The sequence below is a fragment of the Lissotriton helveticus genome, chromosome 9 (genome assembly GCF_964261635.1).
Source record: "Lissotriton helveticus chromosome 9, aLisHel1.1, whole genome shotgun sequence".
Lineage (NCBI taxonomy): Eukaryota > Metazoa > Chordata > Amphibia > Caudata > Salamandridae > Lissotriton > Lissotriton helveticus.
Genome location: NC_136070.1, coordinates 307,121,111 through 307,193,199, shown reverse-complemented (window position 1 = coordinate 307,193,199; position 72,089 = coordinate 307,121,111).

The following is a 72,089-nucleotide window of genomic DNA, read 5'->3' as shown; positions in this document are numbered from 1 at the left end:
CCCAAATTAGTCCATTATGCTATGTCGCGTGAACATTTTTAGCAGTGCTGCACAGGAACAATGCGAAAAATAGGAACGGTAGAGGCTATTGTTTGCTTCATTTTTGTTCTTTTCACTATTTGTAGAGCAAGATGCATTCCATTTCACTTTAAAATATAGTGCTCAATGCTGGTTTCACATTTCATATCATATCACATAATTATGCAAACACAAAGTACATGAATTTTGGACACCAGGGGGCATGTAGTGTAGTTCCTATTATCCCAATAGGCTCTGCGCATTGGAATAATATCTTCAATAGTGTAGACCTAGGGCAGAGGTTAACTAGGTCTTCTACCGACGATATTAGACTTAAAGTTTTGTGTTTGCCAGCTAGCTCAGAGTTCACTAGAAACTTTCTCGAATAGGCAAGGAGGATTTTAACCTCCCTGGATAGACAAGAAGGGATTTAGTTTCTGACAACCATAGAACATGACAACTTTGCTCTCCCCTAATCAAGAGTGTATCTCTAGAGTCGTGTGAAAACAAAAGACAACTTATTTTACTCAGTCAGTTCAGTGCATTCTTAGTTTCACCAGATTGTAGAGAAAAGGAAGAGACGGGCGTGTTCAATAAAAGATGTTATTTATTGATCAGTCTCCTTTCTCATACAAGAGAAATGAATCGCTATTATTACAATACTTGTAGTTAAGTAAAGTGCATACAGTAAAGACAGAATTATAAAATAATACTGTAAAAGCATTGATATGGTTTCTGAGCCATATGATACTTTAAAATGGATAAAATAGATACATACATATATACATTTGACTAATCATACTCAACTGGTGCTTCTAACCACGCCTACCCCAGTGTACCTGACCTAAGCCTAATACGTGGGCGGGAGTAGATAAGTAGCAGTTTAAGTTAAGTTTGTTTGCCAAGGGACTGATTCGAGAATTCTCTGCAAGGGGTTATTCAGTTCTGTACCTGAGATCTAGAATGATGGAGGGCTGGTATCTCTTATCCCAGGTCTTGATATTCCAGCTGCCTGCGAGGGCTGCTTGGAAGCGCCGGAGCTGGATTTCTCAGCAGGAGAAAGGCAGCGTCTCGTTCTCAGCGCGTCAGGAAGGCGGGGCAGCGCCTGTGGGCTTAGCTCTCTGCTGGGCTCCTCGGCACGTCTCGCTGCTCCGATCTCGTCACCACCGCATGTGTTTGCTTAAGGCAATGTCGGTAATATTTATACCTGAAAGGTGCTGAGATTGACGTAAGGATGGACATATATACGTCAATAAGGATGTCATATGAACGGGCTCGTTCGCACATTCTTTTGCTGAAGTTCTCGGTGAAATCAAAACAATGGTTATGGAGGGAGGAGCTAAGATGGCGACTGAGACGGACGTGTAGGCTCCCGGCTCCGCTAGCCTTTGTCTCCCGCGCTGGTATCCTGATGCCTATCCTGTGTTAATTCTGCCGCGGGAGGACAGTGACGGTGCGCGGCGGTGGTTCGCGTTCCTCCGATGTCCCTGCCTGCCTGGAAACCGGAAATATCGAGGCGATTGATTGTCGGCCTTTGTAGCCCTGGAACCGGGACCTGTGTTCTCGTTAGCTGCTGGAGGCTGCTGGGGCGGCGGCGAGGGCTCGAGCTGGGACGGACCTGGCGTCTTGCGGCGCGCTGCCCGCTGTGAGGGGACAAAGCGGACCCGGATTGGACCTGTGTGCAGCGGCTAAGTGGGAGCGCATTCTGTTCCTATCTCATTTTGGGACACTGCGGATGGGCTGTGTGGTACCGAACCCATTCTGGCGCTGCCTGTCTATGGTGTTGGGCTCTCGTGTGTTTCCCCGTCTTGAGACGCAACTGAGATGGCACTCGCTGAGGGCGGCTTTTCCCTAGAGTGTCCGGACAAGATCGGCGGCTTTGCCCCCAGCCTCTCGGTGCCGGTTCCGCCCTTACACTCCTGTGCATCCCCCGTCGGGGTGGAGATGGCGTCTGGCTCTTTGGCTATGGGGGTGAATGTCTCCTCAACTCCTGACTGTGTCGCCCTGCGTGTAACTGAACGGTGCGCTGGACAGTTTGTCACGTCCCATACCACGGACTTGTTTGACCGACAGCCGGTGCTAACCTACGGTTCCGTTCTGGCCGCTCTTGTCGATTTACGGTCTGAATGGAGGGAATGTACCCGAGTGCTGTGTGGGAGGCTGGATGCTGTATCACTGGCTCTGGGCAATGAGCCGCTATCCTGCTCTTCTAGATGTGCTGCTCTGCCTCCGTTACTTTCTGATTGGGATGCGGTCATACCGCGTGAGTGCATAGAAGTACAGTCATTCAGATGTGCTGGTGCTTGCGGGCCGCGGTCCGCCTACCTGAGCAGCGCTACAATGTTTCCCTCTCAGCCGAGGCCTTCGCCCTCGCCCTTGAAGTCGCTACTTTTGTTTCCTACGCTGCAGCCACGGCTACTTGTTCCCCTTGTTGCCTTTGCATCTCTGGCTAGGCTGTCCCTACAATGTACTGCATCTTATCGATTGACCCTGGAACTGCCCCCTGCCTGTGACGATGGAACTCTTTGTGACTGGCGGTGTTCATTCTGTTTTGGTGCACATCTTCTTCACCGAAAGTGGCCATTTTGTTCCTTTGTTCTGTCTGGGGCCGGTCTTCTTTTGGCGCCGTGCTTGGGGACACGCCCACGAACTGGCCAGGGCTAGAGGACTCCTTTTTTACAGCTTGTGATTGAATGGCCGGTGGGGACTCGGTCTGGAGCGCTTCCACACCACGTACTGCTGTGATATGTGCTAATTCTCCCCATTTCATCCTGTACTTATGTCATTTTGTTGTGGTTTGTTATACATGGGGTCGAATTTAAACATGTGGCGGAGGAGTTCGGGCGCACTTTGGTTTTGCCCTCCTTCGGTCTTCTGTGACTTCCTTTTTCTTTTCTTTCTTTCTTTAGTCCTATATTTCGGGTTCTTTATTGGGCGACAGGCACACTGCTGGGGGGGGGTAGGCCGTGGCCCCTGCATGCGTGTAGGGTGGTGGGTGGGTGGTGGGGATTATTATTTTTTGTTTTCGTTACTATGGGCCTGATTTTTTCCCTTTCTTCTTAATTCTTTTCTTTCCTTGTTTCTCACTTGGGTCCGCGGGTTGGTCTGTTATGGGGTGGGTACCGGTAGACATGATCTATATTGGTTGTTTGATATTCCTGTTACGTGTATCCTGTTCCACCATGTGAGTGTGGGGACTTCGTTGCTTGCGGACATTTATTCCACGATGTTGCCACCTCCGGTTGTCAGAGGATTGTACGGACTCCGTTTCTCTTTTGTGCTCTATTTGAAAATGTTTTATATTAAGAAAAGTCTTTAAAACTAACCTTCAATGCTCCTGTCCTCAGTAACACGATGATATCCGGTGTGACCCTAATTGCTTGTTACATTGTGTAGAGGTGCTACTGAGTTGCCGTATTGCCTGTGATGTTGGCTCGAATGATATTGTGGCCAGCCGGTTGGTTGTGGGCCCGTATTTGTTCTTCTGTTATTTCGCAAATAAAGGTTTTATAAAAAAAAATAATAATAATAAATAAATAAATAAAGACACCCACTGACTTGGCCCCAGCCTTGCCAATCTGCAGCCCTCAAAGATCCTGTGAAAAACGAGTACTTGTCCTGCAACCCAGCAACCTCCAAAAGCTTCCGGAAGGACTGCTGCCTTCAACAAAGACCAGAACTCCAGAGAACAATTACCCTGTTCAACAAGAAACTCAAAGAAAGGCCTCTGTGGCCTTCAGATCTGCGAAACCTCGCTTCCCGATCCACCACTGCACCCGACACCTCCGGCTTGAGTCCAAGTCGCCAACTGGTTCCAGCAAGGTTCCCCATCCAGAGCCCAAGTCCAACATTTGCTGACCATTCCTGGACTCCACGACGATGCCAGCAGCCTCAACACGAAAGTCCCCCCTAACTACAACTGGCTCGGGTAAGGCTTTTCTGACGTCAAAGGACACCCCTGAACCCACAGCTCCTAGCCTTGGGGAGCCTAACCAACAGTGTCCTGGTGTCCTTCAACATAACGTCCACAGCCACTGGTTTCCTTCGTCCAACTTCTGAATCCGAGCCTGCAGCTTTTGTTTGAAACCATCGTCCACCCATTGATTTGTATTGTGCACCTGACGCAGTGTTTGCACTCTGCACCCGGACGCCCCATGCCACTGATGTGTATGTTTGGTGCTGCCTCGTGGCCCTCCTAGTGCTTGTCTCAACCCTCGGAGGTTGACCTCCAACTCCGCTTTACTGGTCTATAAATAGCACAACTTTGAGTGCCCCTTGTCTCCTTTGGTTAAAATTGGGCCTCTGACTTCGAATTTGACCTCTGCACCCGGATACCCGGTGGTTCAGTCTTGGTGCTCACTTGAACTTGAACCTTGAACTGGGTTTGTAAGTAAAGCACTTACCAGTGAAACTGCATTCTTATTTTCCTCCCATAGGATAACATTGCTCGATTGAAATATTGCAAGTGTACATTTTTCTTGCATTGCAAAGTATTGCTATTTCTAAAAATGGTATCTACTATGCTGATCTGAAGCCTCAGTCAGTATTAACTTTCTGCATTGAGAAGTAGTGCCAATTTGAAAACTGTACTTACCTGTAACTAAGTTCTTTGGTTCTAGTATTCTTTGGTTCTAGTATTAAAGTAACAAAATAACATGTTTACAAAAAAAAAAAAAAAAAAAAAAAAAAAAAACAATGGTTATGGGAATTTCCCAGGTCGCTGTAGGTTTGATTTGTTTTGAGAACTCCGTATGCCTTATCAGGGGCTGGAGGAATATCGCGTGTCTAATTAGATGGCATGCGTTATGACCTAATCAGATAACGCGCTTCTGTGCCGTGGTGTGGCTTGATCAGATAACGGTTTTTGCACCGTTAGATGGCTGCTAGTTAATTATTAACCAAACCAGGGTCAGGAATAGGGGAATCGATACAGTACCTATAGGAATACATCACAGGCATATTTGTAAAAAGATGTCAGGGCGTGGTGCTATGCCAAATTTGGCAATGCGGCGCTCAGACATTTTTAAACACAGGGATGCGCCGTATTCACAAGAATACGGTGCTCCCCTGTGTGTCCCCTAGTGCTGGTCCAAAAAAAGCTGCCTAGCACCAGCCCAGGCTCCCTACCGCCATGTTGCAAAGGTGCCTGCTCTGCAGGTGAGATTGTTTATGTGCAGGAAGTGACACCTTCTTGCTCATGAACATCCAATATTGGCAATTTGCTCTGTCTATGTGTGCTACAGAATGCAATACACACAGAAAGAGGAAAAAACGAGGAGAAATTTATAATTTCTCCTTGTACCGCCATTCTAAGACCGGGGGCATATTTACAAAACAATGCCATAGCGTGGTGCTATGCCAAATTTGGCAACCCTGCGCTCCAACAGTTTTTAAATGCAGGGATGCGCCTTAATCACAATAACACGTAGTACCCTTGTGTGTCTGCTACCGCAAAAAGCTGCCTAGCGCCAGCGCAGACTACCTGCCACCATGTTGCAAGGGTGTCTGCGCTGCAGGGGCAATAGTTAATGTGCAGGAAGGGACACCTTCCTGCACATAAACAACCAATAATGGTGATTTGCTCTTTCTATGTAGGCTGCAGAATGCAGCACACATAGAATGAGTAAAAAATGGGGGAATTTAATAATTTCACCTCGTATCTCCATTCTAAGACCAGGTATTCCTGGCATTAGTTATTGGCGCTACCTCAACATTGCAAATCTGGGGTATCATCAAAAAGCAAGGGGTGTCGTGGTGGAACACCCACTGCATCAAAAAAAGTGATGCTCTGATGGTGATTGAGGCTTGCACCTATACCCCCAGGATCCTTGAAATCAGCTCCATGTTACAGCACTGTATAGTAATGAATGCGGCACTTGCAGCTGGTATCCACATGATATACTGTTGCCAGCTACCAGAAACTGCAAGGCATTGCGAACAGTTACACACCCCACATTCTACAGCCTCACAGCTCACTTCTTCACTCACGCAGACAGTACATCAGGTTACAACTCGCATGCAGATAATTTATCAGAGGGTCCTGGGTTATGAAAGTAGATTTTTTTTTATTTTTTGTCATCTTTGGATGACATATTAAATGCATGTCTCCGGCCTACCATATACACACAGGAACGTACTATTCAGAGATATGAAAATTGGCTTAAAGTTAAATTCATCTATCACCACTTCCCGCACCCCATTCACATTTCGCACTGTGCTGCAGGGGAATCACAGTGTATAATAATCTCTGAGTGTTTTTGGGAAATAGTTAGGTTTGCAAGTAACCTGTGCGTGAAAACCAAAGTAGAGCTTGACTGGCAAGTACCCCACGACAGTAAGAAGCCAGATTGTGCCTTTATTGAAGGGCAACACAGTGTATAATTATCTCTGAGTGTTTTTGGAAAATAGCTAGGTATGCAAGTAAACTGTGCGGGAAAACCAAAGTAGAGCTTGGCTGGCAAGTACCCCACGATAGTAAGAAGCCAGATTGTGCCTTTATTGAAGGACAACACCGTGTCAGTGTCGCTGGGTGGATCTATGTCTACCAGTCTAAGCTGATGACGAACTGGGATTCTAAACCTTCATTTATAAGTGGGTGGTAAAAATTAGTGATAAAACGTGCAAATAACATTTGCTCTAGCTATAAAATGTGTTTGTGCATGTGATCATTACCTTTGTGGCAAACAAATAATGACTAAATACGAAACAGACTTCATGATCAATCCTAAGCAAAGTGTTACCCATAACCTACCACACAATTTTGCATCTTCAGTTTCCTGCAAGTGGGGCTGATTGGCGACTTCCTGTCCAAAACACAAGAGTGGTTCATATTGTGTACAGTTGCAGAACACAGCGCAACCAATTTATAAGTGTAACCAACATATATAAGGTGCACTTAGAGGTCATCAAAGGAGCGGAACTGCTTTATAAAACCCTGCACGCCATTTTCTTCTCCTTAATACAAAGCCACATCCAGATTGTATGGTCAATAGCAAAGCCTAAAACATCCTTACCGCGAAATAAAGTTCATGGGAAAGTACCTGGCTTAAAATGGCTGCCGAAAACATAGATCATCCCGGAGAAACATGGCGGGAATTTGTCGCGCTCTAGCCCCAGGATATGATTTATCATAGACTGGGGCTGGCTTTCGCCTCGCAGTATTCTATCATCCTCGGAGAAGCTTCCTCGTGCCCCACGCCTGTTTGACAAATATTCCCAAATGACATAGCAGTGCATGCACATACAAGCAGACCAGAGCTCGGCAGGACTGCGCTGGAGCGGAAAGACAGAGGGTCGGAGTGAAAAATGCCAACAATGTCAAGCGCAGATGAATGAATGCCTTCGACTGAACTACACTCGGACACAATCAGCATACTGAAGCAGAAAGAACTGAGCCAAGGGGGTGTGAAGAGCGTTTGCGACATCCTATTGTCGAGATAAGCCTTGAAAAGGAAAACAGTTAAACCGCGATAACACTTTCCCCTTCTTTGTGTCCCTCGCGGGCAGGCACTAAATCCGTCCTCTTGTTAGATGACAAGTTGAGGTACCAGCGACCCTTAACAAGCCTCTTGAAGCATCCGGAGCGCTCCTTTCTTCGCAAAGGTGAGGCTTTGAAGCGATATTGGGACACTTACTGAGACAGTAGCAAATTCTCAAAATTACATATTATGTTAAAAGGAAGCCTTCTCTACAATACAAAATATGTGCAGGCTGAAACCTTGCATCTGTACATCGTTTTGCGGTATTATATATTTTCTTCACAATTGCTGAACTGACTTTTTCTTTACAATTTGCTGGTATGGCCTACAATGCACCAGGCAGCCAGGGGGAGGAAATGAAAGAGGTGGAAAGGAATAGGAAGAAACAAAAATAGAGCAAGAAAGAAAAGGAGGCAAATGAGAAGCAAAAACCCAAAAAGTGAGAGAAGTAAAAGAGCAACCAAATGCAAGGCAACAGACCTCTCCTTACAGGTCCGAAGTCAAATGTGATAAAGTGATGCTTTACCTGAACGGGTGGGGAATGAGGAAAGGCAATGGAGATTGATTTATTAGGGCTGTATGCAGAGTCAGATCTGGAACTAAAATAGACTCAGGCTTGCCAAATGACTGTAATAGTGGAATGTTTTATTTGTTCTCCTTCAGAAGTGTCTGTACTAGCATTGGCACTTAAACCAGCATTGATAAAATGGTACTGTAAAACGTACAATTTCGCATACATTTTTCAAAGACTGACCAGAAGAGGATGATTCCGACTTCGCTAACCCCCTTGGTACAATGTGGGACTGGTGTGCCTTTTTTATGAAAGGGGTTCTTTTGGTTAGGGTCCGGTCACGGTGCTCTGCCATGTTTAAGAGTAGCAACCATGTCTTAATGCAGCCACAAGGCTGATAGCAGGATCCAAAATTCGACTATATCTCCCCTCACCTGAAAATACTAAACTGGCTGCCTTTCGAAGCAAGAATTCAATTCAAGTTGGCATGCATCACTCATAAAGCAATACACCACAAAACTCCAGGTTACCTTGCACAGAAACTCACGCCTTTGGGAGGTAACCGATCCTCTAGGAGCAAAACATACTTACTTCTGAAACCGGCTCGCTTCTGCAAGAAAAAGACTTATGACCGAGCATTTTCAGGGGCAGCACCGAGAATTTGGAACGCACTCCCACCAAACATCAGAAGAATTACATCCATCGCAACTTTCAAAAAGGAAGCAAAATCGTACTATATGAGCACATTTTTCCCATAATGCCTTATCGCAGAACTTCTGTCTATAAACTGCTCACTTGTGGTCATGGCTCTGCTAACCTTGGGATTGTACATACATTTATCTTTGTTCTTTAGCTGCGTTATGGTAATTTAACTACTGACTGTATATATGTTTATATGCTATACTGAAGTGTAAAACAGTAATGACAGGTTTTTCCTTAATGTCTCGTTTTGTCAAAACGCTACTGTAAAGCGCTCTGATACCCTACGTTGGGTCATGTTCGGGCTATAGAAAACACTACATAAATAAATAAATAAATTAGAAGGATGAACTAGGCTAGACACATCATTTGTATGGCAACATAGAAAGTGAACATATAGCCAATTGAGAAAAAAACAGAAGCATCAAATTAACTTCATTGCTTCCAGTCTGCTAAATACTGTAAATAAAAATGTTATTTTACAGATCTAAATCCTGTACTAGGGTTTCTCTGAAGCTGCTCATCAATGCACCCAAAGTACATTGGGGTGATTATCACAAGCTCGTCTAGCTCACATGTTGATCTTTTGATTAAGAAAGTAACTCATATTCAAAATTTAGCAATTAAGAGCCTTAATCCAATAACATATATTGTCTTTTAATGCAAAGTGAGCTCACACCCGAGGGGAAAACGGCTGTCTATTGTGCAAAGATTATGCATGTTTAAATTTAGAAGGCAGATTTAATGACACCCTTGTATTTGGCTAATAGGATATGATGTCCTATGTAGATGACAGAAGAAAGGGGATTACCACATGTTTGATGCTGAAGCATGAAACAAAGCAATTAATTTAGCAGGATCAGTTCTGAAGTGAATTCCTTAATCCCACAACCCAGAGTTCAGCGCCTGCAGACATGCTGTCTGATTCTGTCTGATTATTCATCAGCAATTAAAACTGCTAAACATCCTATGACTTTGTTGCACAAGATGAAGAAAAACAAGAAACGTGGGCAGTTTGGAAGATTTTTAGATTTGATAAGAAGTGCTTGTTGATTCCCATTTAGTTATGTTGACATATGTTTACAGAAACAATAAATAAGAAAATAAATCACTTTTATATAAAAGAAAGGATTGTATAGGGTCTATTAGTAAAGATTTATGATGCAATGTGGCTTTGCTAACTGGAACATGTCCGTGAAGTAAACTGAAAATCAGTAACATACCTCCTGCAAATTCTACTGGATGAACTCTCCCAAAGTAACATTGAACTTGGCTGGGAGAGATTATCTTTCTGGTGGAAACTAGGATCATGGTGGGAGGAGCTGACAAGCAGCAAATGGGAAACTTTGCAGAGCTCTGCAGAGCCTCAGTAAGATGACATTGCGCCTTCCCGACAAGGCACCGGTGAGTTAAGGTAGAATGGTGCACCCAGGGAGAGAGTAGGAAAAAGCCAGGACATCAGGAGGTCGGGTTGGCAGTAGAATGCAAGGAAGAGGCATGAAGATTGTTATTGCATTAGGCGGTGGGCTCCACACAATGCACAGAGGCAGTCGGCAGTACGTCATCACGGCTTGTGCTTGCGGTGGAAGCCCTCACACCTGCTCACCCACTCACCTGCTTATTCACCCACCACAAGACTCACCATTTCTAAAGATGGGTCACTCAGCCCAAGTACAGGATGCAGCATCGTGGAGCCTGAGGCTTAGAGTGCATTCTTACGTGAGTTAAACGAGTGTAAGCTCTTTAGGGTGCACTCTTTGAACGTATTTCTGAATTTACATTCCAAACCAGGTCACTCGTTTGCAAGACAATTTAAGCAATCTGCAACAGACCCTTTAACAGAAACCTTTTAACACTATGGCATGCAGATTAACATTAGTTGGCGCCTGTCCCAGGGGGGCCGGGGTAACCGTTACGCTAGTCTGACTGACAGGGGGTTTGGGAGTAAACAGAAACACCGGCTCCTTGAGTAAGGGTTTAAGTGAGGGCTTTATTGGGATGTAAGTCTTTCTTTGCAAGGCCGCTGCTCGGTCCCTGGAATGAGCTGCGGGATCAGAGGGGATGGTAGACTGCTCCAGCGTGCTGTATCCTCCCAGGGATGGCGACTCGTACGGGTGGGTTCCGGTAGGGGGACGTCTCTCTCCCTGCTCTCCTCAGCTCTGGTGCAGGAAAGAAAGGAAAACCGGATCAGGTGACTGATAAGACCGTACACAATAGTCAGGGCCGGAGGTGAGGGGAACCAGTGACAGTGTTACACAGGTTCTATGTAGAGTCCGTGAGGTAGGAGTGCTCGTGAAGGGAAGGAAGGGTTACTATAGAGGGGGCTTTACAAATCTATACACGGGGTTGGTTCTTTCTTCCCACCCAGCCTGCCATACGACCCCATACCTCTTGAAGCCACGCTCCTCCCGTGGGAACGTGGCGGGGCGAAGCGTAGGAACGTTGGCCTCCTGGCTCCGGGACCCCGGTCTCTGCTTTCTCCTCCGTCTCCTCAAGGGCTCGTCTCGCTCCGGCTCCGACTCCTGCTCCAGACTCCTCCAGGGAAACGCCGTCCGACCTCACTCTGCGGCTTCCTCCTTTTGACGTTCCGACGCTGCAGAAGGGCGTGGTCTCTCCCTCGGGATCTGGACAGTTAAAGGGGATGTGCGTGTAGAGAGCCGCCGGCCAGCTCGACTCCGCGTCCTCTGTCCAGGTGCATTCTGGTAGCTGTTGGGACAAGGGACAAGGTGGGAGGAGGGTGGCGGACCACCAGTCCGAGGTTGCAGTCGTGTCCTGTCCACACACCCTGTGACACACCTCCCCCCCTGGCATCTCCCGCTCGGGGAGAGGAAACACGCGGGAAAGGAAGTCCGCATTACCATTTTCTTTCCCACGTCGGTGGTTTACCGCAAATGAGTATGGCTGTAAGGATAGGAACCACCGTAACACTCGGGGGTTCTGGCTGCTATTCTGGTGTATCCACTTCAGGGGGGCATGGTCCGTATGAAGGATGACTGGTTTCCCCTCTAGGTAGTATCTCAACTTCTCAACCGCCCACTTGATGGCTAGGGCCTCTCTCTCTATGGTGGAATATAGGCATGGGCGGAAAATCCGTTCTGCTCGCGGATTTTGCGGATTTTCGGTAAATTCGCGATCTGCGAACTCCCGCAAATTTGCCAAAAATCCGCAAATCCGCGAGCGGCGGATCCGGGGGGCAAAAGTTCAAGCCTTCAAGCTTGAAGTTGTTGTAACTATTTTAGGATGGCACCGGCAAACTGCCAGCGCCATCCTAAAATAGTTACTAAGTTAGCTTCAACAGGAAGCACAAATAGATAAAATAAAGCTGGTGCTCGAGCACCTAAAATAGTTACAGGATGATGGACAGCTCACTCAAGGGATATGAAGGGCAGGGTTCATTCTGGCACGATGGTCCTGTCACAAAAATTAAACCTCAACAGGAAGCACTTACAGATATCAATAAAGCATGTGCCCTAGTTGAAGCTCAAATTCAGTGACGCATTCATCAGCCCAAAAACAATTGTGAGCATTGTCGAGGCTGGGCAGGTGTGCTTTCTTCCCAAATCTACCGTCGAAAATCAGCTGTGATGCTGGATAGAGGCCTTTGCATCCTTGACTTTCACAAGCGCAATCCCCTGGCTGTTCCTGTGACCAGGAGCTTCTTTCTCTTCATCTGCTGCTCTGATCGGTCTCTGACCTTTTATACACTCCAGAGGCATGTGTGCTCGCATGTAAGGCCCGTCTGTTTGGCCCCGCCCACACACTTGCGGTGTGAACCGTCTTCCCGCCATTTACCCACTATGATGGACAGTTGAAGCTCAAATTCAGTGATGCATAAATCAGCCCAAAAACAATCGTGAGCATTGTCGAGGCTGGGCAGGTGTGCTTTCTTCCCAAATCTACTGTCGAAAATCAGCTGTGATGCTGGATAGAGGCCTTTGCATCCTTGACTTTCACGAGCGCAATCCCCTGGCTGTTCCTGTGACCAGGAGCTTCTTTCTCTTCATCTGCTGCTCTGATCGGTCTCTGACCTTTTATACACACCAGAGGCATGTGTGCTCGCATGTAAGGCCCGTCTGTTTGGCCCCGCCCACACACTTGCGGTGTGAACCGTCTTCCCTCCATTTACCCACTATGATGGACAGTTGAAGCTCAAATTCAGTGATGCATAAATCAGCCCAAAAACAATCGTGAGCATTGTCGAGGCTGGGCAGGTGTGCTTTCTTCCCAAATCTACCGTCGAAAATCAGCTGTGATGCTGGATAGAGGCCTTTGCATCCTTGACTTTCACGAGCGCAATCCGCAAAAAAAAGAAAAATCCGCGGATTTTGCGGATCAACAATACGCAAATCCGCAAAATCCGTGGATCGTGGATCCGTGAAATCCGTCCATGCCTAGTGGAATATCTGCACTCCCTGGGGAAGAGTTTTCTGCTCACGTACAGTACCGGGTGTTCTTTCCCTTCCTCGTCTACCTGGGATAATACGGCGCCAATCCCCACATTGGAGGCGTCTGTGGCCAACACAAAAGGCTTCGTATAGTCGGGGGATACCAGGACTGGGGCTGTAGTCATCGTACTTTTTAGGAGCTGAAAAGCACTCAGTGAATCATGGGAGGGGTGAGAGAATTCCCGGAGCTTGGTGTCCTTTTGGAGCAGGTCTGTTAGGGGTACCGCCACCTCGGCAAAGTTGGTTATGAATCTGCGGTAGTACCCTACCAGTCCTAGGAAGGCCCTTAGATCCCTTTTGTTAGCCGGAAAGGGAACCTTAGCTATCGCTCGGATCTTCTCGCTTTGGGGAGCGATGGTGCCCTCCCCCAAGACGTATCCCAGGTAATTTACGCTGTTGAACGCTGCTCTGGACTTTTTGGCGTTGATGTGCAACCCCGCCCTTCGTAGAGCGGTGAGTATGATTCGTAGATGTCGCAGGTGTTCGTCCCAATCTGGACTATAGATGAGGATATCGTCCAGGTATGCCGAGCTGAACGAGGCGTAGGGTTGTAACACCTGGTTCATAAGGCGTTGAAATGTAGCAGGGGCCCCATGGAGCCCAAAGGGGAGGACCGTAAATTCATACAGTCCGTCATCCGTAACGAAGGCCGTTTTCTTCATGTCCTCCTCACGAAGAGGCACCTGCCAATACCCCTTCGTGAGGTCTATGGTGGTGATATATCGGGCGTCGCCTATTTTCTCGATCAGCTCGTCTACGCGAGGGATTGGGTTGGTATCAAAGTGGGACACCGCGTTCAGGGCCCTAAAGTCCATACAGAAGCGTTTGGAACCGTCGGGCTTGGGTATCATAACAATCGGAGACGACCAGGGGCTCTGGGAGGGTCGAATCACTCCCAACCGAAGCATGTCATGCACCTCCCTTCTCACCGCTTCTCTTCGGGCTGCTGGTATCCTGTAGGGTCGCTGTTTTACGACTTTACCCGGAAGGGTGTCGGTACAGTGTTCGACCAGGCTAGTTCTCCCAGGTATGTCCGAAAACACGTCGGTGAAGGACTCCAAGACTTTTGCCAGCTCTGTCTTCTCCTGAGGGGTCAAGCCCTGGTTCACTACCAGCTGGTCCAAGCTTGAGGAATCGATGGTTAGTTAAAGGGGTGACTAAATGACTGGCCCGCGGTAAGGGCCCCAACCACTCCTTCAACATGTTGATGTGGTATGTTTGGGTTTTTGTGGACGACAGGCGTAGTCTGTAGGTGGTCTGACCTATGGCTTCGATCACCCGATAAGGGCCCTGCCACTCGTTTTTGGATTTATTGCTTATGGATGGCAGCAGCACCAGAGCCCACTTTCCTACGCCAATTCTTCTCAGCCTCTTCCCCTTATCGTAGTTCTTTTGGTATCTCTCATGTTGTTGTTCCAGAGTGGTGTGCGCCAGTTCTCGTAGCTTCCCAAGTTTGGCTCGTAGCTGGGTGGTGTACTCCAGCATGCTCTTCTGTTCGTGTGATTCTTCGTTTTCCCACATGTCCTTCGTCATCTCAAGGAGGGATCGGGGAAGCCTTCCGTACAATAGTTCGAAGGATGAACAACCCTGGCTACTCTGCTTCGGGGCCTTTATGACATACAGGGCGAGGGGTAACAGCCTGTCCCATGTAGGTCCTTCGGCACTCAGCATCTTTTTCAGGGTTGTCTTAAGCGTCTGGTTGTACCTCTCAACGAGACCGTCGGTCTGGGGGTGGTACACCGAGGTCTTCAGATGCCGGATATCCAGAGAGGTACATACTTCCTTCATTAGTTTGGAGGTGAAGGGGGTCCCCTGGTCCGTAAGGACCTATTTGGGAAACCCCACGCACGAGAACAGTTCCACAAACTTCTCGGCGATTGCAGAAGTGGTGGTGGTCCGTAAAGGAAAGGCCTCCACAAACCGTGTGGCGTAGTCGACGATAACGAGGGCGTCCAGGTGTCCTCGCCCCGTCTTAGGCAGTGGTCCTATGATGTCCATGCCGACCCTTTCGAAGGGGACTCCTATGATGGGCATCCTTTGTAGGGGCGCAGCACTGGGTCAATGGGTGTTTCTTCTTTGGCATACCTCACGTTTTGCGCAGAAGTCCTGAACATCCCGGTATATCCCCGGCCAGAAAAAATGTCGAATGATGCTTTCCGTGGTTTTTTCTTTGCCTGCATGTCCGGCTGTCAGATGAGCATGAGCAAAGAAGAGAATTTGTTCCCGGAAGGAGAGGGGTACCACCAGTTGTAGTCCTCCATCGTGCTGGGCCTGGCGGTATAGCAGATCGTTCAGAAGCAAGAACCGGGGATACGTCTGGGGGTTGACTCCATCAGTGATATGGGCGCTTTCCCATGCATTGACGAGGGTCCTGTCTTCCCCCTGAGCAAAGCGAAAGCTCCTATCGATTACCCAGGGTTCGGGGGATAGATAGGAGGGCAGGGCCCCTCCCTCTTCAGGTTTGGATAGGGTCTCCCTGAAGAGGGAAAGGAAGTCAGGATTGTCCGTCCCCAGAATCATGTCCTCGGGGAGGGAATCCACCACCCCCACCCGACCCGTACAGGGTTCTCTCTCGGGTAGGACTATGGTAATGGACGCTATAGGGTAGGGCTTCACATCCCCGTGTACGCAGCGGATATATACAGGGGTCTGGGGATAATCTGGTCAGGCTGACAAAGCGCGCCTGGATCACCGACTGTCGGCACCCTGAATCCAGTAAGGCCCTTACCCTAAAACCATTCATCCTCATACTCACATAGAATGTGCTGCCCATTTCCGCTGAGTACATCACCGTTGTCGGGAGATAGTCGACCTCCATGGGCTACTCCTGGGGTTTTTTCCGGGGGCACATTCTCGCTATATGTCCCCACTCCCCACACTCGAAACATTGGGGTCCTTTGGCCATGGGGGACATCATTCCGGTCGGTCGAAGCAGTTTGGGCACCTCATTTCCTGCTTTAGGTCTTTTTTCTATTTTCAGCGGGGGTAGGGTTTTGTGGGTCTTTTCGTGTTCCCAAGGGCTAGTCTTGGGCTGAGCCCGAGCATAGTGAGCCGCCATTTCGATGGCTGGGTCATATCAAGCCCTGCATGCTGGCGCAGCCAACGTTGGGTGGCATATGGCAGAGCTTCCATGAACTGCTAAAGATACACTTTGTTAAGTATCTCTTCCTTACTGCAGAGATCTGGACGCAGCCACTTGTCCGCGGCCATCCGTAGTCTGAAGAACAATGTCTTTGGATTCTCACCAGAGACCCCTCTTTCCTTCCGAAAGCGTACGCGGTACGCCTCTTGGTCCAATCCAAGATGGTCCAGGATAACCCCCTTAATGATAGCATATGCTGTGTTCCCCAGAGGGTTTGCGGCCTGATACGCCGATTGGGCTTCTCCGGTAAGGAGCGGAGCAAGAAAGAACGGCCACTTCTCCTCGGGCCACCCCATTTCACGGGCGGCCCTTTCGAAGTTCAGGAGAAATGCATCGGGGTCCTCTCCATGCACATACTTTTGCATGGCTACGCCGGTAGGATGGGGGGTGTGCAGACGCACATCTCCGGGGATGACCTGGGTGGGAGGCGGCACATTCCTAAGGCTGTCTATTTGGGCCGTGATGGTAGACTTGAATAGTTCTCGATCCGCCTGCGCTGAGGTGACCTTGCGTTCCACGGCCCATCCCAACTTTTCCTGGCCTTTAATTATGTGCTCGATCAGGGCCTCTATCTTTAGGTTGCGGATGGATGGTGGTGGCGATCCCACTTCTGACACCAGTTGTCCCAGGGGGGCCGGGGTAACCGTTACGCTAGTCTGACTGACAGGGGGTTTGGGAGTAAACAGAAACACCGGCTCCTTGAGTAAGGGTTTAAGTGAGGGCTTTATTGGGATGTAAGTCTTTCTTTGCAAGGCCGCTGCTCGGTCCCTGGAATGAGCTGCGGGATCAGAGTGGATGGTGGACTGCTCCAGCGTGCTGTATCCTCCCAGGGATGGCGACTCGTACGGGTGGGTTCCGGTAGGGGGACGTCTCTCTCCCTGCTCTCCTCAGCTCCGGTGCAGGAAAGAAAGGAAAACCGGATCAGGTGACTGATAAGACCGTACACAATAGTCAGGGCCGGGGGTGAGGGGAACCAGTGACAGTGTTACACAGGTTCTATGTACAGTCCGTGAGGTAGGAGTGCTCGTGAAGGGAAGGAAGGGTTACTATACAGGGGGCTTTACAAATCTATACACGGGGTTGGTTCTTTCTTCCCACCCAGCCTGCCATACGACCCCGTACCTCTTGAAGCCACGCTCCTCCCGTGGGAACGTGGCGGGGCAAAGCGTAGGAACGTTGGCCTCTTGGCTCCGGGACCCCGGTCTCTGCTTTCTCCTCCGTCTCCTCAAGGTCTCGTCTCGCTCTGGCTCCGACTCCTGCTCCAGACTCCTCCAGGGAAACGCCGTCCGACCTCACTCTGCGGCTTCCTCCTTTTGACGTTCCGACGCTGCAGAGGGGTGTGGTCTCTCCCTTGGGATCTGGACAGTTAAAGGGGACGAGTATGTGGAGTGCCCCTGGCCAGCTCGACTCCGCGTCCTCCATCCAGGTGCATTCTGGTAGCTGTTGGGACAAGGGGCAAGGTGAGAGGGGGGTGGCAGACCACCAGTCCGAGGCTGCAGTCGTGTCCTGTCCACACACAATGTGACAGCGCCCAAACTTAATAGCTAAAGAGTGCTCTATTCGCCTCCAGTCAAAGAAGCTGAAAAAATCTATCCATTAACTATTGGGCTGCTTAGGATATAATACGGAGGTGACAGAGAAACAAGAACAACAGGAGTAAGAGGCATTCAAAGTTCTCAAAGCCAAACTCGGAAAGGCCTGTGCCAGTGCGGCAGGCTTAGCCCTAGAATTAAACCCAAGCTATGGATGAGGGATCCTATTGTATTGCTTCTCCAGGTTCAAGCACAGCAACAACCACATGAATTGGCCAGGAAGCAGTAAAATAAAAAGACCTCCAATAGCAAGCAGGAGTGTGTACCAGCGCAGGAAATGCCTGATAGCGACTGTTCTGTTCTAGGCACCTTAGAAGAGGGGCCCACTTAGGCCAAGGGAAACACCTACAGAATAATTGCTTCAACCCCTTTTAATTTAAAGAATAACATTAGGGGGTATTTTCTGCTATTCAAAAGCCAGTAAAAGCATGTTAATGAAAATGACATGTCGAGTGCAACTCTAGAAGCAAGTGCACCTTTTTTAAGGTATTCAAGCAGTAATATGAACACAGATAGTGAGGAGCTGCCGTGCATGGAAAACTCAATGAAAGGACGAGAGAGTATAGAAGAAGCCTACCAACAAACAATAATACCTTTAAGCCCAACAAATTAATAAATTAAAGTATGAAGGGTGCAATCAGGAGGGAATTGTGGAGACCATGGGAACCATGGAATTCATGGAGAGAAACTAAGTAGACCTCCATCAACTGCCTAAGTCTCCAATGGCCATGACTGTATTCGTTTCTGGATGTGAAGTAAAAGCAGAAGGAAAGTGTGTTGAGGGCACTGAGGGCATTAAGGATCAAACCATACATTGGGTCTGGCCCCAGCTAGCTCAGGATGGCGAAGACCTTATTTCAATTGGGGAGATAGAGTTGTTGGTGCAGGGGGGCAAGGGTAGTTTGACTTTCAATAATTCATTATCTTGCCCCCTCCATCAACTACAACATTTAAATCTAAAAACAAGGTTTTAATGGATCTCAACTATAACTAAGAGGGGAAACAGGCCCACAAAGAAGGGGAGAACCAAATTAGCAGAAGGGGGAAAAGCCTAGCCTTTGGCCCAGGGAAAAATGAATAAGACATTGGATGCTATGGCACAAGCAGCAGTATCACACACTGAGAAGTTAAAGGTACAAGTCAACATTTTACAGACAATAGCTGTGCTAATCACGAGAATAGATGGGAAATTAGATCCCTGAATAGCTTAATCGCAAGAGCTTAGGAGTTTGCGTGTATGGAAGAAGAGCTGATGCCATTTCCCCTTAGTAGGGAAGGTTGCAGGCCTCCCAGAAATAATGGCCATCTTGATTGACAACCTGAATAAAGCGTCAGCAAATATAAGATCAGGAGGGGCCTGCCCTAATGTCTTCAGCAAAGAACTAAGATATTACAAACCACCCCAAATACAGGGAGCACCAGAAATAATTGCTGCCATCCACTCAGACCGCATGGTGGCCGAATCGGGAGGAATAGAGAATCCCTCTATCAAAGATTTGCTAACAAAGTGGGCTGATTTGGAGGGTCAAAGATATTCAGAAACAGAGCTCAGGACTACTAGTTTGGACTTCCTTCAAAATGAGTAATGGAGATATTAGGGCTAATGAGGTTTTAGGGGCACCCCTCTCCAGGAAAAACAAGAAAAGATTGAAATACTGTACAGAAGTAGAAGGATAAGTCTCTATGTAGGACATCATCAAGACATACAGGGGTCTTGGAAGCCCAACGCTGAAGACAAAGAGTCACCCAAGTCTAGATAGAAGCAAACACAAATTACAGATTGGGGATGGCTGCCAGAAGCATTATGTGTCCGGTACTAGCACTCGATTAGATTAAATCTCAGCATGAAACAGCGGGAATATGCTCATGGAACATAAATGGTCTCATTTACTCAGGAACAAAGAAGGAGGGAATTGAGCATTGCACTTCAAGAAACATTGGCCCTCGACTCAGCCTCCTGGCAGGATTTTAGGGTATATGATGCATCTGTGATTAAATCACAACCAGGGGACATGCATCAGGGGGCGTTGCAATGTATGTGAAAAATGAACAGCTGTTACAGTAGCAGTAGTCGCAAAGGGGGAATGGCAACATTATTGTTATTTTGGCAACCCAAGTTAATAAACCAATCTGTAGTATTACTCCATCAATCATCAGAGGGAGCATCTATTTTTATCCTGCTAAGGTAAAAGGGAACAAACAATAGCATCACTTCTTATGGCTTAGGTGAATAAAAGTATCAAACTCGCAGTTAATGTGGTTAATAATGAGCGATTATAATTCTAATCTAATGTGCACAGGGCCAACCAATATGTATCGGGATCTTGATAATTACATTTGGGCCATCTCAGTGGTACTGAAAAAGTTCCAAAGGCTAGCTTAACATGAAAAGGCACTTGGAAATATTTTAAGCAGTTTGGGCAGACGCAATTTAAACAGCAGGTTCAAAATGGACACACCAGCCATTTGTCAAGTTTCAGGATGGCCACCCTTGATTACATCTGGGTGTCTCTAGTCCACTTCCAGTATCTAGGCAACTTGAAATATATCCAACCCAGGCAAGTGATTATACTATGTTATAAAACAAAGTTTTGGCCTTAGGATCCCGCTGGTCCAATGTAAATCGTACTGCAAGGATTAGTACCCAATAGGAGAATAAAATGGAGCATGGAAGTTCAACCAGGGTTTAGGGCACAAGTAGATCAGATCCTAGAAGAGTTTCCCAAAACAACAGCAAATCAGATATCTATTATAGATCTATTAGAGTCCATAGCCTCATTTTTACAAGAGGTGGAGCCAGACAGACTGAACCAGGGGGCATAATATCAAGGGGGGCGATAGGCACTTTTCGCCGGTTTAGGCAAAAATTCTATCGCCCTATTATCAAGCTGTCGCTAACTGCAGTTAGAGACAGCTTGAAGGCGATAGCGAGCGGTTTGGGGCCTGCTTTGCATGTCAGCGATATTTATCGCTAATGACATGCAAAGTGGGCGTACCCAACCCGTTAGCGACTGAAAGTAGTCGATAACATCGCTACCGCCTATTCACAAGGCTGGCGTAGCGATGGAAATATTCCCGCTATCGCCAAAAACTAATGCCTGCTCTGACCAGTTCTTAGCCATGTTATCCAATGGGAGGTGGATAACATGGCTAAGAGCATTTTGTCGCTAATGAGAGAATATCGCTATATTCTTAGCGATATTCTCGCATTACGCCGCTATCGCGGAATATTTTAGCACTATGGAGAAAAACGTTGCTAATAGCATGTTTTCTCCGCTAAAATATCCAGCGATAGGCAGCGACAAAAAAAAAGTCGCTGAGCGCATTTAGCGATAAATATCGCTAGTTGTTGGTAATATGCCCCCAGGTCTTTATCACAGGTTCAAGGATTTTCAACAACACCATTTACATGAGTAAACTTAAAAGGCAAATATCCAGATTAAAACTAGAATCAAACAAAGCCCTTAGAGCCCAATGCCGGGATAAGAATGACATTTCAGATCACTCGGATAAGATCAAGTTATAGGAAAGCTCTGTATGCCAAAAATAGAAAGGGAAGCAAATAAGTGGATTCAATTCCATGAGATAATCAAGTCACAAGACCAAAGGAAATTCTGGGTATGGATAAATAATATGCAGTCAGTAAAGCACCAGGAGGAAACATCCACTATTTCCCAGCAGAATGGGAAATTTACATCAATAATCTATATGCTGATCGAACAGCAGCCAGTTCCCCATTTGTAATATTGCAATCAGTAGGAAGTTTGGGCAAAATGGAATTAAGACAGGCACAAGGGGAAAAGGCAATTCATGTAATGCATGTAAATGGTGCACCCGGCCCAAGCGGCATTCCCAAGCAATATTTAAACTGGTCCCCAGTAAATGGGCAGCAGTTATGTCCCAATATTTCAATGTTATATTTTAGGCTCCATCACACTGAAGAATTGGAGAGGCTCAGTCATGGTACCCTTATATAAGAAATGGGACCACTCCTGTCTGGGGTATTACTGGCTGATCGCATTATTGATACAGAGGGGAAGTGCTATGCGAGTATCCTCAACACAGAGTTGCAGAGACAGGCAGTAGATAAGAAACCGACTCTCCCCCCCTCCCCCCCCCCAGCCAGACAGGATTTCAAAAGTGCTACCATATTGAGGATACTCTGTTTTGCACTACCCTTCTGATCAAGAAGACAATGTCAGTTAAAACTAATGCCTTCAATATAGGGTTTATAGATTATACAACAGATGGGTGCCCCATCCACTTCACCAAAGGATATCATATTGTTATATTCAAACACATGGGTAAAGATAAATGTGAGCTCTCGTGGTCAACAACCTCAGAAATCACGACCAATAAAGGGTAAAAACAAGTCTGGATGCGGGCCCAGTTATTATTCAACCTCTATCTGGCGGACGTAAAAGAACACCTTGAAAGGGCAAGAGCACTTCCTCTAAGGACAACTGGCCTCTGAATCGAGGTGCTCCAGTATTCAGACGATACAGGGCTTCTTGATCAGATAGGCCTACAAAGTGTTTTCAATTCATTGGCCACTTATTGTAAAGTCAACAGCTTAAAGAAGAATGTCACAAAGACAAAGGTGATGATCATTAGTCGTAAACTCATAAAAAGTGGAGCATGGCTAATTCAAGTGAGAAAAATCAAGACAGTAGACTCCTGTGAGTATTTGAGAGCATGGCTGTATAGCAGGAGTCATATTTCTCTGCATGTCTGCTCAACAGGCGCAGCAAATTCCTGGGCGTTCTTCAAACTTCAAAAGTCAATGATGAAGCATGTTTTCTACCTTCTTCTAAGGGCAATGGCTAGCAAGATATTCCCAGCAACTGCATATGGGGCATAACCATTAAGAGATAAACTGACAAATTGGCTCAACAGGGCAAAAGGTACCAGTTACAGAAGGTTTTTTCTCTAACGCTATGCCCAATGCATGCTCAGATTCACTTAGCATTGTGTTTGATTTCGAAATACCTGATACTGCATGCAAAATTCTTAGTCTGCTGTCTAAAAGCCACGTACGCTCCGACTGACACCCTAAAACACACTAAACAAATGGTACTAAACTCTCCTCAGTCCAGATGGCATTGGTATTTGAAAACCTCTTTAACCACCTTCGTGAAACAAGAAATTTGAGCAAGCAACCCCCCAGTCCCCCAGCTGTCCAAGTTGCTATAAAAATCAGCAAAAATATTATCCAAGGAGCAGGATGTGCAGTCATTGAAGGGAAAGATGCACAGCAACTGGGTAGCAAAGCTTTAGGAATCTGGGGGCATATTATCAAGAATGGCGATAAAATTATCGCAGCTTGATAATATGTCCTTGTGAATTCCCATAGCAGCCCAGGTTCTGGTGTTAACCTGGGCTGCTATGGGAATTCACAAGGGCATATTATCAAGCCTATTATCGCCATTGTAGAGGCAGTTTCCAGCCACTAAAGTGGCGATAATTTTAACGCAGTTCTTGATAATATGCCCCCTGGTGTTCTTCCAACCTACCTTTCTCAAACACTTTGTAAGGAAATGAAAACACATCGGATGGAACTTATATTTCAACTAAACGCCTTAAAACCTTATTGGTATGGCTGGAAGGAACACAACGACAACAGGCAATGTAGATTTTGCTCTAGTGGGGTAGAATCTTGGACTCCCATTCTCTGCATTTGTGAACCATTAATTCAGCATAGAAGATCCTGGCTGCACCCATTATTTCGAGTATTAAATATTCGCTCTTGCAGCAACACTATACAATTCAGCTTGAAATGTGAATCCACACAGTTATCTGCTTGCTTTTTGAATTTTTTTACAGATGTAATCTCACTTCTGCAGCTTGGGACAGCTGAAACACTTGCAACATTCCAGATTACAGCCAATACAAAGGCCCCATCCTTTGGAACTCACTGCCCTCTGCTCTCAAAAACACCGTTAATTTTCAATCCTTCAAGAAATCACTGAAAACCTTTTTATTCGTCGCTTGTTAGGTTTCTCTTCCTCTCTTTTTACTGTCTAGATCCCGATCCTGGCTCTTTGGTAATGCGTAAGCGCGGAGATACCCTTCCGAGGGTTGACTTCCTGCGCTATATAAGCACAAAAATAAATAAAATAAATAAATAAATACGGTTGTAACAGGCATGACTGCTAAAACTGAAGAATAGGACTGCTATTTTGGTTTTTGAACTTGAGGCACATGGAGAAGTGTGGCTCAATGGTTAGAGCGGCTGACCCTGATGCAGAGGTCTAGCCCGGGACCAGGGTTCAATTCCCCGCCTCGGCAGGTCTTGAGCTCAAAAACTCCAAGGACCTGATAATTCTCACCTCGGTGCATATTCCAATCATGGAGTCCCAATCTACAACTCTGGGCAATAGCTTGCTTAATCTCCACAACGGCCCCCACAACGTTAAGGATCCTTGGCCTCCACCTTGGGGGTGCCCAGGAGTGGACACCTCACAGGGAAAGCCAGGATGGGTTCCACAGCGGTATTCCTACAAGTGCCTTGAGACCCTTGCGGGTGAGTAGTGCGCTATACAAGTATCAATTTACATTTACCGGTGTTATATACAAATACGTGGCCTAGTAGCTATGCTTTGCACTTTAATCATATTGTATATTGATTTTTTATTAATAGAATCAGTTTGATGCACATGGCACTTTACTGGTTTTTATAAAAGGACTTATATGGTCTATAAAATATAAAATACATCGATTTTTTGCAGTGGAAAAAAATTCATAGAAATGTTGACTGTTACTGAGCTTTTCTAAAGCTAAGTTTGAATTACAAATAAGGAAACTTTTAACCCCATGAACTCTCAGCCTGATTCGTTTTTATATTGATGTGTTGAGAATTATCGTACTATTGTAATGATTTTAATTCATTGCACAATTAAAAATAATTTATTTCAATTCCCAAAGTCTGCTCACACCTAGGCATTTCAACATTAACTTCCTTCTCTGCACCCCTTTGTGACACCCATGCGGTCTTTGATGTTATTAAATATGAAAGCCTCATCATCTAACTTCTTCTTGGGCAACTCCATGAGTTCGCGTTCCATCTTGTGCTACACTTCTGCATTTACTTGCCTTTAAATGCAAACATTTTTTAAAATATAATTATCCCAGCATACTTTTTATTTGTGTCTGTGTGTTTTTTTCTTCCATTGCAATGTGCCACAAGACACTGAGAATCTCTTAAAACAAGATCTCAGGCGCAGTGGCAGTTTTGATCATTACATCACTACTGAAGAGAGCTACTTAAATGTTTTTGAGGTTCAATTTATCCCCCAGGGCTTCTCCTGGGGTCTCTCCCTCTTCCATGTCTATATGGCCCCCTAGCAGCCATAGTCAGGAACCACCAACATCGTCTCCTATGTCGATGACACCCAGCTGATTCTCTCCCTCACCAACAAGCCCACAATTGACAGAAACAACTTCCATGACTGGATAAAGTCTGTCACAACCTGGAGGAGAGACAGCCACCTCAAGTTCAACTCAGACAAGACCGAAGCCCTCATCCTGAGGCCCAACACCTCCACTTGGAAAGGCTCATGGTGACCCGCCGCGTTAGAAACCCCCTTCAAGCCCAGGGACCACGCACAAAACCTCTGCATCATACTGGACTCCTCGCTTACGATGAACCACCAAATCAACGCCGTCTCCTCATTGTGCTTCCACACTCTTCACCTGCTTCGAAAGACCTTCAGGTGGATCCCCACTGAAGCCAGAAAGACGGTCACCCACACGCTCATCAGCAGCAGACTGGACTACGACAACGCACTCCATGCAGGCATCACCCAGAAACTCCTCAGGAATCTACAGAGCGTTCAGAACACCGCAGCCAGACTGGTCCTCAACATCCCACGCTGCAGCCACATCTCCAAATGCATATGAGAACTTCACTGGCTCCCATGTCAGCAAAAGAGTCACTTTCAAGTTCCTCAAACATGCCTATATAGCCCTTCACGACACCAGACCATCGTACATGAACCTCCACTTCTCATTCCACGTACCCACCAGACACCTCCACTCTGCTGAATTGGCCCTTGCCACTCTCCCTGTGATCTGCAAAATCAGAACCAGAGGAAGATCCTTCTCCTTCTTTGCCACCAAAAGTTTGTAGGCCCTGCCTCTCCACCTCAGGTTATCCCCGTCACTGACCCAATTCAGGAAGGATCTCAAGACCTGGCTCTTTGACTGAACCTTAGCACCTATAAGAACCTGCAACCCCCCTCTTACCCCCACCTCCCCAGTGCCTTGAGGCCCTTGTGGGTGAGTAGTCGTGCTTAGAAAACACTGATTGATTGATTGATTGAATTTGTGATAAATGTTTGAGCCCAATTTAGAGGAACACAGGCTTTAATAATAAATGAAGAAAATGAAACAATTGAAAAACAAGACATATGTATATTAACTTAGTACTTTTTTTTGTAAAACAACGAAAGAGTGTCGTGAAAAAAGTGTGTAAGCACTAGACACAGAGAAGAAAAAATCACCCTGAATAAGTCACATTGGAAATCAGCAGGGATTTTTCAGGAAGCCCTCACTCACCACCCTGGGTGGTGACATGCTTCATCATCGGGCCCACCAGGAGAAGCCGAGTGCCTCCCTGGTGTGCTACAACGCCAGATAACTGCGGAGCTGGTTCTTTGTGGCAAAGGTGTCAAAAAGAAATGTGAATTAAAAATTTCAGAAACTGTACCATACAAAAATGTTTATTCAATGGTCAGTTTGACATAAGTAAAATATGTGTGGGAAACGTACCAGTTAATGACTTGGTTGTTTCCACTTAAAATGGGGTCAACATGTTTCTGCCCATCTATGTGTCATTTACTGGGCTTTCATCAGGACCGTAAGGTGGTGTACCTCGGCGGTGTGGGCGCGCTAAGGCCCACCCTTACCAGAGGACGTGAAAGTTAAAAGCAGGTGTGTAAAAATGAAGTGCAAAAACCAAACAAACCAAAAAGTGGTGGGATACCTTCAATTTGAGGTCCCTGTAATGTCTGAAAGAAAAGGACATACATACACAAAAGACAAACAACACAAAGTTAGTGCAATCCATCTCAAGGGTTTTCTGCAACGTAAAAACTCTGTGTGGACGTGCTTGAGAACACTGGAGGAGTGGTCATGGTGCCATAAACGGTATTTTAGTGTAAGAACTTAGTACCCCATAGGGTTAAAATGCTCTGGCATTTAAAGAACCTCACTGTCATTAAAATAACATTGAAAGGGAAATATAATACAATGACCATTGATAGTAAATAGATGAAAGATTAAATGTCTAACAATAGGCTGAGTGGTTAGGTGTAACTTATAAAGAGCTAAGAAACCATAGTCAGATGATTCACTTGGTGAGATCAGCATGCACAGAACGTTCCTCCAGCTGTAGGGGTTCAGAAGCGATTGATTCTTTTTAGCCCAGTTTGGAGTATTAAGCAGGCAAGAGTCATGATGGAGCCAGCTCCATCTGCCAGACAGTTGTGGCGGTTTCATGCAGTGAATTGGTTCTCACAGACGTGAGAGGTATGGGTACCTGAGGAACCTTTGCATAATGAAGACATCATAGATGTTGATTGATGCTACTCCAGGTAGTTTTAGGCTCCTCTCTATTTCCCCCTTATTTTTCTAGCACACCAGCTAGATTAGTCTGGGATAGGTTTTTCAGGTTGATTTTCTTAACTGAAATAATAAGTTATGTAGAGCAAAAATCTGCAGCAGCTCCTTCTTGGTGCCTATGTGTATGAAATTAGATTGAGGAGCATTTTTTTCTTCACCGATTTCCACATAAGCACTGGGAGAGTATTAGCATAATTTGACAACGTTGTGCCTTCTAACAGGCTACTCTGTTTTAACCACTGGTTACATTTAACTAAAACAGTCACTCCACAGAGTTTCAACCAGAAAATTTAGAGTAGCTCCCAAAGGTTCATACTTAACATTAAGAAGCTTGTGACCCCAGCAATAAAAAAAACTACAGAAAGAGTGTCTTATTAGTTGATGTGCCTTCTTTTCACCTTTTGCACAAAATAACATCCTACCTGCCCTCCGATCACTGTACTCATTTCGATTGTGTAGAGATTACAGTAAAAAACTGTTTTCATAGTCCACAAGACTCTCCTTACGAGATCCCTTGGGAACTAAGTCAATGCCCCCAGCTTTACCAACCAAAAGGACACCTGAGATGGACATCTATGCATTAACTGGCCACACACCTATCAACCTTAAAATTAATTATCGTGTGAAATACCCCTACTTCATATATGAGACTCGAAAATGTATCTTAAAGTTCTAAAGAGGTCTGAAAATGTATCTATCTGTTCAACATTTGGGTAGGTTTCCTCAATATAGTCTCAGAAACCGGGCGCCCTGAGGACTCCTTTCCTCTTTCTTTGCCATAAATAAATTACCAAAACACAGAACATGAAAGTCTTGCCATCAATGGAGACACCCGATATCACCAATGACATTTTTTTTGGCACCAACTGCTCCATGCCAAATAAAACAATAAGGACAGCAATAATGTATTCTGTCGCATTCTACAAACTGCAATGTGTGACCTTGGCATTTCCAAGGAAAACTATTCAGAATTTGGAGATGCCATTCTTTAGGTGAAGGGGGAGTAGCCCAGCTAAGGAATGTCTTGTACACGCTTGAAATTTGCAACAATAAAATCAGGGATTCTACTTATAGAATGTCAGATTTTGTCTATCATATGCATAGGAATGATTTTTGATTAAGAAACATTTCTTTATCTCTTTTGTCAAGAAAAAGAAAGAGCTCATTTTAGTAATAGCAGTATACAACCTGCACTAAATATGTCTACCAGAGCCGCAGAAACCCGATTGAACTGGAAAAGGGGTACTGTTATTGTTTTTAGCATCTTGTATGACTACTTTTTTTTTTATAAATCTTTTGTATTAACAAAAGAAAAAAGAAAGACATCAGGTGACATTATCTTCTCTTACAGTTCCGTAATTACTTCGCCACACATTCAAAATAATAGATACAAGACATAGGTATTGGGTCAAGGGAACACATGTGCTTCCACCTCCTCTGGACACGCTGGGGGCACACATATATCTCCTCGGTAATGATTCCAAGCCTCCCAGACCTTCCCCCATTTCCCAGGACAACCCCTTGCCTTATACACCGACCTCTCCCTGACCATGCACTAATCTAGGTCCTCCGCCCATTTCTCGACTCAGTGCGGCTGACCGGCACCCCACAACTGGGCGATATTACGCTTAACTATCATATTTGCTAATGTGACCCATTGTTTCTTATAGCCATTCAGATCTGTAGGTTCCCAGATGTTCAGAATGCACCTAAGTGCCTCCAGCCACATCTCCACTCCCAGGACCTCTCGTAGTGTATCGTGGACCTAACCCAATACATCTGCACCCAGGTACAGTGCCACAATATATGCATAAACGTACCAGGCTTCTCAACCCCCTCCTACATTCCCCACTCTCCAAACGACCCATGTGGACCAGACGGGGCCCCGTGACATACGATCTATGGAGAACCTTTAATTGCACAAGCCTGAGCCTCATCTGTATCGCTACAACTCGTGGTGAGGAGACCGCCTCCTGCCACTCCTCTTTATCTAGTTCCAACCATCTTCCACCCATTCCGTTCTAAGGGGTACCAGTGGGTTCTCTGTATGGTTAATAAGCTTCTTGTATATTAGGGATATGGCCTTCTCAGGGAGGTGGCCGTCCAATACCTGATTCTTAAGAGGCGAGGCGTCAGGAAGTAATGTGTCCTTGGGGATGCGCGCAAGCAGGGCGTGTCTGACCTGGAGGTAACAGAAGTTCTCACAGTCATGGAGGTGATACTGTTTCTTAAGGGAACTGAACGTGAGTACTGTGTCATTTCCCCAAATATCTTTGATCTGTGTAATCCTGATGCGGTCCCATTTATCGAACCCCTTAGACTTCCATAGACTCCCCAACCTTCTTGAGCTCCATAACGGGGTGGCAAGTGTGAGTGTTCCCTCCCACTTGAGGTGTCTATTTGCTGTGTGCCGCAACTGGACGGCATGCGCCGTTGGCCCCGCGAGGGGAAACCGGCGAGGTCTAGCATAAAGCACCCCAGTGAAGTCACCGCCCTGAACTTGCCAGCGGTCCATGGCGCACCCCGGGTCCCCGGGGGGCCCGTATATAACATGGTTTACCCCTGCCAGCTGGGAGGCCCAGCAGTATTTCCTTGAGTCTGGCAGTCCAATCCCCCCATCATACCAAGGGAGGGTGAGCTTAGAGAACGCTATGCGAGGTTTACCATCCCAGAGAAGCTGCCTCTGGAGGGCCTCTATTTCCTTAAAATAGGACGTAGGCACCGGGTCCATCGCGTTCTGCAGTGCATACAAAAACCGGGGAAGGGCCATCATCTTAAAGAGCACTGCCCTACCCAGAAGGGAGAGTGGAAGCGCCTTCCAGCGCGCCACAGCTCTTTAAATCGGTTCAGAGGGGGGCCAAGGTTATTAACAAAACGTAGTTTCGGGTCAATCGTGACATAGACGCCGAGGTACTTAAACCCTATCGGCTCAATTTGTATCGGGCAGGTCTGTGGCACAACCGGCGGGTCACCCGTGAGGACAAAGAGCACTGACTTCGACAAGTTTATTGCAAATCCAGAATACCTCCCGAAGATGGCAGGCATGTCAAGAAAACAAATAAGGGATCCCCTCGGGTTGGTAAGGTAGAGCAGAATATCTTCAGCGTGGAGTGAGATTTTGTCTTCCCATTCCAGCGTCCATCGTAGTCTGCGTATCTCGAAATCCCACCGAACCCAAGCCACCAAGGGCTCCAGGGCCAGGGCAAAGAGGAGCGGGGACAGGGGGCATCCCTGTCTTGTGCCCCTACCAAGGAGAAAGTCATCAGACTTTCGATTGTTCACCACTACTCTGGCAAATGGCTCGGCATACAATAGGTGCACCCAGTTAACAAATTCTGAGAATAGGTATGGCCACTCCACCCTGTCAAATGCCATAGTGGCATCTAAGGATACCAGTACCGCACGTTCCTGAATCGTCGGGGTTCTACCCAGCACCCCGTGTAACCGGCGCTAATTAAGGGCCATCTTACGGCGTGCCACGAAGCCAGACTGACCTGGGTGTATCAAGATGGTGATGACCTTGGCCAATTTCATCGCAAGCAGCTTCACCAGGACTTTAGGCTCGGCGTTCAACAGAGAGATTGGTCAGTATGACGAACAAGAGAGATTGGTCAGTATGACGAACAGAGCGTCTTAGGCTTACCCGCCTTATGGATAACCACGATATTTGCCACCCGCTAGTCGTATGGAAGCTGTCCCTCTTTCCTTCTTTCTACCAACATGGAACGGAGAAATGGGGCAAGCTTGTTGGCACTCAACTTATATAATTCTATGGGAATCCCATTCGGGCCTGTGGCCTTCCCAGTATGTACTCCTATAATGGCCTGCGCCACCTCATCGTCCGTGATGGGAGACTCCAAGTATTCCCAGTTATCATCCGACAACGTGGGCATTTGAATGTCTTTTATCATTGCGCAGTTATCCGCCTCCGTGTACACCCCAGCCGAGGCACACACCACATTATAGTACTCTGCTCACGGCCTGCGGGTCCGTGAGCACAACGGAGTCCTCTCCCTGGATTTCTGGCACAAGCCGCGATGCCCACTCTCCTTTTTTGAGCCATGCTATCAATTTACCAGCTTTATCCCCATGTTCGTATACATGACTCTGGATTTCGCCATGCTGCGCTCTAGCCTTGTCCCCAGCTAGGCCCCTATACTCATCCTGCCACAATTTAAGCTGATGAAGCCTTTCCGGGGTCACCGCCATAGAAACCTCGGCTTCCAATCTTATCACTTCCGCCTCTGCCCTCTCCATTTCCGCCTGCCGATCCTTCTTTTTCCCCTCAATCAAACAGGGTCTGTGCCGAGTCAACCGTACCTGCATTCTCCTGGAAATATCTGTGGGAGATCTTGACAATTTCTTTCTTAATGGTGGGGTACCTTAGGTGCCATGCATTTATGGGGGCGACTCTCCCTACATCAAACTGGGTGAACTCCAGCTGGAGCCAAACTGGGGAGTGGTCTGAGATGCCCCTCCCCAAGTGTCAAGCCTCCCGAACCGCAAGTCCCACCGCCTCTCAAGAGACCAGCCCTACCAGGAGCGCAGTGTCACCGGGTCTCACAAAAGCTGCCTCTTCCAATGACCAGGTACAGCGGCGGCCGCCAGTCTCTCCACTGCTCCAAAGCAGCGCGGTCGGGGCCCCACACCCCACACCTATGCACTCTGATGCGGCGACACCAAAGCCCCCTCTCTATGGCGGGGCAATATAGTCTGATCCTCTGGTCCCCAGGGGCCACCCGGACAGGTCCGCATCATGCCGGGACCACCACCAGAGTCCCGCTCCACCGCTCAGCAGACCCGTAGTGCGCCTCCAGCGCCCAGTCCAGGACTCCCCCGACGCAGCTTCCGCCGAGCGGACAAGACATATTTTCGACACTATCACCGGTGTTCATCAGGGTCACAGCGAGCCAGGCCCCAATTCAGAGCAGGGGGCTCCAGGGGAGAATCCCGGCCCCCCTCTGATCGTTGGCGACTCTTCTTGCGGCTTCCGGCCACCTGCAGATCAGTTCCGGGGCCGAACCGGCAACTTCCGGTTTTGGCCCCGGGGTTTATCACTTCTGGGCTGGGCACCGCACACACTCTAGCCACCGGCTTGGGCCGGTGGAAGGCCGCAAGTTGCAGGATGGTGCATCTCGGGCTCCAGAATCCGCAGGGGGGCCAGAAGCACGGCAAAATGCACCGCGTGCAATACGCTGTCAGGCGGCGGGGAGATGTCACGGGATTAAGGCCAGGATGTTGGTGGCGAATGAAGGGGTCGACGGAGCCGAGCTCTCACGCGTCCATCTTGGACTGGCGCGTAACTCCTCGTGTCTTGTATGACTACTTTTGATTCCCAAGCATGAAGAGCCTGCCTGTTGTAAGCATTATAATGCAAATTTAGCGACGAATGCGACACTGGCATTAAATGGTCCTTTGATGTCCCAGGCTTGGTTGTAAAGCCTGAAGATTCCTGCTTGAATAATACCTGATTTGTATGATACAAAGCTGGCAAGCTATTGAAACACAGATTCCAGTGAGCACTGTCACTAACATCAACTAACTGTAACACTTTGCCACAAGAAATTATAAATTCTCTCTGTGCTATATTGGAATTCTCAGAATAAGTATCAACCCTAGACCAGAAAAGGTCTACTGTCTCCTGACTTCCCAATTGTTTTTTCACTTTGCGAACTTTCTAGACTTGTTGAAGCTCCACAGTGTAAATTAACCTATTGGAGACCTTGACAAATATTTATATGACACGTCCACCTCTGGAGAGGATTAGTCCTTAGACACATCTATGTGGGAGGAGAAACTTATTTACTATGTCAAATGGCATGATGAGTCTATCTCACTTATTTGAAAAGGCCCCTATTTTAATAGTTTCACATTTTATCATTTACATTGAACTTTAATTGCTTCTCATTAAAGGTTCGTGCTATGGATCTATCCCACATAGTTTAACTACCAAGGGTTAAATATTGTTTCTCAATTGTCTGCCAAGTTCCTCTTGGTAAGGCTTATGTTCTGTTAACACTACTTCTCCATGCTCCACAAGTGTTGTGCACATTACAAATGTGTTGGGCACAATGAGGCATTCCTAGAGCATGGAGAGTTGGTTTGGTATACCACATTATAGAATAGATGTACTCCTTTGAAGTGACTTGGGTCGCTGAACACCTGACCGCCCTGTTCCTATGGTAGCCAGTATATTTATATTTTCTCATTTATGCAGAGTGACTATTCAACTATGGTCCTGATGAATGCCACTGGAGCTCTTTAAGGGACCAATTTATGGCAGAAACATGTTGACCTACATCTAGGGCTATATTGGTTTAATACATAGTCCTCTTGCTTTTAACTGTGTCCTTGAGGCCACCCAATAAAGATGAAGTGGACCCAGAGAGACATTTTAAAATCACTTACACTTTTTTTGCACTCTTCCCTTCATTCGCCACTATCCATATGCTCATCTTGAGAAAACACCTTAGCTCCTCCCCTTGGGAATTGTAGCCCACACTTCGGTGTGAGGAGGGAACCCATATGCTGAAGCATGTCACCTAACGTTGTGTGAGGGTTCTCGTCCTGAAGGAAATTTCTCCCCCTCGCTCCTTCATCTGACATTACACAACTTCTATTTTTCTCTTTCTCACATATAGTCGTACGTAATGTGTGTGATATTTATGCTTTGAAGTTTTGACAGCAAGAATACAAGAAGGATTGACAGCTATCATTGCAATATTCATGCAACAATGGTAAGATGTTCAATTAGATATTTTAATGATGAACCAAACTGTTTGACTAAATCTGATATTCTATTTGAAACACATTGGTATGCAATAAACTTGCTTGCAATATGTACACTGCAGGTATCTTCTGGATTCTGGGTTCCACGTGCAAGAGGTGCACATTTGATTATGAGGATGTGACCTAATGGCTAGAGCATCGACCTCGAAGCTGGGGAGCCAAGTTCGAGTCTCGGCAGGGATGCTCAACATCCTGTGATTCTGGGCATATCACTTAATCTCCCAGCGCTAACAAAATTATTATGTTCGTCTGTAATAAAACTGATGCTCATGTAAAGCGCTCTGATACCTTCGGGTCGAGTTTGCGCTATATAATACCCCACCCCTTAAAAAAGACTGTATATGTACTTTTGTTTTCAGTACAACCATGTTAATGTTTCACACACATACTTTAATCTGGCAGATGGGAAGGACAGTATTAATAAATTGACATTTCTCTCCCGGTCCCAAGCAAGACCAAATCATAAGCAAAATAATGTAATATTTTTAAATAAATATTATGCTGTATAAAGTTGTATTTCATTAATGTAATATGCTCAATTAATTATAATTTATTGCTAAACACTTCAGTCAACCCAGGCACATAATTTAATACTACTTTAAAACATACTTCCATAGGCACAGGAAATGGAGCAATTTGGTGATTTCAATAGAGACTTAACTGGTTTGACTCCTAAAAAAAATGTAATCAAAAGTCTTTAGCAAATTAAAGAATAGGTGGTTAGGTGTAAGGTAAATCTGATAAGGTGCAATCATAGCTATTCAGTCTTAATGGTCCATCACTGCATCGAGATGGTGAGAAAATGTAGTTCAGTGTCCTATGAAACATACACATGAAGTACTGGGACAAGGGCCTAAGCCTTCTTACAAAAGCTGTTCCTAATCTGTGTGCCAACCGAAGGCTTCAGATGTAACAACTTGTAAACAATCTTTCAAACAAGGTTCAGTTTTCAGGCATCAAAATCATGAGGGAAGATTTCTCAGTACGAAGACTAGTCCTGTGGATTGCCGTCACAGAGACTCTCAAAGGGCATATGTACAGAATATAAAGAACAAAATATCATGATAGGAAAATATTGTGTCAAAATATTGAATACCAAAGAATCATTAAGGTTAAATATACAGGACAAGTATAAGCTTACCATATGCAACTCCACAATACATGTACCTTTATCATATATCCATAACCTCCTTCCCACCCTAATTAATCCTTCCTCACTTTCCACCCAAAAATTGCTTCGGCTCTTTATTTTTTTTGCAGAGTTTTATATAGCGCGAACTAGAACCGAACCGAATCAACATAGCACCAGTTACGTTACATGAGGACACACTTTCATTTTAGGCACGGGGAGATTTAGGGCCAGATGTAGGTAAAATTATTTTACCACCTCTTAAATACCGAATCATACCGATTCGGTATTTAAGAAGTGGTAAAATATAAGTACCGAGATGTAGGTAAATACAGATGTGCATTTACCGAATCGGTAAAATTCGGTATTTACCGATTCGGTAAATACCGACCGGTAAATGCCCATTCATTCCTATGGGCTTTGAAGCCCATAGGAATGATTGGGCATTTACCGGTCGGTATTTACCGAATCGGTAAATACCGAATTTCACAAGGGTGCAGGGGGTGTCACTTTGACACCCTCTAGCACCCCCAAAACGGGTTCAGGTGCCATGTGGCAGGCATACCTGCCCTAAGGGCAGGTCTACCTGTCATATGGCACAGGTGTGCATGCACACATGTGCATGCACACCTGAATCGGTATTTTACCATCAACTTGTATTTGATGGTAAAATACCGATTTTGTAGGGCTTGTGGGACTCAGAAGAGTCCCACCTACATCTCGATTTTACCGATTCTGTAAAAATACCGGTCGGTAAATTTACCGACCGGTATATTTACAGATTCGGTAAAATTACCGAAATGGCCTGTTTTGAGGCACCTACATCTCTAAATCCAATTACCGGTCGGTAACGGCCGAATTCGGCCGTTACCGACCGGTAATTGGCCACCTACATCTGGCCCTAAGTGATTTGCCCAGGGTTTTTTTTGGCGTCGTTACCGAGACTCGAACCCAGATCCCCAGGTCCGAGGTCGAACGCCTTAGCCGTTAGGAAAACCCATCTCCCCTAGAGGCTTCAAAAGTGGTTCCATCGAGCCTTAACGAGGATGATTTTATCTGCCTCTAATCTTATTATTACTTAAAACAATTTGCTAATTCATTCACATAACCGTAAAAATACTAAAGCACTCATCTGCAAATACAACTAAATGAAATAGAACACAGGGTTTTGCCCTGGCTATAAGATGATAATGATAGCATTGAATAAAATAAGTCAAATAATTAAATTAAAAAAATATTTGGATGCTTATATAAACCGAAAACAATGCCAGCGAGTCTTGCACTGTAGCTTGCAAAGTAACTTTTTAAAAGCACGTAACCAAAGAGCAGTGAAACTTTGAAGTTGAAAATTAAAGCATCTGTTGGTGTGAGCCATTGACAATATTGCACAGGGATCTGCAGGCCACCACTTATCAACAGCAACTGGCGAAGATAATCCTAGCTGTCCTTTTGCTTTTTTATCAACCAGCTTCAAACCTCCTCTTTGGGGACTCTGGGGGTACAGCGGGATGAATAGAGTCTCTATGCCAATTACACCGCGCACTCTCTGCAGAGACGCGCGGAGCAAGCGAACAATTAGCGCCGCTTGCTACAGTGTTGATTGTGATGCAGGAAGCTCGCCTTTAGGAATTCGAGCAGCACACTGGACCTTGACAGGAGTGACAAGCGACAGAACTATTTTGTTGTGTTAGAGGCTCTTTTCAAAACATATTATCATGAATAGTAAATTCTCAGATTAAGAATATAATAAGTAAACAGTAATTTAGTCATCATGTAGAACAGAGGAGTATAAACTCACAATGGCCATTTACAAATACAATGAACTAAATAAATGGCATAGTCAATCTACATAATAAATAGGGTTATTCATAATTCTAAAACAGGCATACGTAGCGGGGTATCTATTTTTTCTTATCTTTAATGTTCCATTTCATTCAGATACACAATTCTCCTAAGTATAGTCCCTGCAACAGAAGCATATCTAGTTTGCTTTCAGTGGAGCAGAAAATAAAAACAGTTTTATTGTTCGGAGGACATTATTTCTTCTCTGCAGCGAATATGGCTTTTTGATCAGTTCTTGAGCAAAATAGCCTTCTGTGTTTGACAGGAAGTCTTTAATTGGCCAGTGTGGGAGTTCAGCGTTTTCTAAAGCCTGTTCCATCATCCACTGAGATGTATAATGTAAAACCTCTGTCTTTTTAGTAGATGAATTCCCAGTTTACAATGTTAGTGCAATTCTCACATGTCCTTCTCTATTCATTACTATCCATGAATAACCTTAGTTGAAGGGTCGGAAATTCAAAAGAACAGACATTATAGATAAAAAGAAAGATCTGTGTATGGTACTATTGTGTTGAATAACCCAACAAAACTCGACAAACAGTCAAAAGTTGTGCACTTTAGAAACGTCTGAGGAAGCTTATTATTTCTTAAGATAATCGTTATTTCTTGATGCATGCAATTTACCAAGGACTCTTTTTTTAATTGTATTGGCTTGCTGTATTCCAGTTTCCGACTCACACACCGCAGATGTATATTTGGCCTTGATATGATGTAGTAAAATATTAAAATAAAATCAGGTTGAATGTGCACTGGTGGCTGATGGAATTATTGTCGTTGGAATCAGAGAACTTCAGTCAGCAAACGATCATGCTTTACTAAGGCTTTGCACCTATGCAAAGTGAAGTTAAGTGATTCACTGGTCCTCAGTGAAAAAAAACAATTTGTCCTCCTTTGCACCACTTTGTATCAAGGGGGTGTTACAGGGGCATTACTTGCTTGGAACAGTGCACTTAGGGCCCTATCACTATGTTGGACGGAGTGTACTCCGCCCGACACCGTATCGGTCAAGGGACCGACAGACAGCCGGTTAACAGTCCCGACTGACTAATTAGGATGTGACTGAACACTGTTTGGTCGCACTCCTATACTTTACAATGGGAGCCGGCATTCCGACCGGAATGAATGCTTTAATTCCGAGCTTTCCCGTTTGCATCTCTCCCCTGAGTGACTCTACAACGTATACATTTCTTTTCTGCTATCTGTATCTCTAGCGCTTAACTCATTACACTAGTTGCCAGTGAAAGAAAGAGTTATGTTTAAGACGCTATGCACTTGCTATCGAATTCTTAACAATGCTGGCCCGTCTTATCTGAACGACTTGATCACCAGATATGCGCCAAGGAGGTCGCTGGAGTCTACGGGCACCGGGCTATTGGTGATCCCTAAGGTAAAGAAGGCCAGGATGGGAGGTCGTTCTTTCAGGTATCGGGCTGCTCAGAATTGGAATAAACTTCCACAACAATTCAGACTGGAAAGCTCTGAGATCAAGTTTAGAAAGATGCTTAAAACCTATCTGTTCTCCAGCAGCGTGTAGTGGTCTATAGCTGCGAGGTTCTGTTTCCCTCCCTCTCACTCAGCGCGGGGAAACGCCGAGATGGCGTAACCAGGCGCTTTAAAAATGTCTTTATTATTATTTTGTGGGACTCTTCAACTCGCTGACTCTCTCCCTTTGTTCTCCCTAACCCCTGCCTTTCGTGGATCCTGTCTTTTTCTGGATCGCTAATTTACCCTGGCATTGAATGTGTTTTCTTTCTGTAATTAATGTGTTTTTTTTTTCTTTTGCCATTTGTTCTCCCTCTGTTGACCTGCCAGTTCCGACCCACATCCTAGCCCTGTCCATTGTTGCCCTTTGACTAAGCACTCCTACTCCCCTTGTTGGGGATAGATCCAATATTTATACTCTGGAGTCTCAGCGATCCCTCTGAGAGAGTCCACAGCGCCAAGGGAGCCACTCACAGTAGAGATTATGGTATGACGCCCCTTGCCAAAGCACTCCCTCTCCCCTTGTTGGGGAAGGATCCAGTAGGTAGGCCTTGGAGTCTCAGAGACCCCTCTGAGAGAGTCAACTGCGTAAAGTGAGCCTCACACAGCGGAGATGTGGGAATGATACCACTTCACCCGGGATCACAGCTTACCGGAACTTGGACGCAGCTTTTACTCATCTACCGGTTTGTGTCCCATTCACCCTCACCCTCCTCCTTCATGCTCTGACTCTCACCCTCCCCCACCTCTTTCTTTGTCTACTTCCTCTGATCCTACCCCCTCTCCCCTGATTCTCTCCCCTTGCCTGCTATGCCGCCTAGCCCCCTGTCCCTTGTGCTCTTTGACTGAGCACTCCTTCTCCCCTTGTTGGGGAAAGATCCAATATTTATACTCTGGAGTCTCAGTGATCCCTCTGAGAGAGTCCACAGTGCCAAGGGAGCAACTCACAGTTGAGGTATGGTATGGCGCTACTTGCCACAGCACTCTCTCTCCCCTTTTTGGGGAAGGTTCCAGTAGATAGGCCTTGGAGTCTCAGTGACCCCTCTGAGAGAGTCCACTGCATAAAGGGAGCCTCTCGCAACGGAGTTGGGGGAATGATACCACTTCCTCTGGGATCACAGCTTACTGGACTTTGGACGCAGCTATTACTCGTCTACCGGTTTGTGCCCCGTCAAACCTCCCCCTCCTCTTTCATGCTATGTCTCTCACCCTCCCCCTCCTTTTACCTTCTTTGTTCTCTGTCTACTTCCCCTGCTCCAAGCCCCTCTCCCCTAAATCTCTCCTCTTGCCTGCTTTTTCCCTTACATATATGTCCTTATTGTTTGTCTTTACCCAACATGTAACTACGTAGCTATGCTCTAAAACTGTGTAAACTTTGTAACGATGTAACCTTCAACTATGGTCTGATACTTATGTAAAGCACTCTGATACCCCTGGGTCTAGCCAGTGCTATATAAAACCTTTCAAATAAAATAAAACTAAAAGCCGGCATTCTGACCGGAATGCATGCTCTCATTGTAAAAATGCAAGGTGCAGTTCATCCCTGCACCCCATGGCAGGCACCTCTAGGTGCCTGACACAATGGGCAGGGCTCAAAAGGGGGGGCACCATTGGTGCCCCCTTGGCTTTTAATAGGAGGCCGTGCACCAATGGGGGCCTGCTGGGGGCCCCCATAAATCAAGTTCCAATAGCCTTTCTGTGTTGGACTTGCCGGCGCAGAAAGTCTGCCTCCACCCAACATCATAATCCCTCAGGCAGAAAGATCCGCACTTGGGATTACTGAAGGCCTTCCGAATGGCGGATGGGTGGAATGAGTCGTTCGGAAAAGAATCCGACCGGCTGGTTACGATGTGGTTGGAACGGCTCTGACTGACCGCGGAGCCCTTTACGACTGCATTGTAATCTTCCCCTTTAGTGTCTAGAACTGTTGACCTTGTAATGTGGAACCAGGTTCGGGTTACAGTCTTGGCTTAACATATTTTATTCAAAGCAAATCAATTAATCGCCTCATGTCTAAAAAAAAGTGTTACTAATCTGGTTTTATTGTGAGGTTCACTAATGCTTTAGAGCCAAGACTGCACTATATCAAACTTCAAAACAAACAAGCATTTACAATGCAACGGTCTCGGCATTGCAAAAGTTAGAACTATTAGCATTGTAAATGAACGCAAGTTTAAGGTCTTGACATTGTAAATGACAAAGTCTTTTATTTATGTTTTAAAAACCAAAACATAAATAAAAGTCATTGTCATTTATAATGCTTGCGCTACTGGTGCTAAATTGCTGCACGAGGCGCATATTTTACGCACATTGAAGAAATGCCCTGGAATCTCATGGAGTTTATATGTAACTCTGCAAAATTCAGTAGTGAAATTCTACCATTTCAGCCTTAAGATAAGCAGGTTAGTAGCATTGATGGAACAGTAACATACGTTTACATTCTAGAGTGGATCTTCAGTCTGATCTTTCGCGGCTACAAGGAGGAAATGAGAGGAAGAGGGAAAAATATCCCTGGAAGAGTAAAGGTCAGAACGTAAAGGACACCACCACTAACGTAGGTATTTCTGTTTCTCTGTATTGCAAGTTAAGGTAGCAAAAGTTAGTCCCAAAGGCCTAGGGTCTCCAAGGGTCCTGGATTTGCCCGAACAGTCCCGGGTTCTCGGCAGCTGTCCTGGCAGATTTCTGCAATTTTGGCCCATGTCATGGTTTTTAGAGAGGATTGACTGAAACCAGTGAGAGGCACTTATTGGTTGTTCTAAAGTTGTGCTAGGGAGCAGCTGTTAAAAGTAAGCAATTTAATTAACGGTTAAAGATGCTGGTTTTAGAAATTACATTTTATTTATTTTCTTAGTGTTTCTTCTGTGTTCCTATGTTGATAAGAATTGTCATTGTGCACAGCACCGTTGATCTAAAATTGTAGTCCATCGACTACTTTTGAAAAATATACCGGTTTTTGGTTCTCAAGATCTGGTCACCCTACAAATGCCACAAAATGACCTTATTTCACTCAAGTGTAGCATTTACTGTCTGGCACCTCCCCTGCTCTCTCCGTTAGCTGCCTATTCCACAGGAACCTTTGTCCCTTAAATAAACCCTGACTGTTTAAAAGCTATTCTGTGACCAAAGCAAAATAACAACACAACACGAGGCCTCAAAAAAAGTTCAATTACTAAAACAAGGGAGTTATTATCAGTAGATAATTCCAGTTGTTGAAATAAAATTATGTGTTACTTTACATGGCTGACTGGTACTATTAGGCGGGGACAGGCTTTAAAAAAATCGAATCATGTACTTTTGAACAGAAGAGGTTAGTGGGCGGGGACCTCTGTGGAAGCGAGGTGTTCAAGTGTATAGGCACAGGCACTCAATAGCCGCGCGCATTAAGCAGCCGCTTGCTGCGTGTACGCTCGTGACATGCATGCATGTACCCAGCTAAAGAGAACCCGAGAGTGGGAGGCCCAGGGAAGCGAGTGTCTGTGGACTGCGCCGGTTTTGAAAGTCTGATGTTAAAAACCGTGAGGGGAGGGGTCGGAGACAGTTGCTGCGGAGATTGCCATAGAAACCGAAATGCAGCTTCATTCAGGCACGGTCAACCTGAGGGGGCCTCGGCACAAAAGGAGCATGGTGCTGCACAGGCGAGCCGCACACCGTCAGCAGTGTAAACACCCCAGCGTCTACCGCAGACACTGGCACGCGGACGGATGGAAGGGGATGTTTAGCCGGCCACCCTGTGTTTCTGATGCGTGACAAAAAGACGCAGGGTCCGTGAGGAAGGCGCAAGTGTGCCTTGGAATTCAAGCCCCCAAAATACTATAGATGTCTTAAGCCAGAATCAACAAGTCAAAACGAAACCGAAGCTTCTACCGTACACAGCTCACGTCGCGCGGCTCTTACGTTTCGGTTTCCAAGGCGCATGGCAGTGAAGCGGGTGCTCAGAAACTGACGACAAAAAAAAAAAAAAACCTGCCTGTTTATCAGCGCCGCGCGCTGGCATAAAAAAAAGTTAAGTCCACATTTGTAAAGCGCACAATCACCCGTAAGGGTCTCTAGGCGCTGGGGGCCGTCGGGAAGATTAAGCGAGCTATTGCCCAGAGTCACATGGTGCTGGGCTAACCTGCCGCCGGAGCCGGGGATCGAACCGTGGTCCCCAGATTCCAGCGTCAGTCGCCCTGGCCGCGGCGCCACACCTCTTCCCTAGCATGCACGCTCCCCCTGCATTCCAGAGAGGGAGAGGCGCGCGACGCGATCCGCTCTGCATTGCCAGGCTGTGGAGACAAGACCTGGCCGCGCGCACAACGTTATCCTATGGGAAAACGCTGCGCGCGGCAAGGTCTTGTCTCACTTCGGTGTTCTCAGACTGCTGAGACGCCGACAATAGTTCTCTGGCGAGAACGCGTTTTCAGTGCGTTACTAGCCGAGACCTAAAAAGCACCCTACAGGTTGATTCAAATCCCTATCATTAAATATATCAAGACTGACCTTTGCATCAAAAACTAATGCCTTATTAAAGCAGCTATTGACAAGATGAAACATTTTTTATTTCTCAACAAAATCATCCCATTGCTTGTACATCGCAGTGCACATTACATAGGCAATGCATGAGATCCTTCTGAAATGTGTACACAAATGTAAATTTACAGTGGAAGGGTATGCTTCCAGTACAAATCATATGCTAGACAAAGCACATGCACCTCTGTACCATGGTGTGAGCTGGTGCACCGTGCAAGGCAGTCTGTTTCTGAGCCAGCGAAGGGGGTGACAGCAGCAGTAGGCCAATCTTAGTAAATATTACTCTGCACTCTCTTTTACCCTGAAACCCTTTGCCTAATGTATCACAATTAGTATACCTGCCTTAGCATTTGCCATGCATACAAACCTAGAGAGCATAAACTTAGCTAAGTTTGAAGCAATGTTGTGTGGAAGGACTCACTAATGCAAGCAGTCACTGGGTTATTCTCCCACTTGTATTGTAAAAAGGTACACAGAGAATAAAAGCTGTAACATTGAGTTTTAAAGGTTAAATTGGTAACTTAGAAGGACATCCGTTTACAATATAGCAACAATCTCCTCAAGATTAGACATTCCCATCCAGTGAATTTATTGTATGCATTCCTGCAGCCTAAATGTACCTTAACTTGGCTCACTAAGACTCAAAGTTGCCTTTTTGTCTAATATCTTTGAAAATACTTGCATTCAGGACAAGTGATTGCCTGTATTTCAATAAACCTTTTACTTTTATGTTATAGAAGATGGTGATGTGGTACACACTAAAAAATTTACACAACTCATCCTCCACCATTTTCTTTTTCACATTGGACCTTTGGGAATCCTGAGGCGGAAGCCGGGACCCAGCTTAGTTAATTTTAAAATTTGAATCGTGGTTTTAAGTATTGCACTATTCTCCCGCAATTGTCTTACCTGCACTGCTTGCCTGCACCGTTAGAGGCCCTCCTGCGCACGCCTCCTCACCGACCCTCCCGATCTTCTTTACAGCCGATTTGGGGCTGCTGGAACACGGGGAAGGACCGGGCAATTTCGGAGCCGCTATCTTGGGTGGGTGCAGGGTCGGCGGGCTAGTTGTGGGGACAGCATCTGACCTATCAACCTTCTATATGATAAGCCTACCTGCCCGGACGCGCAGCAGACGCATGCAGCACGCGCGCCAAAGGCTCGCCGAAGGCGAACCCGTCTGCGCCTGTCCGCGCCAGAACGCGACGGGAGGCGGGAGATGCTGCCCCGGCGATGAACAGCACCTCTGTACCTAAGCCCTACGTTTACTCTGAAGTAGTTCTGCAGGAAATAGAACTTAATACATCCAGCAGACCCAACACAGGAGGTCGGTGTAAACACTCATTTCCGGTCCTTTTGGAGGGTCCTGTATCATGTATCAGATGTCAATTTCAAAGCCTCCAGGGGGAGTTTTCCACAAGCAATACAGCTACTAAGTTCATTCAAAACCATTTGACACTTACGCTTATCCTATGTAATGTACGTTCTCTGGTAAAGCATTCCATTGAAATCTGGGATATGATCTCAAACCTCTCCCCTGATATATGTTTCCTAACCGAAACTTGTCTTAATGCCACTAACATTCCAGCCATTAACCTCGCAATACCTACGGAGTATAAATTCATCCAACTCGATAGGAAGGGAAAGTCGGAAGGAGGTATTGGAATTGTCTTTAAAGCCCATCTTAATGTATTATGGACCTCCTCTATCAGTAATGATATAATGGAATTGGTTATTTTTAAAGCGTCTGTGTCCCCGACAACCTCCTGGGATGGGGCTTTGCTTTATCGACCACCTGGACCCAAATCCAAACTCAATTTCGCTACAGCCCTCACGGAATTTATTGCCATGCAGGCCGTGGCTTCTAATAACTTTATTCTCCCTGGAGACTTCAATTTTCACAGAGAGGAAGTGAAAAATCCTGATGTAATAAGGCTCTTTTCCAATCTGAGCGACATTGGGCTTAAACAGAAGGTGTCTGGACCGATGCATTCGGCGGGCCACACTCTCGACCTTATTTTTACCAGCTCAGAACAACTGACAGTGTCACAGCCGCTCCCCTTTGTCTGGTCTGATCACTATATGATCCAATTTTCCATTCAGATGCAATTAGGATCTGAATACAAGCCTAATCCTACATTTAAAAATGGCAAAAACAAACGGCCATGGCACAATCTTACTCTGGACAATTTCAAGGAAACTTTTGATCGGTGTTCACTTAACATTAAGTTGTATGACCAAGATCCCACAGCTATGCTATCTAGCTTTAACGCTGCCCTAACAAAAACATTTGATATAGTGATCCCACTAAAAAGCGGAAAGCTTCCGCAGAGAAGACCCTCAGCACCCTGGTATTCAGGCAAATAAAAAATTCTCAAATCCAAGTTCAAAGCACATGAAAGAAGATAGGAAAATCTATAAGGCGTCTTTATCCCAATACCATCAATCAATAAAAATAGCTTGTTGCTCATATCTCCACACACAAATTCAACAATCTAGGAATTCCACCAAGGTCTTGTTTGACATTGTCAAGGATTTCCCCTCCCCTTTAGCCTGCAAACAAATTCCACTTGAATCCCAATCATTATGTGACTCCATAGCACTTTTCTTTCATGATAAAATTGCCAACATTTATGATAACTTCCCAATTAGTAACCCCAACATCCCCTGTCCAAATCTGAACTCGGTAAACCCCCCCACTTCTACCAAAGGTACCCATAACCAGTTCAAGTCCATTTCACTTGCGGAAATAAATAACCTACTACTAACAGCAAAATCTGGCTCACCAAGGGACATTTGTCCACCGAGTGTAATGGCTCTCCTATCTCCAACCTGCGCCCCCATCATCCAAAACATCTTTATTACATCTATTTCCACCGGCCTTATTCCAACTGCCTGGAAAGAAGCCTCTGTCCGTCCCATTCTGAAAAAAACATCTGCAGACCCTCAGGAGCTGAATAACTATAGGCCAATATCCCTGCTACCTCTACTAGGGAAACTATTAGAATCCTCAATAAACACCCAGCTCAGTCAGTACCTGGAATCCAGTGACATACTGGATCCCTCCCAATCAGGATTTCGTACTGGTTTCAGTACAGAAACAGCAATTCTGGTGGTTACTGACTCACTGAGGCGCACCCTTTTGCCGGGGGATCTTCAATTTTGATCCTCTTAGATCTCTCCACAGCGTTCGATACGATATCTCATCAACGGCTAGCAGAGAGAATGACTGAATGTGGCATCGGGGGTAAAGCCTTTCAGTGGTTGACTAATTTTTTAATGGACGGATGGCAGACTACCTCACTTGGATCATTTGTCTAAAAAAATAAATTCCTGCTGGACAAGGGGGTACCTCAGGGCTCCTGCCTGAGCCCTACCCTTTTTAACATGTATGTAGCCCCCTTGGCGAAGATTGTCCAATCCTTCGGCTTCGAGATAATCTCGTATGCCGATGACACGCAGCTACTATTCCCCATAGGAAAAAACATCATGGACGAGAAACTTCGTTTCTCGGGTGGTAGGCTAGCGATTGCAAATTGGATGAAAGAGCGGTGTTTACAACGTAACCCCGGGAAAACAGAGCTTATGCTCTTAGGGAGGGACGTCCATTTTTGGACGCCTGAATGGTGGCCCTCCCAGTTGGGAGAAGCCCCTACACCATCCCCCTCAGTAAAAAGCTTGGGAATCCAGTTGAATGCCCTGCTCAATATGAAAGACAATGTTAAAAACATAGCAGGAACATGCTACTATAACCTACGCCTATTACGGAGAATTATCCCCTACCTTCCACTAGAACATCGCCAAACTGTTGTACAGGCAATGGTAGTGTGCAGGTTAGACTATGGTAATGCCTTGTTGGCAGAAATAGGCACCAACACACTGACAAAACTACAGGTTATACAGAACACCGCCGCCAGAATGGTTCTGAATGCTCCGTCCGGATTCCCTTCCCTTCCTCTGCTCAGACAGTTACACTGGCTCCCTGTCCAAAAGAGATCTATTTTCAAGGTATGTTGCCTCTCCTTTAAAGCATTTAGAGGCGAGGGGCAAGCATATCTCTACAATAAACTTTCTAAACAAGTACATGAACGTAACCTAAGATCTAATGACCTAGGGCTAGATGTAGGTAATTCCGATTTACCTACTCTTAAATACCGAATTTTACCGATTCGGTATTTAAGAGTAGGTAAATAGGAAGGAGGCAGATGTAGGTAATTTTAAATCAGAATTACTGAATCTGTAACATTCGGTATTTACCGATTCTGTAAATACAAAATCGGTATTTCCCATTGATTCCTATGGGCTTTGAAGGCCATAGGAATCAATGGGAAATACCGATTCTGTATTTACAGAATCGGTAAATACCGAATCCTGCAAGGGTGGAGGGGGTGTCACTTTGACACCCTCTAGCACCCCAAGTACAGGCTTGTGTGACATGTGGCACACATACATGCCCTAAGGGCATGTCTGTGTGTCACATTGCACAGGTGTGCATGTACAGATGTGCATGCACACCTGAATTCGGTATTTTACCACAGAATAGGATTGTGTGGTAAAATACCGACTCTTAAGGGCCTGTGGCACTGTAAACTGTGCCACCTACATTTGGAATTACAGAATCGGTATATTTACAGATTTGGTAATTTACCGAATCTGTAATTTTACCGATTCGGTAAATATACCGATTCTGTAATTTTCAACCCCCTACATCTGAAAACCCCAATACCGGTCGGAAACGGCCGAAATCAGCCATTTCCGACCGGTATTAGGGCTCCTACATCTGGCCCTTAGCCCTCCTGAAGATTCCGCGTATTCGGCTAACCCGTACAGGCTGTAGAGCCTTTTCATACATCACCCCCAAATATTGGCATTCTCTTCCGATGGCTCTACGACAATCCAGCACTTACACGCTTTTCAGGAAACAATTAAAAAACATTTTTATTTTAATTTGGCCATGCTATAACCCTTTTTCTGTCTGTGTGCGGGATTTCCATTGGTAAAGCGCTGAGATGCCCCTGGGTGAGTCATGCGCTATAAAAGATCCCATAACATAACATTGCATTTACTCAGGGGTAGCACTTAGACAGGACTTTTGTTTCACCAGTACCACACATACCTTTAATCAGGATCCCCACCTCAATCCAACAAACCTTCCTGGTAAATCAAATCTCAAAGATATGGTGGCCCTTCGACTCAGCATTTCATTTCATACTCAAAAAAGAAAAGTAACAAAGTTGGGAACCTTCGGCTCCTCCTCTGATGCAAAATAATTTCATTTGTATATCTGACCACAGAACAAATGTAAAAGGAAATATAGTTCCATGTATATCGCTATATTACTATATAATCCAGGGAGGATTCCCCCCAAAATATATTAAATAATTAAAAGCAGCCCAAAAAGGGCCCTGAAACATCGATGCTGAAATAGCCCTTTGGTTCCGTAATTGACCACCAGCTTAAGACAAAGCCCACTTGATAGACGGAGTCAACTACTAATACAAATTCTTCACTCATTCCTCACCTTAAATGATCGCGTGAGTGACTGGCTGGACACACATTCACAAAAATCTAACACAAACATTTATGGCTGGGTTAAAAAACTGTACATCTACACCTGTAATCTACCATTGATTACGAGCTGGTAGTTAAATTCTGATCCATATTCAATTATCACACCATACTGAATTCCCCTGACAGATTTTGGAAGATAAAAGCTTCCTAAACTTTATCTGGTGAAAAGACTCAGAAATAGAAAAAGGCAAAAAATGGAATTTGGTGTGGTATATAGTTGTTAATTTGGCATTTGAACAAAATATTGAGATGGAGAAATAGCATGTTTTTAATACCATGATCCACAAATAGTGTGATGAAATATCAATGTCAAAAATATCTATGTTGTTAATATTGTTTACTAAAATATCCACGTTGTTCATATCATTAACAAAAATATTGTTGTAAATAATAGTATTTTAAACATTTTTTCAATGTATTTTAGTATATATTTTATTGAATTGGTTCATAATTGTTTGTATTATTATTGTTGGTGGTTTTTAATCTAGGTTGTAATAGTTTATTGTAATTTTTGCTGTTTTAGCGGGTTGTGGGCTTTGTACGGGTACCGGGTGGGCAGTAAATTCATTATAGTTAATTAATAATTAATTTATAATTATTATTAAGTATTTAATTCATAACTATATAAATTGTGTAATTAATTTGTTGTTTAATTTAAGTTTTAGGTGCTGTTTGTGGGGTTCGTAGAAGTACAGTGTGGAAAAAAAATTAATTTTAATTAACTAATAATTACTTTTAAAGATAATTATTTAATTGATAATTAATCCTGTATATAGTGTAATTAATTTAATTTTTAATTGATGATTGTGGTGTGGGTTGTGGGGTTCGGGTAAAGGGTTGGAAGGTAATTAATTATAAGTAAATAATAAATAATGTTAATGAATGCTAATTATTTAATTGATAATTACATAAATTGTGTAATTAAGATATTTGTAAGTCATTTATCAGGTGCTGGTTGTTGGGTTTGTAGGGGTACAGAGTGGGTAGGTCATTAAATATAAATAATTAACTATTAGTTAATTATTAATTGTTCAAATGATAATTAATTATATAAATTTTGTAAGATATTTTGAAGTTATATATCAGGTGCGGTTGTTGGGTTTGTAGGGGTAAAGTGTGGAAAGTTAATTAAATATTATTAATTTATTTTTACTTAATTATTATTAATTGTTTAATTGACAATCAATTGAGTAAATTGTGGACATATTATGATTTTTAAGATACATTTTAGGTGCGGGTTGTTGGGTCATTGGGGTACAGAGTGGGAAGTTAATTTAGAAATCATTTATTGATAGCTATTCATTTGTTATTAGTTATGTAGTTGATAATTATGTAAAACTATATTTGCTACAGTATATTTTAAATGTGTGTTGTTTAGTTTGTAGAAAGAAGTATAGAGTGGGAGGTATGTTAAGTAAAAATACATTAAAAACGATTTATTTTTTATTAAAAATGATATTATTTATTACGTTATTTCTTAATTGTGTTATGTTTTGTAATTGCATTTACATTTTGTTTGTTGGTTGTATGATTGTGAGAATATAGGGCCTGATTATGATGTCGGGTGGATTGCCACCAACAAGCTGTCGGTGGCAGTCCGTCCTACATCTCAGGCTGCAGTCCGTCCGTCGCATAATGAATTCGTCGGAGCGCAGATGGTGAAGGGAACGACCGATGTTCCCTGCAGGCTCAAGGAGCCCGTCAGGTCATCGGTCGAAGCATAATGTCTACAATGAGGGTGGTGCCTGCGGAGACACCGCCGAAGGGATTACGATGGTCCTCTTCTGTTACATGGCGGTCAGACTGCTATGTGAAGGCAGATGAAATTAGAATTTGAGGGCCCCCAGCAGGGCCTCCGTCCCTGTGGGCATCCGCTATGGGCTCAGGGGGGCACATGTGATGCCCCCCTCAAAAGATCCATGCACTATATGCCAGGCACCACATGATGCCTGGCACACAGTGCATGGATGTTTGTAAACTGCCCTTTTCCCGTGTCTTGTGCTGCAGCCCTTTTCTTGGGCCGCAGCACAGGCTCCAGTGGAAAAGAGTAGTTTTCCAACTGCGTGCACTTTGGTTGCATTGCAATTGGGCACTTGGAACTGCCAACACATAGTCGGTTGAACACCTGCCCGATGCGATGGCAGTCATACACTCGTCTGCCCAGCAGGGCAATAAAGCCCATAGAATGGCATTTGAATTACATTATTATTTGTTTTATTTGGTAATAAGTATTAAACATTGTAAAAGTGATGTAATTTGTTTAATTTCTGTTAAAATTTAGACATATCATTCTTTAATTTTATTATTTATATTTTTGGGTATTGAATACAGTTGTTAAAATATGCTATTTGTTTGAAGTGAACTACTCTCTCTCCACTGTTGCACGGATTGGAGAGGGAATAGTAAATTTTACCCCTCCTGAGTCCAACGCTTTCCATACTGTTGCACAGACTTGGGTGGGAATAGGATTGAACATTCTACACCTCCTGAGTCCAATGTTTTCCGTACTGTTGCACAGACTGGAGAGGGAATACTACATTTTACCCCTCCTGAGTTACATGCTTTTCTAACTGTAGCACCAACTGGAGTGAGAATAGTATATTTTCCCCTCCTAACTCCAATGTTTTCCCTACTGTTGCACAGACTGGAGTGGGTATAGTAAATTTTACCCATCCTGAGTTTAACGCTGTCTTTACTGTTGTATACATTGGAGTGGGAAAACTGTATTTATTATTTATAGCGTTGACTTTTTAAAAAATATTGTTTAAATATCTAATATTTTTGTGTGCTTATGTATTTATCTTTATAGTTTTATGCATATAAAGTAATGTCATTTGCAAGAAATGTTTTTGTTACATGTATTTTTTATTATGTTGTTTACTTTTTATGTCCAATTAAATTAGAATTATTGTAGTTTTTATAGTTTATGTGTTGTACATTTTATTTTTTGTGTGTATGTAAATATATACATATATGTACACACACACACACACACACACACACATATATATATTACCTACTGGCGGTCGCCAGTAGGTATATATAGTTAGGATTTTTTCTCTATGGGATTTTTGAAAATTCTATGTCTAATAACTTTGGCGTTTGTGGACGGAATTGGCTGAAATTTTCAGGAAAATGGAACATTTTGTTTCTGAGCAGCCCCTGAAAATTTGGGGGGGGTTCGTCAAGGGGGGGCCGAGAAAAAAGGGGGGTCCCAAAACGTGTTTTTAACATTGAGTTTTCCATAGGGCGGTTGGCCTCACTTTTAGCCCGAACGGCTGAATGGATTTGCACGAAACTTGGCAAAATTGTAGGGACTGGTAGCCCGATGTGCCTTTGCTAGGTCTCAATATATGTGCTCCAGTGGATTTTGAGAAATTAACGTTCAAAAAAAGATATATATCTGTAACAGCGGACCAGGCAGCGCTCCGGTTCGCGGACTTTACGCGTTACGGAGCTTTGTGAAGCGAAGCTGATTGGTTCTCCGGCGTCTGTAAACATTCCAAACAGTCCGTAGCGGCCGCCATCTTGTCTCTCGGTAGGATCGAGAGACAAGAGGAGGCCAAAGCGAAGGGGCAAATGACCATAAGGGGGCATAGTAGATCCTCCCTGACCCTCTAGGTTTGATGTGGAGGTTTTAAAAGGGCCCCGTGGGGCAAAAAAAAAAATAATAATAATAATCGAACGGCTGAATGGATTTGCACGAAACTTGGCAAAATTGTAGGGACTGGTAGCCCGATGTGCCTTTGCTAGGTCTCAATATATGTGCTCCAGTGGATTTTGAGAAATTAACGTTCAAAAAAAGATATATATCTGTAACAGCTCTCCGCTTCGCGTACTTTTCGCGTAACGGAGCTTTGCGAAGCTGATTGGTTCTCCGGCGTCTGTAAACATTCCAAACAGTCCGTAGCGGCCGCCATCTTGTCTCTCGGTAGGATCGAGAGACAAGAGGAGGCCAAAGCGAAGGGGCAAATGACCATAAGGGGGCATAGTAGATCCTCCCTGACCCCCTAGGTTTGATGTGGAGGTTTTAAAAGGGCCCCGCGGGGCAAAAAAAATATATAATAATAATAATCGAACGGCTGAATGGATTTGCACGAAACTTGGCAAAATTGTAGGGACTGGTAGCTCGATGTGCCTTTGCTAGGTCTCAATATATGTGCTTCAGTGGATTTTGAGAAATTAACGTTCAAAAAAAGATATATATCTGTAACAGCGCTCCGCTTCGCGGAGATAAAATTATCTCTGTATTACCTAGCTGTTGCTAACACCAGTTAGCGACCGCTAGTAGGAGATAGTGACCATCTTGGGCCCCACTTTGCATGTCAGTGATATTTATCACTAATGACATGCAAAGTGGGCATGCCAAGATGTTAGCGACTGGAAACAGTCGCTAACATCGCTATCTCCTATTACCAACTTTTGGAGATATTCGCGCTAAGCGCGAATATCTCCAAAAGCTACCACCTGCCCTGAGCAGTTCTTAGCCATGTTATCCAATGGGAGGTGGATAACATGGCTAAGAGCATTAGCTCGGTAATGCATGAATATCGCTGAGTTTTCAGCGATATTAATGCATTGCGGTCGTTTTTTATGGCATTTGCGATAAACCTTGATAATAGCAAGGTTTATCTGCGATAATTTCTGACGATGCTTAGCGGTAAAAAAATTGTTGCTAAGCATCGTTAGGGATAAATATCGCTTAACTTTGGTAATATGCCCCAACGTCTGTTAACGTTCGATTCGAAGGAAATCAGGAAGTGTTGAAAAACATTGTCTGCGCCATCTTGCCTTTTTTCAAATGCCACACTTTTGTCGTGCACGGCAGTCATTTTAGATGCCTTGACCAGACCCACTCTCTGCACGCTGTCGATCCTTAGCATGGCTCCCCACCCTCGCAAGCATCTCCCCCAGGCACTGGTCACCCTCGTTCTCTGTCTTATGCATGGGTAATAAACCTCCCCCCATCTGCGCTGCTCTTCCCTGAGAATCACACCCTGTGCCCGCCCGACACCTCCCTTTCGCCCTATTCACTACCGCACCCTCTGACACTCCTTTTCCTCTGTGTCCGATTGTCCAGGCCGGTCCTAGGCTATCAGCTAGCCCTGCAGATGTAGTTTATGGCCCCAGCTGTAAAGAATCACCCCTCTTCAAAGGAGTTATAGTAGATCAAGGCCCACACTCGATGAGATCCGTCACAGCACACGCGTTCCTACTATCTGAAAACCATCCTGTATTGTGATTGGGGAGGGGACCGAGCCTGAAGCGGAAGATTCCAGGGATGACTCTTTGTACATCAAAGTTTTTACAATTATGTGTCACATTAAAAATATATAGCACTCCAACAAAGTAGTAAGATTATAAAACTTTAATAACTTGTAAATATATACAACAAAACAAAAACAGTAAAAACATATAAACATTTTTAGGGAAAAACAACGAAGTAGCGGTCGGCTGTGCGAATAGTCCCAACGCAGCACAACGTCCAGATTTCTGGACGGCACCCAGGTGATGTTGCCTGGGTGCCGCACTGATTTCGGCATCCGGCGTGGGGCGTCGCGGGGGGTGGGTCATCAGTAGCAAACTGTTGTGCGAATAGTTCCAAGGCAGCAGAACGATGGCACCAAGGTGATGTCCAGTAAGTTGCCGCACTGGTTTTGGTATCCTACAATGCTGCTCCGAATAACGGCGTGGGGCGCCCCGGGGGGGAGGGGAGGCGGCGTGAACGGGCCTCTCCAGGTGGAGTCTCGTCTGTTGTAGTGGGGCGCCCCTTTACCGTTTCAGTTGCCATTCCGTCCGCTTTTGGTCCACTGTGTCAAAAGCCGCAATTCAGCTGAGTTGCGCCCACTCTTGCGGTGCAGCGATAGGCGGCTGCCACAGGACTCTCAAAATGGCGGCAGGCTCTTTTCTTTTTGGGCCTGGTCCACTGAAATGGCCCTGGGACACCTTGGAAATCGGACGCTTGTCTGCTAGGTCTTGGACCCCATTCTCGAAAGCGTCCCCTCCGCCTTGAGGATTCAACAAAAGTTTTGGGGGCCCTCGACTCCTGCAGGCTTCTGGTGGGGAGCGGCTGCCATGATTGCTCGTGGAATGACCACGACGGAGCCACGAGATGGTGGTGCTTTCATGGTGACGCCAGCTTCAGTGTGAAACATCCAGAAACATGGTGGGGCTTTCATCGTTTGGGAAAAAAAAAAGTTTTCATCCAATGAAAAGTGTTATTTTTAGGTCATATGATCAAGCCTTCCATCATTAGGAAACCAAAAGTAAAATGAACCAATGAAAAGTTTTATAAACAAGTCACATGCCCTGTTATGCGGCATAGGGTATAAAAAGCGTAGAAAATCCGTTGGCACGTGAGGCGGCGTCAGTAGCGGACCGATGTGCGAATAGGCCGAAGGCAACACAACGCGCCAAGATCCGGATGGCACCGAGGTGGTGTCCAGCAAGTTGCAGCACTGGTGTGGCCATCCTACAATGCTGAAAGTCGGCGTGGGGCGCCCCGTTGGCCTGTGAGTTCATGTCAGTAGCGGACCGATGTGCGAATAGGCCGAAGGCAGCACAACGCGCCAAGATCCGGATGGCACCGAGGTGGTGTCTAGTAAGTTGCCGCACTGGTGTGGCCATCCTACAATGTTGAAAGTCGGCGTGGGGCGCCCCGTTGGCCTGTGAGATGGCGTCAGTAGCGGACCGATGTGCGAATGGGGCCAAAGGCAGCGCAACAATATTTTCGGAATAGAAGACACCACAAGGCGCTGAGATGCCAAGATCCGGATGGCACCGAGGTGGTGTCTAGCAAGTTGTGGCACTGGTGTGGCCATCCTACAATGGTAAAAGTCGGCGTGGGGCGCCCTGTTGGCCTGTGAGATGGTGTCAGTAGCGGACTGGTGTGCGAATGGGGCCAAAGGCAGCGCAACAATATTTTCTGACTAGAAGACACCACAAGGCGCTGAGATGCCAAGATCCGGATGGCACCGAGGTGATGTCTAGCAAGTTGCTGTACTGGTGTGGCCATCCTACAATGCTGAAACTCGGCGTGGGGCGCCCCATTAGCCTGTGAGATGGCGTCAGTAGCGGACCGATGTGCGAATGGGGCCAAAGGCAGCGCAACAATATTTTCTGAATAGAAGACACCACAAGGCGCTGAGATGCCAAGATCCGGATGGCACCGAGGTGGTGTCTAGTAAGGTGCACTGGTGTGGCCATCCTACAATGCTGAAAGTCGGCGTGGGGCGCCCCGTTGGCCTGTGAGATGGCGGCAGTAGCGGACCAATGTGCGAATGGGGCCAAAGGCAGCGCAACAATATTTTTGGAATAGAAGACACCACAAGGCGCTGAGATTCGGTTAGCACCGAGGTGGTGTCTAGCAAGCTATGCAGCTGAGTTGCGTGCGCACTTGCGGCGAATAGGTCGAAGGCAGCACAACAATGTTTTCTGAATAGAAGACACCACAAGGCGCTGAGATTCGGTTACCACCGAGGTGGTGTCTAGCAAGTTGCTGCACTGGTGTGGCCATCCTACAATACTTCTCCGAATAACGGCGTGGGGTGCCCGAAGGGGGGGGGGAGGCGGCGTGAACGGGCCTTCCTAGGTGGAGGCTCGTCTGCTGTAGTGGGGCGCCCCTTTACCGTTTCAGTTGCCATTCAGCTGAGTTTTGGCCGCTCTTGATGCTACAGCGACAGGCGGCTGCAACAGGACTCTCAAAATGGCGGCCTGTTCTTTGGATTTGGGCCTGGTCCACTAAAATGGCCCTGGGACACCTTAGAACTCGGACGCTCGATTTTTTTTTCCTTTCCTCTACATGCAAAAAAAGGTAAATGCCCGGTACGTTATACGCTTCATCTGCCACGATGTACTCTCCAGAGGAACCGAAAAAAAATATAGTTATGGTAACTATACCATGCATCGTCATATGGAGAGGTGGCACCAATTAATTATAGTGCTGCATAAAAGAGAGATTTGGAGGAGAACCCCCGACCTGCCAGTACATTCATCAAAGAAGTGGCACTGACAGCATCAGAGGCAATGGAAACGGTCCCAAATATTTAGAAGAACTTTGGAAAGATTAAAATGACATGTTTAGATTGTGGCAAATTAATTTCATGTGGACAGATGAGTGTTACTCTATAAATACAGCATATGAACATCATCATAATCGATGGTTGGTAGAGACATTTTGACTATATCCTGGACCTGCCCGTCCTCGCCCAAAATGGTGCCGGAATAAATGGGACTCGTAACTCCTTGTTGTGTACTGGTTGCAGAACCTTGAAATCACGAGATACGTATGCATTTTTGAAGCACATGGCGGGCGGGGACGAGAATTGATTGAGTATTTCGACATCCCTATTGATATTAAGTTCTGATGTGTTATTGATTACTGTACTATTGAAAGTTCGAATTAACGTCGCGCATGGTACTTGCCCGCAAATGTATATCTAGATAATTTTATTGTAACTGGCCCTGTCGTATTTTAATTATAAAATGTACGTCCACCGATTCCGCAACTGTTAGACACCTTAGTTCTTGCAACCTAATGGCCCGCCCGTTACGTTCCTCTACAGTGTAAATGTCTACTCATCATATACGATTACAGTTTGCTCCGTGGCCGGCCCACGTGGTTATAGGCTCGTATTTGTATAATGAAATTTTCACAATAAAGGTTTTTAAAAGAAAACATGGTAGTAGTATATACATTGGTAAAGTTTTTAATAATAGTCACTGTTTTAGAATCATTAAAAGGCAAGTGAAATAAAGCAGACCAATTACATGAAGGGTAAAAGGTATAATACGCAGGAACGCAGTAAAGATAAATGGTCAAGGGCTGTTGTGTTTTCTACTCCTGCAACATAAAGTGATCGATAAGAATCTCATATTCAGGCGTATCGGCGACTAAGACAGCAGGTCGACCCTCTTTTGCTCAACGGCTCCGTCATGGGACGAAGAAACGCCCTTTTTCTCGAAAAAAGAATATATTTTACTTGCAGGACAGTTGTAAATTTTCCGGGAAAGTACATTAGCCTGGAACATTATAACATATATTTAAGAAAAAATAATGTTCGGAAGTAATAAAAAGCGTAATTTTTAGGTCATATGACCAAGCCTTTCATCATTAGAATAAGAAAAGTAAAATGAACCAATGAAAAGTTTTATTAACAAGTCACATGACCTGTTATGCTTACGTTACGCGCTGCGCGTCGCGCCCCGGATGACTTCCGGATGCGCTAACGCGGCGCGTCATATGACGCATTACGCGACAACGCAGGTCCAGAATATAGTCAAAATGTCTCCACCAACCAGCGGTCGGAACACAACCCCTTTCAGCAGGCTAAATAGTTCTGTTAAATGACAACAGAAGGGACAGGCAACAAGAACCATCAGTCAAAGAGGGGAGGGCTAGTTCTTCTCTACCGGGTTACATTGGGGCGCTACCGGAACTGATCGAATTGGTAGTCTACAGTGTTTCTGGATGTTTCAGACTGAAGCTGGCGTTAGCATGAGAGCACCACCATTTCGTAGCTCCGTCGTGGCCATTCCGCGAGCAATCATGGCAGCCGCTCTTTATCGTTATTTTGGGCGGGGTGGGTGGCGGAGCCGAGCTGTATTGCAGCCATCATGGTGTGGAGTTCAGTTCATCTCACTAGTTTCGTATTTGTCATGAGGGGTTGTTCTTAATGTTTCTATTTTAGCGAGGTCAAAAAGAGATCCCATTAGTGGCCTACTGATTTTGCGCGATTCCTTTTGTTTTTTTACACGATTTTTCGTTATCTGCAAAGACTAAACAGAGTATTGCGACTCTGTGTTTGTTTGTAAATAGAGAATGAACCAAAGAGAACCAATTCTAAAACAGTAAATGCTTGGATAACAATCAATCAAATGGAGAGAGAAGCAGGCACGACGTATTACAACAGGGGCAAAGGCCTGCGTTAACTACCTTTCACTATCTGCAAAGAGAGAGTACTCCTAATAGAAATGAGGGGGGGGGGGGCAGCATTCAAAGCAGATCAGTGTGCATAAACACGAAAATGTTTTTACTTACCACGTACTTGACATTCGACAGCTTATGATATTTGCTATTAAAAAAACCATTGAAATTCACTGAAAAAACCATAGGTTATAGACCATATATAGTTAGGAATTAGCATTTACAAAACCTTGAAAATTCACTGAAAAAACCATAGGTTATAGACCATATATCGTTAGGAATTAGCATTTAAAAAACCTTATTTTACCCACACAAAACCATTGAAATTCCATATATAGTTAGTTGCACTAACTATATATCGCGCACCCGCAATCCACTGCTGATGATGTCACATATTACATCATTCATGACATGGTCAGTGACATCACTGATGACATCACTGATGACATCTCAAATGACATCACTGATGACATCACTGATGACATCTCATTTGACATCAATGACCACATCACTGATGATATCATTCATGTGACAATACAATGCATCTCCTCACATTTTAATATAACCTCTGTTTCACCCAGTGTTAAATACAGAGTATAATTTTTGAAACCATTGACACACCAATACTAGTTACTACATACGCACTCACTGATTCCTACGTCTACACACACCTTCACTCATTCACCCATACAATCATTCATACATACAATCACTCATCTTTACAACACTATCATATGCACTCATACACCTATACAGACACTCACAGTCTGCCACTCATCCATGGAGTTACTCACACACCTAGTCAGTCCTGTAAAGAATCAATGACACTTCCATTTTCTTGTCTATACAGTTAAACATAGAGCACCTTACATTTTCAAACATATACTAACACATACTTACCTTCTTATACAATCATTGATACAAGTACACATTGATCTGCACAGAGTCATACACCTCCCAGCCAGCCACACACACACTCAGTCTCCCATACAAATACTTGGGCAATCAATCAATAACCCATATAGTTACTCATATAGCTACTGATCAACACATGCAGCAGTTTATAGAACAACAGACATAATGATGCACAATTTAAGACAGTTTAGTCACTAACCCATGCACTCAGTGAGACACATTTAATCACTCAGTCATACAGTCAGTCATGCACCTACTAAATCCTTCGTCCAGACACTTACACATCCACTCATTCTTCAATATGTAAGACATATTTAAACTTTACAGAAACAAAAAATCACTGGATGTTGTTATCAGTCATGTCATCAGTGATGTCATTTGAGATGTCATCAGTGATGTCATCAGTGATGTCACTGACCATGTCATGAATGATGTAATATGTGACATCATCAGCAGTGGATTGCGGGTGCGCGATATATAGTTAGTGCAACTAACTATATATGGAATTTCAATGGTTTTGTGTGGGTAAAATAAGGTTTTTTAAATGCTAATTCCTAACGATATATGGTCTATAACCTATGGTTTTTTCAGTGAATTTTCAAGGTTTTGTAAATGCTAATTCCTAACTATATATGGTCTATAACCTATGGTTTTTTCAGTGAATTTTCAAGGTTTTGTAAATGCTAATTCCTAACTATATATGGTCTATAACCTATGGTTTTTTCAGTGAATATATATATTCACTGAAAAAACCATAGGTTATAGACCATATATAGTTAGGAATTAGCATTTACAAAACCTTGAAAATTCACTGAAAAAACCATAGGTTATAGACCATATATAGTTAGGAATTAGCATTTAGAAAACCTTATTTTACTCACACAAAACCATTGAAATTCCATATATAGTTAGTTGCACTAACTATATATTGCGCACCCGCAATCCACTGCTGATGATGTCACATATTACATCATTCATGACATGGTCAGTGACATCACTGATGACATCACTGATGACATCATCTAGTGTCTGTGTGTTTTTGTAAAGTTTAAATACGTTTTACATATTGAAGAATGACTGGATGTATGGAAGACTGAGTGTGTGTGTGGCTGGCTGGGAGGTGTGTGACTCTGTGCATATCAATGTGTACTTGTATCAGTGATTGTATAAGAGAGTAAGTATGTGTTAGTATATCTGTGAAAAGTATGGTGTTCTGTGTTTAACTATAGATGAGGAAATCGAAGTGTGATTGATTCTTCACAGGACTGACTAGGTGTATGAGTGCATATGATAGTGTTCTAATAATAAGTGACTGTATGTATGAGTAATTGTATGGGTGAATGAATGAATGTGTGTGTAGACGTACGAATCAGTGAGTGCGTATGTAGTAACTGGTATTGGTGTGTCATGATGTCATCAGTGATGTCATTTGAGATGTCATCAGTGATGTCATTTCAGATGTCATTAGTGATGTCATCAGTGATGTCACTGAAGTATGGTGTTCTGTGTTTAACTGTATAGATGAAGAAATGGAAGTGTGATTGATTCTTTACAGGACTGACTTGGTGTGTGAGTAACTCCATGGATGAGTGGCAGTGTGTGACTGTCTGCATAGGTGTATGAGTGCATATGATAGTGTTGTAATAATAAGTGACTGTATGTATGAGTGATTGTATGGGTGAATGAGTGAATGTGTGTGTAGACGTAGGAATCAGTGAGTGCGTATGTAGTAACTGGTATTGGTGTGTCATGATGTCATCAGTGATGTCATTTGAGATGTCATCAGTGATGTCATCAGTGATGTCATTTGAGATGTCATCAGTGATGTCATCAGTGATGTCACTGACCATGTCATGAATGATGTAATATGTGACATCATCAGCAGTGGATTGCGGGTGCGCGATATGTAGTTAGTGCAACTAACTATATATGGAATTTCAATGGTTTTGTGTGAGTAAAATAAGGTTTTCTAAATGCTAATTCCTAACTATATATGGTCTATAACCTATGGTTTTTTCAGTGAATTTTCAAGGTTTTGTAAATGCTAATTCCTAACTATATATGGTCTATAACCTATGGTTTTTTCAGTGAATTTCATTGGTTTGTTAACAGCTAATATCTGTAGCTGTAAAATGTATTCTTCTTTAAATCCAAAAATATATTTTATATGTTTATTAATAACTTTTTTTTTAAATATTTTTTTTTCTTCGTTCCCGCTTCGCGAATCGGGAAGCTTCCCGTTAGCTGACCTTGATGCCGCGAAATAGACCGCGAGCCGGTAAACGTTTCTTTACCGCAACTGCCGCGTTAGAAAACAACATCGTGACGCCTCCCGTCCGCATGACGTTTCGCGTTGTCGCGTGATACGTCATATGACGTGCTACGTTAGCGAACTGGTACGCTTACCGAGTCGCAAAGCACAGGTTTCTGGAAGCAAACCGGGAGGCCCTGCAAAGCGCGTAACGTAAACACAGCAGGTCATGTGACTTGGTAATAACACTTTTCATTGGTTCATTTCACTTTTGGTTTCCTAATGATGTAAGACTAGGTCATATAATCTAAAATGAACACTTTTCATTGGTTGAGAACTATTGTTTTTCCCAAATGATGAAAATCCCTCCTTCTTTCCTCACTCTGACTTTCATCATTGTGAGAGAAAGACCCTTTGTTACCAGTGAGCAATGGCTTCTTTAGTAGCTTCAGCTGGTGCTTCCCCACCACCTCCACCACATCCAAGGAAGAGTGGACCACCTGCTAAAGTTATAATTCAGCAAGAAGAGGAAGAAGAGGAACAGGACGACCTAGATAATCTCCCTATTATGGCCAGAAGATCTGTTGTACCGGAAGTAACGGGACCAGAGGGCAGGGAGATGGTGCCAAATATACAAACGAGATTTCGTGAAGTAAAACAAGTCTGCGTACATTGCAGTGGATTCATTTGCTACGGAGAAAGTAGCATCACTCTGATCAACAGAGCTATTGACAATCATGCTCATGTTTGTCCGAAACGCCCCAAACAATAAATTCTTTTTTTTTGTTTTGTTGCTCCTGTTGAGCCCTTTACAATGAATCGTTTTCGTTGCCCCCTCCGAAAAAAAAACAAAAAAAATATAAAACTGTTCAGAAAAATTCAAAAAAAGTAAAAAAATGTTCAGAAAAATAATAAAAAAAATATAAAACAACAAAAACAATTTAAAAAAAAGTTCTTTTCAGAACTACCTCCCCGTTATTAAAAAATTGGTACAATATTTGGAACTGTGCCAACCTCTATTTCTCTTAGTTCGCTTCCCAGTTCGCTCCCCGGTACGCGAACCGGAAGCGAACCAAAACATTTTTTTTAAAAAAAGAACAGTAAGTATAAGGGAAGGAAACAGACAGTTATGTTAAAAGAAAGACAGCTATAGGGGAGTAAACTAGAGATACTATTACCCGTAATCCACTGCTGATGATGTCACATATTACATCATTCATGACATGCTCAGTGACATCATCAGCAGAGGATTGCGGGTAACAGTATCCCTAGTTTATTCCCTATAGCTGTGTTTCTTTTAACATAACTGTCTGTTTCCTTCCCTTATACTTACTGTTCTTTTTAAAAAATTTTTTTTAGATCAGTCAGAAACAGTGAAAGTAATGAAATATAAAAGACTACGTAGAATATGAGCACTGTATGCAACAACTTTGACACTTACAGAAGCCTCACCTTCTCCATGCCTCCTACACAGTTCTACATGTACATCATAAATGCAAACAGAACAGAATTAATTATACATGTTAAATGGTTTATTTTTGCTGTTCTCAGAATGTATCAAATTTCACTAAAACAGTGACTTGAAGGTATTCATCATATAACAGCGGGGAAAAAAAACACAATCAAAATGATTGTGTTTAAAAACCCCATACAACATAACAAATCAGAATTCAGAACTCCTTAAAGTTAACTTACTTTCCATGACGGCCAAGGATGTCCTATGAACAGCTTACACTCTGTTGTGCTGTTATTACTTTCAACCCGCCACTTTCTGAAAGAAAACCTCCATCGTTTTCAAAAACATGTTACATACAATAAATGACTTCTCGCTCTCTACCACACGTTTCCACAAGGCCAAATCGTGTCTGAGCCATTTATAACTCTTAGAATTCTTTTTAGCCAATCCCGTCATGTTGTATTTCCGCAACTTTCACAATTAAAATGTTGAAGATCATTTTCACAATCCTGGACTAGTAATATCTTCCCCTTCTTGCTCAATCATGTTCTACATTTCCTATCACACTGATACTGCTTACTATGAAGCAGACTTACACTACCTTTATGACTAGTACAATTATTTAATTCTCTACATCACTTTTAATGACAAAGCAATGTAAAACAGTAGACAGCATTGCAGACTTACATTCCCTCTACTCCATGTTTTGATTGGCTGCTTCAATTAGCTTATAAAAAGAAACAGTTTTTCTGAACTCATTCAAAGTGCACGTATTTCTCCATGACGTCCAGTGTTATGGTAAGAAGTTATGTCTCTGTACTACACTTATCCTCAAGGCCAAATCGTGTAGGAGCCATTAGAACTTCTTGAAATTCCTCAGAGCACATCCCGAGATTCTTTCCCTAAAATTTTGGTTTTAAAAACACCAGGTAAGAGTTTTTAAGGTCATACGGCAATTTTTTTTTTGAAAATTAAAACAGAATCATTGCAGAATGACCAGCCATTTCTACACTTTAAATAAGCTGTATAATGTCCTGATGTTATTGAAGGACCATCATGATATATAATTGCTACAGTTACAAAAGTCCTTCCTGATATTGACAACTGTGAAGCCACAAAATTTTTAATTAAAGTTGTCAATTTTGTTCCATCAGGCCTACATCGTTGGAACATTAAAATGACATACTGGCCATATGTTCGTATAAATAATGTGGACATCATTTCAGATTTACATTGGCTACACTCCATGTTGTGATCAGCTGCTTTTACTAGCTTATTAAAAGAGACTGATTTACTGTCTGGCAAAGTTAAATATATAAATCTTTCTGAGTCTACACTAGTAGTACTTGATACCCTACAGTTCTCGCAGTCATGCTGCCATTGATAAGAAAGCCCAAACAGGTGATCTACATCTACACCTTCATCATGCAATACATCAAGCATATACATTAAAAACTCCTGACAATCTTGCTGACTATTTTGAGAGAATTGTGTTTGGCCTGAACATCTGTCTAACAGATTTCAAATTTCAGACACACTTTCTATGTTTGTTCTATCAGTGCTACATTTCTCTAACACAGAATTTAACAAACTGCAAAATCTTTGATCAGAATTGACCACAATCTCTTCTTTTACATTTTCTAGAGAAAACAAAACATTAACCACTACATTAGCATAGCAGTTGACACCAGAACTGTTTTCAAATTGAAAACCAACAACATCTTCAACAGAATCCTTTTTGTTTCTGCTTATAATTTCAGGTTCATCGACTTTTCGTCTTTTTGCTACAACCTCCCCAGTATTGGTCACATTTCTTCGTTTCCGGCCTACCACACGTTTCTCAAACAAAGGATACTGAGGCAAATGTGGCGCATACTCTCTTCTTAACCTATTGTATTCCTTAACACAATCTAGATCCGCACAAATGTTTGTGACATCACACTCAATCAAGTACAATCCCGATAAAGTTCTAACTCGTGACAATGCCACATATGCCATACCCTCCTTGAACACAGAACTGCCAATATTCACCAATGCACAGTCTACACTTAAACCTTGCGATTTATGGATTGTCACCGCATATGCCAAGCAAACAGGAAACTGCTTACGACGAACATATAAGTCTTTTACAAGCAAAAATCTAGCAGAACAACGAGCAATTAGCTGTACTTCCTCAATGCCATCAAATTTAATTTTTAAAAATTCAATTCCATCTCTATTTCTGTATTTCACAAAATCAACAACATTACCCATTGATCCATTTACCAGACCTCTTTCAACATGTAAATTCCTTCTTAAAATTATACGGCAGTTCAAGCACACATTCAGAGTCTTTTCAAAACCCGCAGTTTTAGATATACTCTTCTCTAATGAATCCAATTTTGTTTTCAGATTCTCAGACAAAATAATTGTTGATCCCATATGCTCTACTCTGTCAATAGCTTCCAGTTTCACAATCTCTTGCTTTTCTAAATGCAACATTTTGTTGTTGAATTTGGCACATTCTGCAAGAGTTGGCATCAAACATATTCCAGATTTTTTCTCAGTAACTTTCTGAAAAATATTCTCAGGCACAACATCTTCGTCTGGATATAAATTTGTCAGTAATCGTGCATGTAAAGCTTCTTTCCCATGCTCGGTCACTTTTCCAATTCTAACATCTTGTAGAATAGTCTTGTAAACTTCATCCTTTGCCTGACGCATATTTTCATGCAGTTCAGCATAATTGAAGTTTAACCATATATTGACGTTGCCAATGCTCCCTAAGCACTTCCTGGTATCTTCATGCGTGAGCATTTTGAACACAGGTTGCCCTTTCACTGGTGTCAGCTGCAGAAGATCTCCGAAAACAATGATGTGTTTGCCACCAAATAACACATCATACTCTGTTTTGAGAACTTCTTGCATTCTCAAATGCACAAAGGCAAGCATGACATTGGAAACCATGCTTACTTCGTCAATGATAAGAAGTTTCATTTTCCTCAAGACTCTTGAAACTTCAAAACAAGCATCTCCAGATAGCTTGTGATATTCTAATTTGTTGTCATGCTCCACTGGCAGCATCAGTAAACGATGTAAAGTAATCCCTTTAATGTTATGTGCTGCCAGTCCAGTTGGAGCGGTGACAACACAAGACAGCGATGACTCTGTCCTTTCCTGCAAATAACATGAAATTGCTTTAATAAGGAAACTTTTTCCAGTTCCTGCTTCTCCACTCACATACAGTCGGACATGCTTCAACGACGTACATGAGCACTCTTTCTTGTCATGACTTAATCCATGATCAATTTGCATGGTAAGTTCGTCATATATTTTCCTCTGCTCAACGTTGAGTTGTCTTTCCAACTCTTCTAAGTTAACCGCATCCTCCTGAGCATGTGCCATGGCTCTTTCCACTTCATTCATAGCAGTGGCAGCTTTATTTTCGATAAGAGGTCCTCCTAGTGGATCCTGACTCAATGAAGCAGAACTCTGACTGTCCTGAGAACTGTCTCTGGCAATCTCGGCTGCAATCGTTGCTTCCTGCTCAATTTCCACATTCAACATTTCTACATATTTGGGAAAAGCAGGACATTCTATGGTCTCCTTGGCAGCATTGAATGAGTCTTCGTAACAAAGGAAATCTCCAAGCAGTTCCTCTTCTGCACGCCATGGCTTAAAAAGTTGCAAAAGTGCTAAATAGAAAAACTCCTTTTTTTCAGGAGATTCGCCACTCAATTTTCGATGGTTTATCAAGTAGCATTTTCTTTGCTTGACCAGACATCCCTCACTTCCTATTACAGCATACACTCCTTTCTCAGTATCTTCTTTGATGTTCCTCTTGAATATGTAATTTTGCAGAACCTCATACAGACAAACATTCTCGAGGTGACTGCTTCGATTTGGATAATATGTATCCAACATGTTGCTCTTCAAAATGTCGGTACTGTTTGGCTCCTTTTCCGCCAAATACTCAATTTCCCGCACAGGTTTCAGAACTCGATTACGCGTTGCAGCAAGACCAACACTCGCCCAAACGATACTCCTGGACTTGGCATAGAGACTTGCTGAAGACAACCTGTCAGAACATTCGTAAGCTCCGATTTCTCGATGCGACAACATCTTCAGACTGAAACTGTACAACTTCTTGCTGAGGCTCTTTTCATGGGAAATGTCCTCCCACATATCCTTCAATTCTGTCTTCTCTTTTTTGGTGATGTAAGATGTCACATACCGAGCCACAGCCATACAGTTATCAGCCACAAACTGTATATCCATGTTAGCATTCCACATGGACAAAATCACCGGGTTGTAGTCGTTGATGTACTTGGACTCTTCGTTCCTCTTCAAATTGTATGTGTTTTTAGGTGATTTCTTCATCACATTATGTCGCAGCGAAGACATCAAACTGTTTACTCTTCCTTTAGAAATCACCGGTCGTGGAAAGCCGAAATGACATTTGGTGTAGAACTTGTCCTTGTTTCGGAATTTACGACGGCAGTACTTTCCACATCGATGGCTTTGGAAACGCAGAACTTTTTCTCTTAGGCTTTTCTTCTCCTTTGCGTTTGGAACAGCACACGTAGAATACTGTTGGATGAAACTCATCACTGAGTCTTCTGGATCCGTTCCAAATTTAGGTGCATCCTTGATCCACAACAACATATGTATATGAGGAGCACCTCTTGCTTGGTACTCCTTTCTCCAGAAGAAATCCAACACCTCTCCAAGAGGTAGATTCTTCTTATTCATGATGAAAGACATCATAGCTTCAAATCTATGATTGAAGTACCTACATACATTGACTGGATCCAAAGAGCACAGTTCTCCGGGTGTCTTGAATTCGATGTTATCTACGTTAGCATTTGCCTCTCGTAGAAATTCAAGTAAGTCTTCCCAGCCATACTCGGCACAGCTCAGAGTGAGGAACCATGTGGGAGTACCTAAGTTCCTCAGCATACATTTTAAATCACCATGACGACGGTACCAGTACTCATTAGTACCACGCTGACACGCCATGAGATTAATCAGGTGAGAATCCAAAATACTGTCTTGGACATTGACTTTATCCATAAAGTCACTTGCCGAGATGTTTTGCATGTGTATACCACTTTTCAAGATGTGGTTCACTGCATATGACAGTCCAGACAGATCGCTTTCAAACAGGAGATGAAACAAATAAGGAATGCATTGTCGAAACCTAGCATCTCCTGCATACAATCGCAAAGTCCGGTATTCAGAAGCAGGAATTTGATGAGGTCGCTCATCATATCTTCCTCCCTGACCTGTTGGAAAAAGCTGTGGGAAACACCGAGCTTCCAAACTTTCCTCCCAAACACTAATGGGACTCCCTTTGGCTTGTTTCATTTGAAACAACTCAATAGCATTCCCCATGACTTCCTTGGAATGCAAAGGATGAACACTATAATGTTCATATATTTCTTCACTAGTAGAGGGTTCTACTTTCTCAATTTGACCAGCACACAAATCGCTATCCTCTTCCTCACTTACTTCCTCTTCTGCAACATATACATTCTTATAGAATTTATTATTTTTTTTCAAATACAATGTTGCCTTTTTAACTTTCCTAACATCTACTAAATCTTGCCATATTTTCTTATTCTTTGTCGGAACCCCATTAACTAAGATAACCAGAGGTTCCTCGTCCACTTTTTCTACTCCAATTGTGTTAATGTTTTTCTTCAAATCTAGAGGCAAATAAACAACTCTTCCCTTTAATCCTCTCTGTAAATCTGATGGAGGCAATTTCCCTGTCTTTGGCTCCATTCTTACAATAGCCTGAAAGGGATGGATACTTTGAATCAAAATAGATTCATAAGTATTTAAATCCTTCAATTCAGAAGGAATCTCAATCAATTCCAGATTATTATGAACTGCTCTAGCAGGCATCTGGTTTTGATTTAATTTGTTACAACAATAAGTACACACACGTTGATCCAATCCCAAATCAAAACAATTTTCTACCATCAAGTATGTTGTGAAATCCTTCCATTCACTATTATTTTCCCTTTCACTTTTTGCATATAAATCCACTAACTTAGTCTGATTCTTATAATAAGTGCGTCGACAACACACACAAGTGAAATTTGGCCTCTCACTTGATTTGACCTGAAACGTCGCAATTTCCCTCTGGAAATTATCTGTACTGGAAACCTGTACACTATCTTCCACATTACCCGCTTCTTCTTGGTCAATTTCAACATTCTCCTCTTTACTTCCAAAGTAACAAAACTCAATTTCTTCACATATATTCTTCACATCTATTTCAGAACCATGCAAAAGAGCAGCGCATAATTGTTTAAGCATAATTGCTGGACTCTTAGCATAATACAACATTCTAACTAATTTCCTCACTTTATTATGATGCACTGCTAGCATCCTGAAATGATGAAAAACACTCTGGCATACTCTCCTGGAAAGACAAGCCAGTGAATGACCATGCAAACCTGTCACTTCTCTCACTCTGCAAGGATCTAATTCTTGCAACAACATCATTTTCTGCTTCAAACTTTTCTTATTAAATGACCGTACAAAATCACAAAGCAAATTGATGGAATCCTGTCGCACACTACAAATACTACTACACTTCCAGGTGTACACAGGACCCTTAGCACGTCTTCCTAAAACCTCATTACCTAACACCTCTTCTGCCTCTGTTGTCACAAGTTTTTCTTTTTCAACTGGACAACCATCTTTCACTTCATAAGCACGACCACTGGTGTCAACTGCATGCACCAAATCATTATCCTGGAAATAACTCTCCTCATTAAAAAATGCCTCAGAGCTTGAACTATGCATCCATTCTCCAGAAAAAACTTCACAAAAATTACTACGATTAACTATTCTCTTCCATCTACTATTTCTTTTGAAATCATAAATTGCCTTCTTTAGCTTCCTAATTCTATTGATTATCAAAATAAATAACTTACGTTTAATTTCAAATGCCTGATCAATAACTTTCTCAACTTTTTTTTTCTCTTATAAAAAACCACTTTCTGTTGACCTTTCTTAATATTTTTTAACAAATTGCCAATTATCCTGTTGCGGAACATTCGTTTACGAATGTCCCTAAACTGTTGTTTCCTTCTACTATCATGCACAGAGTTATCTCTTGCTCTAGCAGTAACATTTTTGATTGGCCTTTCCTTTCCATTTGAATTGCTTCTCTTTTTATGGACTGAAACATTTTCTGTAGTAATATTTTTTTTACTACACATATTTCTTATGAATGTTTTTGTACTCTTACCCGGTGCTTTCTTCGTGACTTGACAAATCTTTTTGTTAGAGGACTGCTGCTTCTTTTGATTGGCCTGCTGTCTTTGACGTTTTGCAGCCTTTCTCTCTCTTTCTTTCGTTGGCATGGTGAAATGTTGAAATGATCTGCAGTTGAATCTGTGGTAAAATATATTAAAAAATGTTATTAACCACTATTACCAAACAGTAAATCAATAACAGTGATCAAAAACTTAACACACTACTTGACATTTTAAATAGAAGATTTTTTAGTCCTTGGCAAATTTACAATACAGAAATAGCAGAAAAGAAATGGAATTTATATTCATGTTACCTGTGCTATTTTATATGTGAATCTGATCTAATTTTATGAGCATATTTTAATATTTTATTGAAGACACTACACATAACCTGTTTTTGAAGGTGTCTTTATTTTTAAATTAAACGGTTTACACTTTTACTTTTTATTTATTATAAATTTTAAAAATAAATGTTTATAGTTCCATAGGCTCAAGCAGGTCAGCTTCCCACCCTATGTCATATAATTCGGACAAATCTGCATCCTCATCACTCTCTTCTTCATCCTCAGGATTTAAATCATCCAAGGGATCAACATCCACTGATGTTTCAATTACAAGTTCAATGATGAGGTCAAAATCAACTGATTGCAGATTGTCGCTCATGTTGATGTTGTCTTTATCTTTAAAAAAGGTAACAACAATGAGATGTTGCAGAGTAAGAGACAAATCTCAGAGATTATAATAGTAAAATTGTTTAACAAGAGTAACATTTTGCAGCTATTATTTAGCCATGTCCAGCGATGCTGAGCAGGTGAAGCCTATGTCTAACTTTTCAGTGAACAGGACTCATCTCTTCTTAACCTTGGATAAGCCTCACCAACTCTGTGTCCCCTGCAGATACTTAAATGTAAAGGGGCAGATTTATGTTAAATGGCACATCCCCAGGCATGCACCAGTTAACGTGCACCGCTGCTCTGCCACCCATGGTGTGCCGTATTTACAATCAGATAGGAGAAAGCTGCGTCAAAACCCTGCGCCTGCTTTAAGCAGGCATAGGTCTTGACGCAACATTGTGGAGATGGGGCACCCCTGAGCCTTGCTTGAGCTGCATCGCACTTGCGATACAATTCCAGCAATGCGCCACCTTTACAGCACAGATACGTCACGCATCTGTGCCATTTTTGCCCCATGCTGCGCCGCATTGTAAATGCAGCACACCATGGGTGGCGGAACAGCGGCGCAAGATGACTGGCACATCCCTGGTGATGCGCCAGTCATCATAAATCTATCCCTAAGCTTCTTATCTTGTTACAGATGAACCGCCATATGTACCATCAAACTATTTTGCATTTCCTAAATAGCGAATTTTAAGGAATAAATAGCAATTCTTTACCATTCCTAATTTGCAATGAGCAAATTGCTAATTGCAAATTACCCATTCATTTCCATGGGCTAGGAGGC